The following is a 72089-nucleotide window of genomic DNA, read 5'->3' as shown; positions in this document are numbered from 1 at the left end:
AAAGAGGCCAGCAGCAGCACCCAGTTTCTCCGAGGAGAAAAAGGCCTCAAGCGCCTTTCTCCAGAGCCTTTTATTGGGTTGTAATACACAGGAGTACAGGGCAGCAAGGATCAAACAGTAGATGACATTACAAAGAGGTCTGAGGGCTTACTATGAGTCAGAGTTGCAGAAACTTTGTGAGACAATCTCATTTCCTCTCGGACCCTTATCATATGAATGAAAGCACTTTTAACAGATTTCACCGGTTAATTAGCAAGTCTTTGTGATGCCAGATTTTCCCCCAGGGCACGCTCTGGCCAGGCAAAGAGTTGCACCTCTCCCCATCAGGTATTCAGGCTTAAGGGGATTACAGCCAGGAAGTGCCTCTCTCAGAGAACATGGGGACTCCAGCTTTGTCAAAGCCAGGGGGCAAAAGTCCATTGTTCCCTCTTTGTTGCAGCCCCGAGAGTCCTTCCATGATGGCCTCCCAAGTGATCGAGCCTGGCTTAGGTTGACCCAAGCTGTGAGGGGTCTTACCCGTCATTGACTTCCGACCAAGCTCTGGGGGCAGGGAGAGGAAACTGATGCAGCGTTTGCTACCAGAGACAGGCTTTGTCTCCTGCGGCTGGCATTCCAGAGGTCGTCTCTTGCCCTTAGCCACAAGGGGTAGAGATACAATTCCTAAAATCAGGCAGAGCGGTGTACTACAGGTATTAATTACTTTTCTGTTTTTGCTAAACCAGTCAGGAAAAAAAAAAGACAACCTATCTTATTTTTTAATGACCTGTCAACGAGGAAAACAGCAAACACGTCACATTAGCTGACCTATAGAAAGCGGCTAAGAGAAGAGCTACTTCCATACCAGTATCAGTTCCATGGCCACAGCATCTTCTTATGGAAGCCTGCTGCTTCATAAGTGAGGGTCCTTCCCCTAGCAACTGGCTTTCTTGTGTTTAAAATAACAGATCTGAAATCTGAGAAGCAAGTCATGTAAGTCACACCCCACTGTTTTGAGCCTGAAACCCAAAATACAAAGTCCAACTCAATGTCCACTGAAGAACGTACGCAGAATACAATTCAAAAGTTGAACAATTTGACAAACTGTAATCTCCAAAGAGAAAAAATATGGGAAGATGCTAGCATAGTAAAATTCTATTTAGCTACCGTGTCAGCTGCTCAACAGTTAAAATATAATAAATCAGTTCATCCATCTGAAACCAGCAGTTTTAATCCTGAAGTCTAGAAAGGAGCTTGTCTGCTCTCTCTCATCTTTCTCTTTAATGCCATCCATTCAGCCTGAACAAAAAATTCAGGTGTGACATTTCTTGATTCAAGAGCTGTGTTAAGCAGTTATAAAGCTGCTGTAATTTACAGCAAGGAATAAAGCTAACCTAAAAGACCTCAACCCCAATTTGCTAAAACTTATTACACCTCATTGGCCACTGAATAGCCAAAAGATGAAAAAAGAGAAAAAAAAAAGCATCTGAATAAGAAACTTTACTAGCATCAGCCTAATGAGAAATGATTAGCTTAAAATTGCTCTGGCTACATCGATAGGTTCAGTTTAACACTATTTATGATGTTATGATTTCCTATTTCCTGAGTTATATAAAAGCCAAAGCAGTTACTGAGACAATACTAATGAGTCGATAGATGTTTTCAGATGTCTGTCTGACTCCCGAGTCTAGTTAAATGTCTGCACAATATGTGTAGTCTCCCAAGGGTTCATCATCAGATGAGTGGACAAAACAGCGATGGGACATTTGCACTATGCAATACTACTCGGCCATAAAAAAGAAGAAAGTTTTCCCCTTTGTGGCAGCACGGATGGACCTGGAGAACATTACGCTAAGTGAAATAAGCCAGTCAGAGAAAGACAAATACCATATGATCTCACTCGTATGTGGAATCCAATGAACAAACTGAACTAACAAGCAAAACAGAGACAGATTGGCAGAGAGCAGGATGACAGCTAAGGTGGGGAGAGGGTAAGGAGTGAAGGGATTGAGCAAACAGGAAAAAGGACCCATGGACATGAACAGTGTGGTGATTTTGGCAGGGTTTGGAGGGAAGAAGGGCATAAGACGGCTAAATGGTAATGGGAAAAAATACAATAAAAATCATTTAAAAAATGTGAGTAGTCTCTATTGAGTATCTCAGCTATTGAATTAATAATATGTTCATAAAGCATATATACACAATTGTGTTAAATGATAGTGACTTTGGTACTATAGATGTACCAACTGTGTTGACTTCATTCACATATTACTTTATAAGGTGCTATGAACATGCTGGATAACTGACCAAGGATGTATGATCATTAATACCTAGCCCTCTTGTTAATGCCACCCTGCAGTCTGTGAAGGAGAATATGTATCACCGGGGTTTTGCACACACTATCTTCAATTCATTGAGAACCTCAGCTGGGATATGTAATCCCTTTTGCTAAAATGATTTGGGTAATGCTAAACATTTGGAGATAAACTCATGGTCAAAATGTTACTATGTGGAAAAAAAAGCAGCTAGGGGTTGGTTTATCCTAAACTAGCTCAAAAGAATTCTAACATTCTCAGAGATTAATCCATAATGGTACATTTGGTGAGGTAACTTATTTCCCCACAATTTTCTAAAACCTCTATGTATTACAGGTATGTAATACTTAGCCTTCGTAGTACAGCACCCCAGTGGACATTCATATTTAGACTGTAAAAGAAAGTTCTAAAGAGTAATTTGGGTGAGTCACAACATTTTTACACATACATCAATCAGTTGCAACATCACATAACTTTTGAGATTTTCACATTTGTTAACTTTCTAAAATATGGACCAGAGACTAAAAACCATATCTACTGCTAACGAGGAAGATAACATTCAAAGGTGCTAAACAGACAAATCTATAGCATATGCATACTGCAGAACACCCACCTACACTTTCCCTAAAAAACAAAATAAACAAAGCAAATCCCTCTTTACTTTATCACCAAACCCACCCTTATCGCTCAAGATGTTGGCGTGCATTTGGTTTCTATTTTAGGTTGCTTACCCATTTCACAACTCATCTACTGGCACAATTAATTCAATCATGAAAAAAATCATATATATATGCACATATATTAGTATGATTTTAAATAATTTAAAAAATCTAATCATTTCTTGCCTTTTTTTGGTTTTTAGTGTTAAATTGAGTTGATCTGAGAATTATTAAAGAATATGTTCTTCTTGGAATACAGTACAATTTCAGAGTAAAGTCAAAGACTTAGGTAGAAGAAGGCCAAAGGTTAATGTTGGGAAGCAGAAATCACTTCTCATAAATCTCTGTTTTAGAAAAATAAAAGGCTTACTCTTTTCTTCTGCTGAAGATTTTATGGTCCATTCCAGATACTACCCACAGCAGTTATACACTACACTGCTGGGAGGGGGGAAAAGGATTATTTGAATGCACAAGAATGGATGCAGTATCATCCTACGGATGCTTCTGATACTGAAATGTTTGCATTATTAACATCCTCTAAAATTTACTATAGTGACTAATTTGTTATAGTCAGTGGACAGAAATCATGTAGCATGATTTATGCTACTACAAAATCTTTACTAACATGGGCCCCATAAATTTGATCATTTAATAATTTAGTATTAATCTCTTCCTTTAATAAAACAAGAGTGGTCATGATTATTATTAATGCTATTTTTAGTTAGTTCTAAATTATGCCAGTAAGATAAAACATTCTACTTAATTTAATATTTCAACTCAGAATTAATTTCTGAAGTCTTTAATTCTAGTCAGTCTGCATAATTACAAGGTATTGTAATAATCTTGCAATAGAATATCTAAAGTGCATGTAACAATAGAGAATGTTAAGTGGATATCTTATTTAGATATTGCAGCTTAGAGCTGGCCTTCACTTTTCAGAATCCCAACAGACAGCATTCTAGTTAAAAAAATTAGACCATGGCTCGATAGCTCAGTTGTTTCAAGTATTGTCCTGATAGGACAATGTTGGGGGTTCAACCTCTGATTGGACATATACAAGAAGCAATCAATAAATACATAAATAAGTGGAACAATAAATCAATGTTTCTCTCTCAAAAAAATCCATATAAGAAAAACATTTTAAATATAAATTAAAAATCTTAATTCTTTAAAAAAGATAAACAATGGATAAAGCCATTTATATCATATTCTGATAAAATCATCACAAAATTTTAAAGTGTTATGGATTTTCTTTTATTTTTTAAAAAGAAGTGTGCTTTTGAAAAATAAACAACAGTTAACATGTCATCTCAGAGTGCTCTCTTATACCACTGTCTTCCAACTGAGAGCAACTCATGAATGGAAAAGTGAATTCTGACATTTTGTGGAAATTTCACATGCTGACAGGTGTTACTATAAAAGCAACTTGCAACTTAAGACCACCATCTACTGGCTCTGCCCAATGCTGCAAAAGCTATCTGTGCACTATCCAGATGATTGTAAATGAGCCCTATGAGAAAATAGGCACTCTTTCAAAGAATCTACTAAACTGGTACCCATTCTTCAAGATAATACAATAACCAGAATCTGTTGTTAGATCCTGCAACATATGATGATTAATTGCAGATTTTTTTCACAAAATAAACCCAATATTTTTGAATCAGACTTGATTATAGACAGGGATACATTTCGATGTATGTCTTACCACAGAAGATTTTCTATAATAATCAAGTTTCTATTTAAGGACTAAATAGACACTGTTAATAAAGCCCCTTAGTACCAATTCATATTACCTGCTGTTATTCAAGAGCCATGGATTGGTATTAACTTTGGTGAGGTACCATGACCAGGAAAGGGACACAGAATTCCCTTGTAAGTTAGGGTAACAGCCTTCTCTCAAGACTTTTAAATTACTGAATAGTAATCAGTAATTTCATCCAGAGCTAGATGAAAGATGAGTTACATTTCCTAAATGCATTTACCGTAGTTCTGCTTCCTCTCAATTCTTTTGTTTTCAAATTTAGAGACAAGGCATACATTTATACTATCCTTTAAAAATGTAATCCCTTCTTTTCTAAATTCCTCAAATCACCTCGTTCATTTAACAAATATTAGTTAAGGGCCCTAGGCTCTGTGGTAGTCAGTGGGAATGCATAAGTAAAGTATGAATACAATTCCAATTAACAAAATTGAGGGTTAATCATATATCTATTTATATTCAAGGTCTGTCCAGAAGGTGTCTGTCCAGAAGGTATCCAGCCATGTAATATGAAAAATAGAGACAATTTATTGAAAAAGATGCAAAATACAATAAGCATTGAATGTTAGAAACCACCCTGCCTGGTTTCAGAGGCTGCAACCCCTCCATGGCTAAGGCTGAGTGAGCGACCTTTGGGTCACAACACACTAAGGAGACAAAGCTTATCTCCCTAGCAGGAGAGCCGCTTCTGCTCCTTTTACTTCATCTGTAACTGGCCCCCAATGCTTGACTGGTTAGCCAATGACAGGTAAGATTCCCCAAGGAAGGAAAACCTAAAACAGGCATGATCACAGGGAGGCTCCAGGGAAGGCCTTGGGGGCTATAGCAAAAGGGGGTGATGGACCCTCACCCCTTGGCTTTGACATGGCCTTAGTCCTCATTCTGTCTGTGACAAGTCTCCTAATCTCTTGGTTGCCTTACTGCCCTGCCTGACTTAAGCCTGAAACAATGACAGAGGTTGGTGCAGCCTTGTGCTGGAAAGGGCCAGCTCCCTAGATGATCAGGCCTAAGAAAGAATATATAAACTCCTGTGAAACCTGCTTTACTAAGAATGCTCACAATTAAATGATAAAGGTTGGAGCAGGAAATAAGTTTGTTTCCCAAAGTTTTGTAGCCCTTTAGCTAACAGACCCTGACTCAGAATAGGCCCTCAGAGTTCTTTATATGTTATCTATTGTTTGATCCTTACTGCCTGACAATGATTAATGAGCTTTACCTGTATTTCTGTGCAAAATGAACCCTACTAAAAGCCCATTGAGGAAAAGGCTCTTGGCCCTTCTCCTTTGAGAGACAGGCCACCTTTCCTTCCCAAGCAGATCATGTCTTGGTAGACTTATTCTCATCCATGGTGCCAGGGGGGCCCTGTGGGCAGAGCCCCCCCTCCCAATTGTACATAGGACAGTGATGCCTCAGTCCTCTTCAAAGTAGGCACCTTGGGACCTCACACAGTTCTTCCAATTGCCATCAGCTGCCCCATCGTATTTTCTAAATCTCACTGATGGTATAAAATCTCTTCTTTCAAAGGCAATGTTAATTTTGGAAAAAGCCAGAAGTTTCAGGGTGCCAAATCGAGGCTGTAGGGGCACTGAGTGCCCTGGGTAGTTTAATGTTTTGCCAAAAAACTCTGCACAAGATGTGATGCATGAGCAGGAGCATTATTGTGATAAAGCTGCCAATCACCAGCTTCCCACACATGTGGCCTTCTAAATCATTTGAATAGTTTCCAAGGAGGAATCTTCAAGCTTAAAGCAAAATTCAAAACAGATTCGTTGCTCTACTTCCTCAGTTATTTTGAATGCAAAGGCCACACAGTACACGTGCTCACTCAATGGCATCTAACGCCCCCACTGACTAATATAATGAAGTTGTCATTGTTCACACATGCGTATTCCAGTCCACTCTCCTTGGCTGCCAGGTTACATTGATGTCATGCAAACCATTCTCATTATATTAACAATGGCTGCACTTTTTCTGGGCAGACCTGTGTACCCTGTAAAGTCTCCATACATCCATGGTGATTTTTTGTTTTTTTTTTATTTGTTCCTTTGGTTTTTCATTTACCCAAACTTGAAATCTTGCCTCAGCTTTTATGATTAAAATAGAAACAATGAAATAGAAATGCCCTCACCTTTCCAACACTAAATCCACCAGTTTACTTGAAACTCTTAGTTCTGCCTTCCAGCCTGTTTTAGTGGAAGACAGGCTCCTCCTATCAAAGGTTAAGTTTCCACTGCCCAACGCACATCAGCCCCTGGATCCTCAAAAAATTCCTTCTGCAAACAGTACTTTCTTTATGCAACATATCAATTTCCCCTCTCCCCTGGATCATTCTCAATGGCATACGAAGAACCTTTAGTTTTGTGCATTACAAAAAAAATCTCCTTAACATTCTATTGTTTACCAGCCAATTACACTACCCCCTTCACAGCAAAACTTCTTGAAAAATTTTCTGGAGTCTCTGCCTTGATCGCATCTCCTCCCATTTTTTCCTCATTCCATTCCAGCAGGCTTTCTATCCCATTGAGATCACACGTTACATCACCAGTGTTTGAATGTCTTCACATCCAACCGTAACATTCCTGTTCTCATCTTTACAGACTTCTCAGCAGCACTGGGCCATTCTTTCCTCCTGGAAAGCCTCAAGTTTTGGGCTCTAAGGTACTCCACTCTGCTGGTTTTTCCTCTCTCCTCACTAGTCATACCTTTGCTGGCTCTTTTTTTCTATGAAGACGTCAGTATTGGAAAGCCTTAGAATTTGACACTGGGATTCCTTCTCTTCTCTATCTATGCCTTCTTACCAAGTGATGGTATCCAGTCCCATGGCTTTAAAAATATTCATATTTCCAGTGATTCTGAGATTTGTTTCTCTAGCCTTAAACTTTACCCCAAATTGATTTCTAGATACAATTGAGCTTTTTCAATCAGTTTACATGCAACACTATTTTGTATTAGTTTCAGGTGTACAACATAATGGTTAGACAATCATATACTTTGCACAGTGTTCCCCCTGATATTTCCAGTAACCAACTGGCACCATATTTAGTTATTACAATAGTATGGACCATATTCCCTATGCTGCACCTTACATCCCCATGACTGTTTTGTAACTGCCAATTTGCACTTCTTAATCCCTGCACCCATTTCACCCAGTCTCCCAAACCCCTCCCATCTGGCCACTGTCAGTCTATTCTCTGTAACTGTGAGTCTGTTTCTGTTTTGTTCATTAGTTTATTTTGCTCTTCAGATTCGTCATATAAGTGAAATCACATGGTATTTGTCTTTCTTTGAATGACTTATTTCATTTGTGCCATTATTTACAATAGCCAAAATATAGAATCAACCAAAGTGCCCATCAATACACAAGTAGATAAAAAAGTGGTCGTACATATATACAATGAAATATTACTGGGCAATAACAAAGCACTAAATATTACCATTTGTGACAGCATAGATAGGCCTGAAAAGTATTATCCACTTGGCCTCCTGACATTTCTACTTGAATGCCTAATGTACATCTCATTAACAAGCTCCAAACAAAACTCCCAAGACCTGCATAACCTATCTTCCCCTTGTTTTTTAAACATGTCAATATACAGCACTACAATCTACCTAGTTGCTTAAGCAGATATTTAGAAATCCATTCTTTCGTCTCCTTCCTATACCCCATCCATCTGCAAATCTCATCAATTGTATCTATGAACTATCCCCTGAACCCATGGACTCTATTTCTATAACCACAAATGAACTGCTGCTACTGTCTCCTAACATAGTGCTTGGCTCCTGCTCTTGTTACACTACAATTTCTTTTTCACATGTTAGCCAGAGTGACTTTCTTTAAAACAGAATTTGTGTCACTAAACTTCCAAATGAAAACCCCCTAATACTGGCATCCCACGCCCTGTGTAAAGTGGCACTGTTTACTTTTCTATCTTCATCTCTTCCTGTTCTTTGCCCACTACACCCCACATACACTTGCCTTAATAGGGTTCTTCAAGCATGCCCAGTTCACTCTTTCCTTGGGGCTTCTGTAATTGCTGGTCCCTCTTTGGGACACTTGCCCAGATATTTAGATAGTTGGTTCCTTTGAAGTATTCAGACCTCTGGGTACATGTCAATCACTAAAGGAGACCTTTCTGGATTATTCAATGTATGTAAACCTATTTCATCTCTTTCAATTTATTTATTTATTTTTATTATTGTTTTTTCCATTACCACTTAGTCCCTTTATATGCTCCTCCTCCCACAATCACCACACTGTTGTTCATGTTCATGAGACCTTTTTCCTTTTTGCTCAATCCCCCCACCTAACTTCCCCCACCCTTATTTGTCATCCTGCTCTCCAACTGTGAGTCTCTCTTTTTCCTTGTTAGCTCAGTTTGTTCATTTGACTCCACCTGTGAGTGAAATCATATGGTATTAGTCCTCCTCTGACTAGCTTAGTTCACTTAGCAAAATGTTCTCCAGGTCCATTCATACAATGCTGCAATAAATATAGAAGTGCTCATGCTCTTCCAAATTAGTGTTTTGGATGCTTCAGATATATTCTCAGAAGTGGGATCACTGGGTCAAAAGGAAGACCTACTTTAAATTATTTGAAGTATCTCCGTATTTCCACAGTGACTACCAATCTGCATTCCCCCCAACAGAGCAAAAGTGTCCCCTCTTTCCACATCCTCGCCAGCACTTGTTGTTTGTTGCTTTGTTTAGGATGGCCATTCTGACTGGTGTGAGGTTATATCCCATTGTGGTTTTAATTTGCATTTCTTTGATGCTTAGTAATGTTGAGCATCTTTTCATATGTCTATTGGCCATCTGTATGTCCTCTTTGGAAAAGGGTCTATTCAGGTCTTTCGCTCATTTCTAATTAGGTTATTTGCTTTTCTGACATTGAGTTTTCTAAGTTATTCATCAATTTTGAATATTGACCCCTTATCAGATATATCAGCAAATATATTCTCCCATTCTATGCCTTGTCATTTTATTTTGTTGATGTTTCCTTTGCTGTGCAAAAACTTTTTAGTTTGATATAGTCCTATTTGTTTATTTTTTATTTTTGTTTCCCTTGCCTGGGGAAATATATCCAATAAAATATTGCTACGAGATTTTGCTGCCTATGTTTTCTTCTACCATTTTTATGGATTCGGGTCTAACGTTTAGGTCTTCAGACCCATATATATATATATAGTGCCTTCAACAGACCCATCTCAGATAAAAAGATACACACATACAAAGGCAAAGGGATGGAAAAAGATATTTCATGCAAATGGAAAGAAAACAATCTGGGTAGCGGTACTTACATCTATCAAAAGAGACTTTAAAACCAAGGCTCTAGTAAGAGACAAAGAAGGACACTACATAATGATAAAGGGAACAATCCAACAAGAGGATATAACCTTAGAAAACATTTACACTTAACATAGGAGCACCTGAATATGTGAAGCAAATCTTGGTAGACATAAAGGGAGAAACCTAAAGAAATACAGTCATAGTTGGGGATTTTAACACCCCATTGATGTTCCAGACAGAAAACTGACAAGGAGGCAGAAGCCTTAAATGACACACTAGATCAAATGGATTTAATGGATATCTTCTGAGCATTTCACCCCAAAGCAGCAAAATATACATACTTTTCAAGTGCACATGGGATGTTTTCTAGGATAGACCCCATGTTAGGACTGCAAACAAGTCTCAATATATTTAAGAGGATTGAAATCATATCAAGCATCTTCTCTGACCACAATGCTATGAAACTAGAAACTAACCACAAGAACACTGAAAAACATGCAAAGATATGGGAGCTAAATAACATGTTATTTAACAATGAGTAAGTCAACAATGAGATCAAAGAAGACGTCAACAGCTACTTTGATTATGTTTATTTGGATCCTCTCTCTTTTTTTCTTGATAAGTCTGCTTAAAGGCTTGTCAATTATGCTAAGTGAAATTAGCGAAGAGGAGAAAGACAAACATCATATGATCTCACCTTTAAGTGGAACCTAATGAACAAAACAAGCAAGCAAAATATAACAAGAGACATTGAAATTAAGAACAAATGGACAGTAACCACAGGGAGATGGGAGGGGATAATGGGGGGAAGGGTGAAGGGTTTTCAGGAACAACTATAAAGGACACATGGACAAAACCAAGGCAGGATAGAATCAGGGGAGGGTGGGTGTGGAGAGAACAGGGGGAAAGGCAGACAACAGTATTTTAACAACATAAAATTTCAAAAAATGAGAAAAAAAAGAAAGCTTCAATAAACATTAGTTAAATCTGAAAAAAAGAAAAAGATACCTTGAAACAAATGAAAAGGAGGACACAACAATCCAAAATCTGCAGGACACAGGGAGAGGATTCCTCAGAGGGAAATTCATAGCATTACAGGCCTATCTCAAAAAAACAAGAAAATGCTCAAATAGAACTCTAACTTTACACTAAAACGAACTTGAAAAGGAACAACAAACAAAGCCCAGAGTAGAGGGAAGGAAATAATAAAGATCAGAGCACAAATAAACAAAATAAAATCTAAAAATTATTTTTTAAATATCAATAAATCCAAAAGCTGTTTCTTTGAAAAGATAAACAATATTGACAAACCAGTAACCAGACTCAAGGAAAAAAGAGAATGGACCCAAATAAACAGAATCAGAAATGAAAAAGAAATAACAACTAACACCAAAGAAATACAAAGGATTGTAATAAAATATTATGAACAACAATATGCCAACAAACTGAAAGATTCTCAATTAATGTTAATGAAAACAATTAATAAGTTACTGACTAACTGTTTGGGGCCCTGACTTTTCTCAAATATCAACAATAATCCTGAGACCAAGTCCTGACAACTCTTACTTTATCCTATATATTTACTTATCTATTCTTCTTCATTCCTATAGCTACCACTCTAGCACTGATTCTTATGGCTTGAATTCTTTGCTGTCTCCTTGAGAACCCTTCTCCCCCTGTGCACAGCCATACCGTGGAGGCAGAATAGTGTATTGCTTAAGTCCTGGGCTCTTCTGTCAGACTGCCTAGATTTCGATCCCAGCTCCACCGCTTACCAGTTATTTGCCCTTGGGTAAGTTATTTGTCAAGTCTGTGACTCTGTTTTCTCATCTGTACAATGGGCATAATTATGGTACCCATCTCATGGACTATGATGAGAAATTGGTGAATTTCCCACCATAATCCATGGAAAGTATTTGAACCAGAGCTTGGAAAGCATCAGTGAGTGTTGGTTTCTTCCCTGCCTATTCAATTAATCTTTCTAAAACACTGCTCCTCCTACATCATCACTCCCTTACCCATCACACCCTACAACTTTGGATAAAAAAAACTTCAAGACCTCTGAACTCCCAAATAGTTAAGATTTTTTTCCCTTTAAGGCATTCCTCAATCTAGTCCCTATAACTTTCTTTATATTAACATCCTTCATAGCAGTATATGAACACTTCCTCTCAGTCCTGTCCATGAGCACAGTTGTTATTTCAGCCAACATTCACTAAGTACTGGAGCCAGCAGCACTGCTGGCTACATCCAAACATGAGGTACCACTTCTCCTTCAAACTCTGAATTTTCTGAAGTCACTGTATCAGTCAGTGCTCACCAGTTACAAGATAGAGAAACTGAATCTAGAAGACTTAGTAGAGAAAATAAATTTATCAGAGGAATATGGAACATCTCACAGAATCCAAAGAAAAGTTGAAAAGAAAAAAAAAAAAAAACAGACTCAAAAGGTTAAGAACCAAGGTAGACCCCAAGTTGCAGGAACTAAAGATAGTATCTTCAGGGTCTACTGGGAAGAGTCAGTGTCAACAATATTTCATCCTACGTCACTCTTCTCAAGAGTCAAATCCCAAGGAAATGATATAAAATCGGGAAACCCAGGTTTTGAGCCAACCAGGACAGAATGCCCGTCCTTTAGCTAGGGGAAGTTAGGGTGTCCAGAGGAGGAAGGGCAACTCCACAAAACAGACTTAGAGTGTTCTTAGAAGAAAAACTAAAGTACATGCTGGTAAAAGCAAAAACTATTAATATCCATTACAAAAGTAATAGCTTACATTTACACAATTCTTTATAATTTAATAATTGGGACATCCCATGATCTTATACATTCCTCACAATCGCTCTTTGAGGTAAACAGGATGAATCCAATGCTCAGAAATGGTAAGAGGTTTGCCTAGTGTCAGAGAATTAGTAGTGGGACAATTGGAGCTCAAAATAAATGCAGTCCCAAGTCAGTGATTCTTTCATCCTTGCCTTCATTGCCCATTCTTTTCTCCTACCTTTTCCTTAACCTTCATTTCCCTTGGCAAGTACTAGTCTCTTTTTAGGTACGGTTCAAGGTTAGCTGCCTCCTGAAGCCTTTACCAACTGCCCCAGATTTCAATCGTCACTTCTTTCTAGGAACTTCTACAGAAGTTATTTATTTACACCTGACATTCATACTTAGTATTGCTGTCTTGCATTGTAATATGCATGTTTTTATGTAAATGTTCTAAATTGCCAAGGAAATGACTCAGTTGTAGTCTCTATTGTGCCTTTATAAATGCTGTTCTATCCTACTATGTCCCAGGTTGAAAAAGGTCCAGGGATGTTTAACACTGCTGGCTGTCTGTGACAAAATGGACATATTTGCCAGAACATGTCTTTTCTGTCTGCTATCTTCTTCACCTGGGCTCTCATCTTCCACCCGATAGTTCCAGGAGTATTTCTTATTACCTCAGAAGTCCTGGGTTATTTTCTATAAGACCCTGCCAGCTAACACCTTGGAAGTCAGTGTGGTTCTGAGATAATCAGATATACAGCAGGTTTATAACACATTTCATATTTATTAACTCATTTGATCATGCCACTTATCCAAAATACCTTTAGGTACATGGAGAGGCTCAGAAACTCTGGCCAGCAGTGGCTTCTCAGAGCCAAGATTGGCCACAATAAACAAAGAAGGTGCCCTGGAGTTGAGATATCCACAGCACCACCTTCTAACCTGCCATATGAGTCACTTTAGTTTTTATGTCTGTTTTTTGTGGCTTATCACTCCCACTAGAATGTCCACTCCTAAAAATCAGATATATTTGCCCTTTACTCCCTGATGTACTCCAAGTCTCTATAAGAGCATAGCAAGTGCTCAGCACATGTTGGTTGAGTGAATAGATGAGAAATACGAATGAGCATCCTAAGGTTCAGTAGGTTTAGCAACTCTCAGGACACTCTGTGGCATCAAGTCTAGATAGAGTGAGCAGCAAGAAGACAGAGCCGGGAGACATTTTGTGAGATCTTGAAATTAAGAGGCCAAGTGTAGTTTGTAGGGCCCCTCTGACCTTGTTCATGGTGAGAAAAGATTGGGGACGTTAAGCTACTTGTGAAAAGAGCAACCATTTGCGTACCTAGAAAAGGCATTATTGTTCTCCTTTCTAGATGAGGAAGCAGAATTGGGGAGTCATGCTCTCCAGGTTACATAGCAAGCAAATTGCAGGGCAAAATCAAGAGCCCAGGATTTAGGCAAAATTTATCTCAGTTCTGCAGAACAGTAAATAGAGCCAGTTAGATTTGTGTCATAAACCTGGTTCCATCACTCAAACCATTGTATGCCCTGTGGGGTTCAGAGGGCTTTCTGGCAGAGGTAACCCTGGAAAGACATCCCATAAGATTATCTATGTTTTTAAACAAAGAAATATGAACAGGGCATTGTTATCAAAGAGAACTGTATGAACAAAATTTTGTGTGTGTGGTAATAAAAAGCAGTAGATAAAGTGAGGCACGGGATTGAAGAAATAGAAACTGGGCCTTGAATGACATGTTGCGTACTTGAACCTTCTTCTTTCGCCAATGTGAATAAATAGGATGTGTCTAAAAAATACTAAAGCATGATCAGATGCTCATTGGCTAGATCATTGACAACTGAGTGGAAGACAAATTTGAGGGGGACAAAAATAGGAACAGAGATTTAGGAATACTACAAGGGACAAAAATAAGGCAGTAGAGATAGGAATGAAGAAGAAGACAAAATGTGCATCCCTAGAACTGCAAATTGAATGGGGTTTAAGTCGGGGTTGCCAGGCAAGACAGTCATGAGGAGTCTAAGTAATGGAAACAAAAGAATGGGAAGCTTCTGCTGGCCACATTCTTTTTAGAAGTGTTTACAAATAAATCACTCTAGGATACCTGGTGAGACAGTTATTTTCAGCTGTTCTTACAGTGGCATATGCCTGGCTCTGTTCTCATCATGGTGCAGATATGTCTTTGAGGATGTACCAGTCCCCACTGACTTTATAGTCTTTTCTAGTCAAACCATTGCATTTTAAATTTGTCCTCGTGTAAGTAAAAAAAGATCAAAAGAGCAAGATTTCCAAGTAGGTGCCAGAAGACTGAAACTCATTTTTGCTTTAATTACTACAGTATAAAATAAACTAGATGCTCTTAAGTCTCAGTTCCTATTCTAGAATCCATGCCTTCCTTTTATGCAAGCAATTGAGCAACACATATAAGGACTTTTAGCAACAGAAAAAAAATAATTCAAATATCCTAGTACTTTTAAAATATCAAATGCATTATCAAGGTGATTAAACCGTGGTTTGATTAAGACCATCTACTCCATACTGTAAGCTTCTGAAACATAGTTACAGTAACAAGAATTTGCCATTATCCAACAGAATGCCAAATTCACTGTAAATTTAACATGTTGCTTACAGCATATCCTTTTAGGTCCTAACTCATGTACAGTAATTCTGAGGATCTTGTTTTTATTGAAATTTTTTCATTTCTCCTTATTAGTTTTAAAGATCACAACATTTTCACCCTTGTCCACAGCAATCTAGAACCCTGCTCCATCTTCATAATTCTGGGTTTTGATTGCACACTTGTATTTCAGAATATTCACTAGCTTCACACAAACATAAGATCTACATCAACAGAATATGGGTAATAATCAGTGTAACTCTGCAAGGTCTATGTCCTTTTCCTATTAATTTGCCTAGTATATGGGGTTGGGCAAAAGTAGGTTTACAGTTGTGAGTATGTGGAATAGTTTATTCATAATTATTATATTATTTTCCATATGACCCTCTCTAAACCAACCTTTGCCCAATTTTGTATATATGACAGAAAAGATGAGCTAATTATATAGTCATTGAATGAATGAGTGACAATATTGTTTCACCCGAAGACAAAGTCTCTGTCTGGTAGATTACACTCTTAAAATGGTACTCAACAATTAGGAAAAAAAAGCCTCAACTTTCCTTACCTTATGACAACATTCATTTAAATTATTCACAGCTACTTCCTGTGAAAAGCATGTGTCTTCCTCAGAAACCTCTATTGTGAAAGCAGATGCTATGACAACTCTATTCAGAGGCAGAACTTGGTCGTTACTTTTTTTAAATGCTGAGGCATACAGATAGAAACTATTTCAGCTTGGCAATGTATCTGTACTGTGTAGCTGAATGGCCATCAGAAAGAAGAAATCTATGGAAATCTCTGTGGGGAGAAAGTATTAGAATATAATTACTCAAGAGATCTAGCAACAAAATTCTTCTAAGTAATTTTGAATATCCTAATGGTAGCTATTTTTAGATTCATATTTTTTTCAAGTCATCAACAACTAGACCTGCAGTAGGATCAAGGCCCCATCATAGGTCCTAGGTTTCAATTTTTAGAAAGAAAAGGCAAAGGAAAGGAAAATTAACTACACTGAATTTCTACTATGTACTTGGCTATAAATTATTACTTTCATGAACATTATACTAAGGTGCAGTCCCTACAAGAGTGGCCATCTTGAATGTGTACCTCAAGGCTGTGTCCAGAGCCTAATAGTATCAAACACATAGTAGATGTTCAATAACACCAATAGCTATAACTGGCTGGGTACTGATTATTCATTGCTCACTGTTCAAGCACTTTCCATATACTAATTCGTTTGATTCTCATAGCGATGTTATAGAGTAGGTATTATATCCATATCACAGGAGAGAAACTGAAGGAATGGAGGTGAAGCAGTCTGCCCAGAGTCACACAGGGAGCGGGGCTAGAATGCAAACCTGGGCAGTCCAACTTCCTCCGTATCCCATGCTTAATCACTATGCTAGACTTGGAACAAATTAACATCATTTCTTTTAGGAACTAGTAACTTTTTTTATGGAGAAAGCTCTGAGATGAATGCAAATGCATCTTTTCTATAGCCAGAGATCTTGCCTTCTGTTAAGCAGATAAAGCAGTAAATTTCCCCTCTTGATTTGTAAATCCCAGGTAAAGGCTCTTTCATCTGTACTTCACCTCTTGTTCTTCACAGCTCAGTACTAATCATTAGCCCATAATGCAGTGCAGAATTGCCAACACCATCCCAATGATGTAGTTATTTCCAATTGGCACTTGGGAGCCGTGAGGATAGGAGGCATTACTCATAGCCAAGAGTACAGATGTTTCTAATTGCTTTCCATTACCAAGAATAACAGCTGTTTACATCTATCAGCAAATAATTCACAAGAGCTCCAGACTATTAAGATAACACACCCCACCTGGTCACCATCACAAGTTGTCAAGGCCAAGACAGAGGCTGCCAGAATCCCCATTCTGCATCTCTGTTCATCAACTGACAGCATGTGTCACCTTCAGATATCCTTATGCTACCCCACAAGCTCTGGCTTCTTGGTGGCCTGACACATCAAATGAACATATGGATTCTTCATGGCTTTGCAGTAAATGTTTTATGGTTATCCTGCAGCCAAGGGCAGCTGACATGGAGGAGCGAGGGACTTTAAAATAGCCTGATGAAAGAATTTCTGCACTGTTTTTTCACAGAGGAGGAAGGAGTGTTCTGCTTAGAGGAGTTTTGCAGCTGCAATGTATTTAACTTCTTTTAATGCACCAACAAATTGCACTGGGTGGTAGACTATGCTGTTCAATAGCATCTTGGGGACCTGGTCACATGCTTGGCTGTACCCCAAAATGGACAGTGTTAACATTTCAGTGAACTTTATGAGAGTTTTATCAGCCACAGAAGGATACAAATATTACAACACATAGTAGATATATGGAGTTAAAAAGACCAATAGTAGTACCTCCTTGCCAATGCAGCACTGATCCCTCCTGCATATTTTTTTCTCAGCCTAGTTTAAAGTGACTTGGGCAACTTTTCTCTACAATTTTTTTAAATTATGGAGATGATTCCAGAGTCTGATAGAATTTTCTGTGTTACAGCTGAAATTGACTTTCCATACATTCAAACACATATTATTTAAAACTATGGATTTTTTAATTTATAAAAATAAGAGTATCCTCTATATAAAATTATGCTAGTGTCAGCAAAACTATGTAAATTGAAGAGCTTCCTTACAGTTCCTGACAGCTTGTCTCCAAAATGGCCACTATCAACTGTGCCCTTCCTGTACCTGGGTGTCATTCCCTAATCAATAGGAAGAATGTCATTCCCTCATCAAAAGGAGTCCTTTGAATCTGGGCTGGCCTCTGGCTTCTCTGACCAATAGAATATGCCAGAGTGATACTCTGCCATTTCTGGACCCAATCCTTTTTTTAAAATTAAGTTTATTGGAGTGACATTGATTGATAGGATCATATAGGTTTCAAGTATATATTTCTAGGATACAAGATCTGTATACTGCATTGCCAAAGTGTCCTTCAACAGAGATCAGGCAAAGAAGATGTTATACATATATGCTATGAACACTGCCCAGGCACAAGAAAAGATGAAATAGCGCCATTTGCAACAATACAGCCAGTCTCTGGAAATATTACGTTAAGTGAAATAAATCAGTCAGAAAAACCTAAGAATCACAAAATTTCAGTCATGTGGGATATAAAACTGAAACTCGTGGACACAGACAGCAGTGTGTTGATCACCAGAGCAAAGAGGGTGGGGGGATCAGTGAAAAGGGCCTAATACATGGTGTCAGAACATGGACTGACTTTGGGTGGTGGGCTTGCAGTGGGCCCAATTCTCGAGTACAAAAAGTTCTTGTTTCCCTTACCTTGAAACTCTTGTTCCGAGGGAAGACAAGTACCATGTATGAACCCTTACCAACTTGAGACTTCCATGGTGTAAGGAAGCCGAGGTATGCATCTGGAGGGACTGTACAGAGAAGAAATGGTGATGGCCTTCCCTGAGCTGCCCCAGCCATCCTACCCAGGTGCCCAAGGTTCATGTGAGAAGAGGCACTGTCCCGGACATCCCAGGACCCCAGCCTCCCCAACTGTCCCTAACTGTTCAAGTCATCCTAGCTGAGCCTCTAAATATGAAGTACAGACAGACTATCCTTGAATTGTTGACATACAGAATTGTGAACATAATACATTTTTTAATGTTATGCAGCAATTGGTAACGAACAACAGCCTTCACTCTGCTTTCCGTGAATCTCTTTTTTAGCATCATTCCACAACACTGGTGATGCAACCCCTAAGGGAAAAATCATGACGCGCACAATAAATATCACTGTAGTTTCTCATCAAAAAGAGAGAGAGAAGGAAGACAAATGCTCAAAATGCACCTTACTCCTCTCCTTCTCTGCTGCATGTCTCTCACACCATTGTCAATGAAGAGTTTACCACTTTGCCCATAAAATAAATGATTTTCTAGTTTAGGTTTCTGCTACTGTGCAGGATATCAGTTCAAATCACTGTACATGGCTTTTCTGATCTAAATATAAATCCAACAGTCTGGTCTGAGTTAGAATAAAATTCTCAATTCTTTCCAGGAAATTTGGTTATTTTAATAAAACTCCAACAAATTTGGGAAACTGTACAAATTCTCTTTTTATAACATCAATTATAAATCTGTAGATGCTATTGGGAAAAGCACTAGTTTTGAAACCTTAAAAAGTGCTTGTACTACTTACAAAGATGTTGCTCTACAACATAGCCTTATTTATATTATACATGTGTGTACACCAAATATTTATACATTTTAATGAGGAATAGTTATAATACACATTGACAAATGTATGGTATTCTTCCAGGCACTGTATGTTTGCTTATTGGCCATGAAAAGAGTGCTGCATCAGAACACAGATATTCTGCATTCTAACTCTACAATCCAGTCTCCTTACCCCATCCCCTAACGTAATTAGCAGACTGACATGAAACTATAAGATCCCTTTCATTTCTAAAACTTATTATTCTAATATAGTCATACTGTATTTTCCTACTTTACTTATTGCTTACATATTAATCAAATGGATTTAAGCAGCTCAATTCCTATTGTACAACATTTTGGTAGAAAATTTAACATTTCAACATTACTTAAAATTTTTCTTATTTTAGTCCAATTTTGTAGCAAAATTAGGAAACAGTTGGTTACTTCCCTTGTAATAATAACTTTACCATGCCAACTTACCAATCTCTGAGTTGAAAAGAAATATTTCTCTTATTTGAATTGTATTGTTTAACAGTGGCATGTTTTCTTGAACTATCAAGAAATCGCACCATTTAATGTGCATAAGGGAACACATTTTTTTTTACAAAGAGAATAATGCATAATTGTGGGGGCGACTTTTCTCACAAGTCCACCTGTCTGCCACAGGTGAAAGTAAACACTACCAAGACATCATCTGCTTGGGGAGGAAAGGTAGCTGATCCCTCAAAAGGGAAGGGCCTTGAGCAGTGGCCAGTTTCTCAGAGGAGAAAGGCCTTGAGCCCCTCTCTCCAGGGGCTTTTATTGGGTTGTAATACACAGGAATACAGGGCAGCAATGATCAAACAGTAGATAACATTTCAAAAAAATCTGAGGGCTTAGTCTGAGTCAAAGTCTGTCAGGAAGGGAGTTTTGTAGAACCTTGAGAGTTTCCTGCTCTGACCCTTAACATATGAATGAAAGCACTCTTAGCAGAGCAGATTTCACAGGTTTATCAGCAAGTCTTTGTGATGCCAGATTTTTCCCCAGGACACACTCTAGCAAGGCAAGGAGTTGCACCTCCCCCATCAGGTATTCAGGTTTAAGAGGATTAGAGCCAGGAAGCGCTTCTCCCAGAGGACATATCACATAGCCAGGGGACAAGAGTCCATCACTCGCTCTTTGTTGTAGCCACCACCACCCCCCGCCCCCTCGCCGAGTCCTTCCATGATGGCCTCCCATGTGATCGAGTTTGGCTTAGGTTGCTCCTCTCTCTGTGAGGAGACTTACCCGTCACGAACTTCCAACCATGCTTTGAGGGCAGGGAGGAAACTGAGGCAGCATTTGCTACCAGAGACAAGGTCTGTCTCCTGTGGCTCGAATTCCGGAGGTCACTTGCTTATCATTAGCCACAGGGGGTGGGGGGGTAGAGTTACAATTCCTGAAACCAGGCAGAGCAGTCCACAACACATAATTACTCATGAATATAGCTCAACTTAGAGGAATCAAAGATTCTTTATGCAATTACTTGTACCACATTGAGAGATCTTCAAGTAAAGAGGTCCAAGATGTAGTCATTTCAGTTTTCTTTTGAAATTGCAGAATGTTCCCAGTTACTCATACTCCATCCAGTAAAACAGTCTTCATTCACCATCAGTCCAATCTTCAGAGTAAAATGAAGAATGTGCTCAAAGATAACATTGGTCAGGGATAAAAAGCAGGAAAGGGTCAGCCTCCTTGATCTTCAGCATTCACCTTCTCATAACCTTCTCTTCATCTTCAGTCACACTAAAATGATACGTAAAAGATCTAACAGAATCTGTGTTAATTTCTGACTTTGTAAGTGTAGACCTTGTAAATGCCTGAAATGATAGGATATAAGTTATTGGTTATTCTGTCTATTTATTTATGAGGACAGCCTTGAGCTTGTTTCACTTTTTATTCCGAAATGGTTACAGACTCATTGTAATTCTCAAAAACCATACCAAGAGTCTCTCGAGTCTGTGATCAGATTCACCAGTGCCCCACATTGAAATTTCCCTTTTTCACTGCCTACATCAAAACACAAAAAGCTAAGTATAGTCTTAATAAACATGACGAAGTTGCTCTCACATTTATCTTCAAGGGCTGCAGGAAGACAGCTAATTATTAATTAGGTTGCAAGTAAAATGATGCTAATACAGCGCTGGTGAACACACTTGCTTCCAGGCTGGCATGATATGGCATGCAAGTTGGCATGCAGTGTTGCATGAACATATGGCAGGCAGCAACGGCTGTTTCCTTCTAGGAATCAGCAACAGGAATGTGAGCTCCCATAGTATTGAAGACGCCCACCCCCAAACCCCTCAGCTGCTGAGGTTTGAGTGCACATGCCATTTCCCATTCATCGGGATGGAGAAATGAACTCTTCATGTGGTTTCATGCCAGCAACCACCAGGACCAGGAGTCTGCTTCCCCCAGAGGAGGGTAGAACTGGAAGTTCTCCCTGAAGCTGTGGTGTCAGCGTACACACCCTCAGGCTTTCTATTTGCAGTTGTGAGACTTCATCATAAAAAAAAAAAACTATCTTCTGGACTTCCAGCCAAGATGGAGGCATAGGTGGACACACTATGCCTCCTCTCACAACCAAATTAAGGACAACAAAATTTACAAACAAATAAAAAAAAACAACCAACAGACAGAAAATTGAACTATATGGAAGTCCAACAACCATTCATCCAGATCGGTAAGAGGAGTGGAGTCAGCAGCCAGTGGGGAGGGGTTGCAGCAGGGAAAAGCTGAGGCTGGCAGACTGGGGCACAGAGGTCACACTGGTGTGGGTGCACTGGGCACACTGGGGTGGTGCGGGGCTAGTGGAACCTGGATGCGGGGAAGCAATGAGCAGACCCAGTGAGGCGCACAAGGCAGAACATACACAAGCCTGCCCACCCACCCGGGAACCAGCACCAGAAAGGCCCAGTTTGCTTGTGGGAAGCAGCAGAGAGGACTGAAATCCGAGAGAGAGCAGAGGAAGCAGCATTGTTCTCTCTTGGACCCTGCCCCCACATACAGGGGTGACTGGGTCGCCCCACCCAGGGAACAACTAAGGTTCTGCACCTCACTACGTAACAGGTGTTGACCAGACCAAAAAAATGGCTCAAACACAAGAACAAATCAAAGCCCCAGAGCCAATACTTTTAAGTGACCAAGAGATAGCCAACCTATCAGATACACAGTTCAAAACACTGGTGATCAGGATGCTCACAGAACTGGTTGATTTTGGTCACAAATTAGATGAAAAAATGAAGGCTAAACTAAGTAAAATGAAGAAAATGCACAGGGAACAAATAGTGATGGAAACAAAACTGGGACTCAAATCAATCGAGTGGACCAGAAGGAAGAGAGAAACAACCAAAAAGAAAAGAATGAAGAAACATGAATTCAAAAAAATGAGAGGCTTAGAAACCTCCAGGACATCTTTAAACATTCCAACATTCAAATTATAGGGGGTACCAGAAGGGGAAGTGGAAGAGCAACAAGTAGAAAACTTATCTGAACAAATAATAAAGGAGAACTTCCCCAATCTGGCAAAGGAAATAGACTTTCAGGAAGTCCAGGAAGTCCAGGAAACTCAGAGTCTCAAAGAAGGTGAACCCAAGCAGGAACACACCAAGGCACATCATAATTATATTAGCCAAGATTAAAATGAAGAAGAGAATTCTAGAAGCTGCAAGAGATAAGGGCACAGTCACCTACAAAGGAGTTCCCATCAGATTGTCAGCGGATTTCTCAAAAGAGACCTTACAGGCAAGAAGGGGCTGGCAAGAAGTATTCCAAGTCATGAAAGGCAAGTACCTACATCCAAGATTGTTCTATCCAGCAAAGCTTTCATTTAGAATGGAAGGGCAGATAAAGTGCTTCTCAGATAAGGTCAAGTTAAAAGAGTTCATCATCACCAAGCCCTTATTATATGAAATGTTAAAGGGACCTATCTAAGAAAAAGATAATTAAAAATATGAACAGTTAAAATGACAGCAAACTCACAGTCATTAACAACCACACCTAAAACAAAAGCAAACCACGCAAACAACTAAAACAGGGGCAGAGCCACAGAAATGGAGATCACATGGAGGGTTAGCAACAGGGGAGTGGGAGGAGGAGAAAGGGGGAAAAGGTACAGAGAATAAGTAGCATAGAAGGTAAGGAGAAAATAGACAGGGGGAGGGCAAGAATAGTGTGGGAAATGTAGAAGCTAAAGAACTTATGACACATGGACATGAACTAAAGGGGGGGAATGTGGGGGAGGGATGTGCAGGGTGGAAGGGAATGAAGGGGGAAAATGGGACAACTGTAATAGCATAATTAATAAAATATATTTTAAAAATTAATTAATTAAAAGGAGACTCTGGGGGTGGGTATGCAAAAAAACAAAAACAAAAACAAAACCCCCCAATCTTCTACCAGGGGAAATATCAGTCCTTTAAAGAGTTGAGCCCTTCACCTCCAAGCCCGTATGTGTTCACAGAAGAAGGGTCTGTAAGGACCTACCTCTGCACTCCACAGTTGGAAAAACAGAAATGTTCTATGACTTGTCCAAATGTTGAGTCTGGATGAACATTTAAGGATCTCAGCATCTCTAGAATTCCACTGTGAAAGTAGTTCATCCTTCATTATTAGTCTCTCCCCAAGTATAATAATCTTCACTCTCTGAAAATTCATCCAACTTTGACCTAAATCTCCACCCCTGAAATTCATTTTGTTTCAATCTGTTCTCCATGGCAATACAGGACATTGAATATATAATAAAGTTGCACCTTCTGGGGACTATTATTAAACTTCTCTCAGCCTTCCCTTAGTCCAAATATATAAGTTAAGTTTCTCCAAGAAGAAGGTTGTGATTTTGGTCTATGCTTTTGACCATTTATATCTACTCAGAGCATTCTTAGTTGTTTAAACATATAAGCTTGATAATATGTGACTGAATTACCTCATTCTATAAATTCTACTACATAAAGATAAGTTAACAAACATGCTTTTGTCTGTCAATGTATTTTTAGAGAAACAGTTTTAAATTCGTGATTTGGTAGAACATATTAAGAGACTAATTCTTCACCGAAAGAGTGAAGTCCTAATTAAACTCAATAAATGAAGACTTTCCTTCCTCCTGGTTCCTGTTTCCTGCTCCCAGATGAAGTGGTGACTTAACAAAGTGGGGGCGTCAAACTCATTTTCACCAAGGGCCACATCAGCCTCACGGTTGCCTCCAAAGGGCCAAATGTAATTTCAACTCCTTAACAGTTAAGGAGTAGTTACATTTATACAGTCCTAAAATTTTTTTAGCCTTTTGAAGGCAGCCGCAAGGCTGATACGGCCCCCAGTGAAAATGAGTTTGACACCCCTTGTAATAAAGCTATGAGAGAACAGAAAGGGAAAGATTTTTTTGTGGACTGACTGCGGCCTGAAAATGAATAATGCTTGCACTAGTTATGGGAAGAGTTCCCCGAGTGCCTTCAACTCCTAAGACATTTGTTAAAGTTGTCCTTTTCCTGCACAAAAAGATTCTTGAATGTTGGGAGTGTGAACTATCAGCTATAAGGACCTGGCTTCTGGAGGAACCAGCACACCAGACTGCAAGAGAGCACAGGACCTCAGGTGCCCGACCTACGGGGGCCATCGTGCCGAGGGGCAAAAACCTGAACAATCGCTGCAACAAAGAAGCGTGGTTTCTCTCCCCTCTTCAGGCTATCCTGTGTGCATGTGTTTTTTTATTGCTGTGGCTGTTGTCATTACTGGATGTTTCTATGTGATCTGGTGCTTTTCCAGGGGGGCAGAGTCCCCATCAGGATGTGTGCCAGGCAGAGCAGAATGCCATTAGGCAGAGAACTGCGGCTGCTGTCAGTGAGCTGCCTCCGTCGCAGGGGATTCATCTCCGCAAGTGCCGATCATAATGGACTCCTTCACTAAATGACTTTGGATGAACAAGGCTTTGGCAGAGGCTCTGCAAGTCCCACGCTCTGTTATAAAACTGAATGTCCATGTCATGAATGCTCAGGAGAAGTGGGGGTGTGAGGACAGGTGGGTGGTAAAGGCCTGTCTAAAAGGCATAGGAAACACTGGAGAGAGGAAGAGAAGAATGTGTGTCTGCAGTGAAATCTGCCCAACAAGCAAAAGGACCAAGCAGGGACCCAATTAATTTAAAGGAACGAAGAGCATTTTTATAAAGGTTTCAACCCTAATAATTCTATAGAGCAGAAATAAACAATTAACAAATTCATACAATATTTTAATAGGTGGGTGAAAATGCCTCAAAGGAAAATAAAGCAAGGTTAGGGGGACAAAGAGTGCCACTGAGGGGATTTGTGTTATTTTGTAAAACCTGGTCTGGAAAGGCCTCTTTGATAAGTTAAAATGAGCTGAGATCCAATGAGGCAAGGACACAAGCCCTGAGTATGTAAGTATCTCAGGCAGAAGGAACGGTAATGGAAATGCCCTGAGGTAGGAGTTCAGTGGCTGTGAAGCAGGAAAGGACTCAGCATTTCACAGGACAGGAAGACATCCCAGTGGGGAAAAGAAAGCAAGTTAGAGGGAGAGTTTTATAGGGAGCAGGGGGTCAGACCAGGTGGAGCCAGTGGTCCAGCGTAGTAGTTTAAAGTTTCCTCCTCAGTGAGAGGGGTAGCAATGGAGAACGACTTACTCTGACTGGAGTTTTAAAGAAATCGCTCTGTTGCTGTGCAGAGCACAGATGGTGGCAGAGCAGTATGAAAGTGGGAATAAGGTTTGGAGGTAATTAAGGGGAGTTGCTCTTAAGTAATTCTATTCTACTGATTCTTAGATTATTATGTATATAGTTCACCATATATAACTATATGGCAAATAGAGTATAATACAACTTTCTAAAGATACACACTGTTTCCTAATGAAACAGCAGAACCACAGAAGGTACTGCAGAGGTCATTTGGTCTCACACCGGCCAAAAGAACACCTGAAGCATCCAAGGCAGATGGCTGCCTGGCCTAAGGGTGTCCAGCCAGCCCCAATATAGGAGCCAAAATTTACCAGTGTCATCAACAAAGAGCTTCACTTTTTCAAAAAAAAGTAATAACTAGGCAGAATAATGCAGAATAAACTTTGTTAAAAATGTTCAAATGTTTCAATGGTATAATTTTTTTTAGCCCTCTCAAAAGATACTTGAATTGTATATCAGTGTGATTACTACTGCAATTCCTCATCTCTCCTTTCCATCTTCATTCCAAGGCCCACTGATAGTTCTAAAAAGTAGCACATAGCCAAGGCTGAAGATTCACCACTAGTTTTTATAACACCACAGAAGTAGTATTTAGAAAAGACTTAACAAAAATAATTTAAGTGGATGATTGGTTAGTCTCCAAGGATCTCTCTAAAACATTACATCGTTTGTTTTTTCTCCCAATATTCCAAGTAAAGAAAGAGTTTTAGGAATGAAAAACAAAGTGAAACAAAGTTTCAGTGAGTATAAATGGCTTCCCTAAAGACAAAAAGAGTAGATGCCTCATCAGGATATCAACTCAAGTTTCCCGGATGGAGTGCTCCTTTCCATCTTATTAGAGTTTATTCCCAGGCCCTCAGTGTTTGGATGGCTTCTCTTCTTTAGTCTGAATCCTTGTTCTGCAGTAGTGGAAATCAGGTGGCTATAATCCTGCATGTGCCTTCCTAGCAGAGGATGTGCAGTATGTACTCACATAGCCAAACAGAAATTCTATGTGTACTATATCTATGTCCAAAGTCATCCTATCCTGCCCTACGGAGGGGACCATAATGGCCTAGTCAGGTATCGACCAAGTGTTGATTGTTGGAATTTGGATATTTAGGAAGCTGCTTTAAAACATCATTGTATTCTGGAAAGATAGCAACAGCAGGTGGTAGCATTGTTTTTGCATCTTCCAATATGCCCATCAAAACATATGGTAAAACAAAAACAAAGAACATTTACAATAAGTCTAAATAACAAAGTATTCCAATTAACCTCAAAATAAAATGGACAAAGACAAATCACCAGCAGCCACAAGAGTGTTACTAGCATCTATGCAGAAGATGCCAGAAGGAAATAATAGGATTATTATTATTGGACTTCAGATAAAAATGACCCTAAAATATCAAACTGTTATTCACTGGAGTGTGCAATGGGCCCAACTGACACAGCATCTAAAATTGTGAAGGTTTTGCCCAACTCTATACATGGTTACTCTACCAACCCTGAAAAAGGCATAAAGAATCTGCTGTACTCTGGGCCCTATGAACTCTCAGAAGTGACCGACTAGGGCTTCCCTCTAAGATTGGTCCCCACACTGAGAAGAAGCTCTGAGAGTATAGTAAAAATGAGCAGCACAGGGACCCAGGAAATGAAGAAATACAAAGATTTGGATAAAAGTCAAGGACAGACAAAACCAGGAAATCTCCTATTCTCTTTCTATGGTTTCAGGAAAACTAAATTCACATAAACATGAGCAACAGGAAAGTATTAAGGTATTATGGTCTCAACTTATGGAAATTCACTATAAGGAATGTGCAGCAGAATAACACTCCTTTAGACAATGCAAGGGGCCACAAAACATGTTCAAATATAAATCAAAATAGCAGCATACCTTTCAAAATGAGCCAAAATGCAAAAATAAAATGATAAAAAAATAACAACACAAATCAGAATTAGAAAATCTTAGAAATGAAATGACATCCCTCAGAGAATTAAATAAAAATATCTTCAGAAATGATGATTAAACTAGAGATAACACAAAAGTGAATAATACAACAAAAATGCTTAAGAGAGATATAAAATAAAAAAAATTTTAGAAGTAAAAAAATGAAGGAGATAAAAGTTTCTTGAAAAGAATACATATTAAAAATAAGCAAAGAAGGTCCTACTTACAAATATTAGGTGACCTAAAGAAGAAAACCATATAAAGAGAACTAAATATTAAACTAAACACTAAACTGTAAGCAAATTTCAAAAAAACTTTTCTAAAATGCCTTTAAAAAAACATGGGAAAATCAGACTATAACCCAAAAATATTGATGCAGAATTATGTATCTTATATGTATATGTATTGTATATTTTATGTTATAATATTATTATATATAATGCATATTTATTTGTAATATTTACTTATTATATATTATAATATATGTATATTTTATCTTATACAGAATTAGGTACCTTTAAATATATAAATATGTATCATATATAACTTTATTTAATTTTTTCATGTATCAAAAAACCTTGGAAAAAATTAAATTATTGTTACATAGTCTTACAGAAGCAACACAATAAAAAGTCTCAAGGAAAGAACATGTCAGCTGAGAATTTCATTGCAGATAAACTTACTTTCAAGAACAAACAGCATAAAAAACTTGTTGGAAACATGCAAGTATTCAGAAAATATTGTTCCCAGGAGTGCTTCATGAGGTACTTTTCAGAAAACAAGCTTCAGGCAACCAAAATGACCAGAGAACCATCAACATGAGGAGTATTAAATATGCAGTTACTAGTGTAAGATTAAATGATAATTAAAAGGGAGGATATATAATGTAATGGCTATGTGTTCTATCAATGTAGTAATAATACAACTCTAAAACATGGGGTAAGGGAAGAGAGAGCATATGCAAAATAAATTTTAACTCTTTCAAATAACATTGTGACAACAGTAATAGTATTATTTCCTATGACTGCTATGTATATATTTTTTAATAAAATAAGTGAGTAATTTGTGGATATTCTAGCTCTATCTTCCTCTGTGACCTTGAGAAATAGGATGGGGAAGAAACATGTCCCTCCAAAATTATTCCAGATAATTTATAAACATAAGATAGAGTTAAAACTGCTATCTAATGTAGTAGTCAATAGTGAACAAAGCCCATGCAATATTCCTCGTCTAAGTAAAGATGTGATGTAAAATATACAACAGAGATCAAAGATTTAATACAAAAAATAAAATGTCACATTAATAACTTTAGTATTAATTGCACATTGAAATAATATTTATAAACTAGGCTAAACATATACATTTGTATATAACATTAATTTTACAAGTTATTTTTGACAAGACTACAAGAATTTTTCATTACACATGTGGCCTACATTATTTCTATTAAACAGCACTGAACTATGAAAATTACTATTTTGGAATCCGAAAGACTTAATGGATCTATCAGGAACATCAATAGCTGTGAATATAAAGATAGAGTGAAGTTCAGACATGATGTGTCTATTTATGAAAGACTACAACAGCATTCATTGTTTTGCCAAAGGGATGCAACCAGAGCCTGATTAAATCCCCAGGTCCAGATATCCATTCCCAGAAAATTCAGAGGACAGAGGAGCATCTTAAACTGAACTATGGGCAAAATGGTGCTCAAAGCTATAAATGTAACACTGAGAGACACAAAAAACATTCCTTACTCTTCAACCCATTTTTCAGACAGCAAAAAATCACTGTACATCTCAAAATATACAAAATAGTACAAGAAAGTATAGCAAGTAACTTAATGGACTGTTTAGTTTATTTACACTTAATGTATTTATTGACAGAGTGTAAATGAGGTCTGTCCAGAAAGTATCCAGCCATGTACTATGAAAAAAAAATAGAGACATTTATTGAAGAAGATTCAAGATACAAGAAACTTCATACATAAGACAATGATACTTCAGTCCCTTTCAAAGTAAGCACCTTGGAATCTCATACAGTTCTCCCAGCATCTCTTCCACTGTTTGAAACACTGTGCAAAATCCTTTGTTGAAACTGTCATCAGCTGCCCCATCATATTTTCCTAAATCTCAATGATGGTCTGAAATCTCTTCCCTTTCAAAGGTGATTTTGCCTTTGGAAAAAGCCACAAGTCACGGTGTGCTAAATCTGGGCTGTAGGGGAACTGAGCACCTGGGCGATCTGTTGTTTTTCCAAAAATCTCTGCATGAGACATGATGCATGAGTGGACACGTTGTTGTGATGAAGCTGCCAATCACTAGCTGCCCATAGCTGTGGCTTCTGAGTCATTTGAATAATTTCCACGGAGGTATGTTCAAGCTTAATGCAAAATTTGATGCAGATTTATTGTTCTACTCAGTCATTTTGAATGTGACAGCCACACAGTGCACATGCTCACTCAATGGCATTTACTGCCCCCACTGACTAGTACAGTGAAGTCATCATTGTTCACACATGCTCCCGTCCACTCTCCTTAGCTGCCAGGCTACAACAATTTAATGTATTAAGAAATTTGGTAATTTTCTAAACCAAGAAAAATAGAAATGATTATGTGATATTTTTCTGATGTAAATAAATATCAGGAATTTCAATGAGATATGTTTAAGATAGGAAATATAATTTATCTATTTTGAAAACAAAAACTATTCTAAGAAAGAATGCATATCCCCTATTAAATCTAGTAGTAGCCTAACATACAACCACAGAAAGTTTTTGCCACCTTTTCAACTTCTACTTCTGTTAAATTTTGGATTTTTAGTTCTTCACAGCCCACTCCTACCACTTGTCAGTGAACAGATTCCAGCCCCTTTGCCTGCTCATCACCCCTTGCAGATACTATTACAACCCCTTTTAAGAATATGCCGAACTCAAGCACCACCAATAAATGATTTTTTAACTTTAAAAAAGCATGCTATTGAGTATACTTATAACGGTGGTCTTGCTGGGTCATGGGTTATGTACGCACCTACTGAGCTTAGTAAACAATGGCCAAAGAGCCTTCCAAAACATCTGAAATTTATCTACCCACTAACAGTGCCTGAGGGTTCTAATCAGTCCATATCCTCACCAATCCCTTTTTGTTTTAACCAAAATTGAATGCCATTGTGAATTTAATTTGCATTCTTCAAGAAAATCAAGTTGAGCCTTTTTCTTACGTGTATTGGCCTGTGGACACCCTCATTAGTAATGTGACTATAAAAGCCTTTCTTTTCCTATTAGTTTTGAAGAGTATTTTCCTTTGTTGGGTATAGGCTTTGAGATTATTTTATTCCATTCTGAGGCTTACCTTTTCACTATCTTAAAGGTATATTTTGATTAATAGTAGTACTTAACCTTTAATATAGATTTTTTGGGGGATTTTCTTTAAAAGTGTTTAGCATTTTGGTCTTCAGCTGATTTGACTACCCCATAGACTTATTAAAATAAAATGCAATAAGGGACAGAGAAGTGCTTCCTAAACAGTTAAGCAGTGAGTGGATTCAGCAAAGTGATTACTTCTCTAGTCCTCAGTTTCCCAATCAATGAAATAATAATAGTATCTAACCACTAAGGTTATTATAAAGGTTAAATTAGGCAATGAATGTAAAGTACTTGAAGTGTCAGTTGGTTAATGTAGGTTAAAGATCAGTTATTATTTTCTTACTCATTTGATAGAAGCGTAGGTGAACAAGAGAAAATGAAACCAAAAATTCTTGATTCCCAGTAATAGTAAATTTCTTTTAAAAAGCAATAAATTATTTTTCTGTTCAGAATATTTTATTTTACTATTGATACTGATCAAATATTTTCTTTGTATTCTCCATGGTTTTCCACTTGAATCAACTAAAGCATAAAACTAAAAATTCTGGAAATTTTTATTTTCAGATATTATTAACTGAATGGTGTTTTTACACAGAATGATCTTAAATTCAATCTCAACTTCAAAAAATAAATGTTCAACCTAGTTGGCTCTATCTTCTCTATGAAGTTGGATTATTCAAGGAGGTTCTTTTATTTTCCATGCTGAGTCACTAGAACCCTGGTTGTGAAATAAAATATATCTGGGCTTGATTTCTAGTTTCTCCACTTACATCCTAGTGTCCTTACCTGTAAAATGGGATAATAATTCTATTGCTCATATTTATCACTTAAGAATTCGAGTATATATCCCTGGCTGCTGTGGCTCAGTAGATTGAGTGTTTATGTGGCCTGTGGACTGAAAGGTCACTAGTTAGATTCACAGCCAGGGCACATGCCTGGGTTGTGGGCCAGGTCCTCAGTTGGGGGTGGTGTGAAAGGCAGCCAATCAATATTTATCTTGCACACTGATATTTATCTCCCTCTCTTTCTCCCTCCCTTCTGTGTCTCTAAAGATAAACAATTTTTTTCTAAAAAAATTTTGAGGATATGTATGTATGTGTGTGTGTGGCTACTATATATTTATTGAAGATACTCAGTTCACAGAGTAGGAGACAGGACATTATCTATACTTCAGCACTAGCTAAGATACTCTTGACAATGACAGAGTAAAGGATCCACTCTGCACACTTCCATTTATTCCTTCCTCTATCTTCACAGCAGTCTGTTATTTACAAGTTTGGGAGTGTCATTGTATAATCATCAAACCCATTTTATAGGGACCATCTCTGAATATCTTACTTGTCCATTTATTATTGATCAGTTATGTCAGAAGAACAAACTTATTTGCACAAATGTTGAACTCTGAGGGATTACTTTAAAAGTAAATACTTTGTATTAATCATTGGGGAATGTGGATTACAGAACGTGGCAGACTTCAGGAATTGGTACCACTGTAGCAACCAAAAAACACTTTCCCACACTGTAGCTTGTACACAAGGTCTGTCTAGGAGGTACCCAGGCATGTCATATGAAAAACAGAGACATTTATTGAAGAAGATACAATAAACACTGTACACAGGACAATGATGCCTCAGTCCCCTTCAAAGTAGGCACCTTGGAACCTCACACAGCTCTTCCCATAGCCACTAGCTGCCCTGTCATGTTTTCCTGAATCTCATCAACAGCCTGAAATCTCTGCCCTTTCAAAGGTAATTTTAGTTTTGAGAAAAGCCAGAAGTCACAGGGCACCAAATCTGAGTTGTAGGGGGACTGAGTCACTTGGGTGATTTGATGTTTCACTAAAAAACTCTGCACAAGACATGATGCATGAGCAGGTGCATTGTTGTGATGAAGATGCCAATCACCAAATGCCCAGAGCTGTGGCCTTCTGAATTATCTGAATAGTTTCCATGGAGGAATGTTCAAGCGTAATGCAAAATTTAATGGAGATTTCATTACTCTACACACTCAGTCATTTTGAACGCAACAGCCACACAGTACACGTGCTCACTTGATGACATCTACTGCTCCCACTGACTAGTACAGTGAAGATGTCACTGTTCACACATGCACATTCCTGTCCACTCTCCTTGGCTGCCAGGTTACATCAAAGTCGCAGAAACTGTTCTCATTATATTAACAATGGCGGGACTTTTCCTGTACAGACACCACATGATTCCTACTACATACTAAGTGTACAATAGGCAATGACTATTTGTCTTATTGGTTCCAAACCACGAATCTCAAATTTTGAAGCAGTTCTAAGTGCAGCATTCTGACTAGACTTTACTCGTGGTCAAAGTAATCTAATTTGAAAAATATATTTACATTTAATTTATTGCTAAACATTATGGTTTGACAAAACCATATGGTTAAAGTTAGAGCTCTGAAGTCAGTCTGTCTGGTTTTGAAGTCAGCTCTGTCCTGTGTGAGCTGTGTGACCTTCTTTAACTTCTTCATGTCACAGTTTCCTCATGTGGGAAATGGTGATAACAATAGCAACTTAAGAAATTAAGTGAATATTTGTAAAATAATTAATACAGTGCCTGTCATATAGTAAGCTCTATTTATATGTTTGACTAAAAAATAGAGTGCATCATTTGGAAACATATTTCATCAATTTGTTCCTTCTAAGAAAAAGGTCAAAGCATTTTTAATATTTCTTTAAAGTGCCATTAATTCTAAGAGAGTGTTATATATTTTATTCATAAATTAATAAATTCAACATTCATTGAATATTTCACATGTCTCAGGCCCTACAGTATCTCTCAAGGGACCTAAGACATGTAGACAGGTGTTTAAAACATGAAAATTGCTCTGCTATACAAACTGCACTGATCCACATCACATCTTGCCCTTTAGACCTTTTAATTTAATTTTCACTCTTAGTGCCAAAGATAACTTACAATGAGAGTTTAACGACTACAAAAGTAAAACAATATATTTTTGTTGGCTCTGAGGATGCAAATGGGACTGAGAAAATAGTTGAAAGCATCCTTGATAGGTATGAAAATGTTTTGTTTATGATCATGACAAGCTGAAAGGGACCCCGTTGTGAAGGACAGAAGATAGATAAACAGAAATACTTCTCTTTTGAAACATGTCTGTACAATCTGCAACAATTAATCTTGCTGGAGTCAGTTGGCCCTAATGGGGCTGCCTGTGTGGGCCATTCATCAACGCCTCCCAATCCATCACGCAGGACCAGATACACTGCTACATGCCTTGATGCCTGAGAGTCTTTGCGAGGCAGAGCAAGCCCTGGGACATTACTTGTTTGTCTTAAAAGAGAGAATCTGAAGCTATTCATATTCAGTGTTATTGATTTTAATAAAGATGTCAACAAAAAACTACCTCCTCTACTGACTCGCAGCTCATCTATTTTGGCAAAAGTCTGACAGGTGCCCTCCTCTCAAACTCCAAAGTCTAGGCATGACAGATCATTCTTGTCAGCATATGCACATTTTTTAATATCTCTCATTAAAAAATAAAACCCTCATTAGAGCTGACATCCCCTAGAACTACTATCCCATTTCTCTGATCGCTGTTTTAAAAAATACTTCTTTGCTTCCCTCTTCTTCTTAAATACTCTCTGGCTGGACTTTCATTACTTCATTGAAATTACTTATGCCAAGGTCACCAACAACATACTTCATGCTCTGCCCAATCAACAAAAACTTTAGTTCTTTTCTTCCCTCTCTCAAACATTTTTTCTCCTTCCTTTTAGAAAAGTTCTCCTACTTCATTGACCACTCCCAAATCTCCTGCACTAGTTTCTCTTTCTAACAGAAGTTGTTGGTATGCCCTAGAACTCAGTTTTCAGCCTCTCTCTTCTCTATACTTACTCCCTAGGTGATCTTAGCCCTTCCAACGGTTATAAATACCATTAATATACAACAGATACCAGGATTTGGTATCTCCACCCCAGATCTCTCCTAACTCTATGTTTTCATATTCATGGCCTATTTGATGGCTTTATTTGCATGTCCAAGAGGTATCCAAGCTTAATACACCCAAACCAGAACTACTGCATTTTCAAACAAAACCTGATTATCTCCTAGTCTTTCCCATCTCAGTAAATGCTATTTGTCCTGCCACTCATGTCCAAAACCTTTCAGTATGTTTTGGCCCTCTCTTAGTCTCATCCATGCCCTATACAATCAACAAAATCTCAAGGCTGCTTCTCACCACTTCTTCAACTACTGCCTATATCTCAGGTATCATCATTACTCATGTCGACAAATTCAAGAGCCTTCTAACTGGTCTTGCATTCTCTTGTCCTTCTTCAGTATATTATTTATTCATATGAACTTGTAAAAAAACAAATATATATATATATATATACTGATATATCATGATATATACATATACTGATATATCATTGTGTATATATGTATGTGTGTGTGTGTGTGTGTATATATATATATATAAATAAAATGTTTTTCCCTTGCTTTAAACATTTTAATGATTCTCTAGAATCAATTCCAAATTCTACACCATGGCCTTTGCGGCTTTGTGCAGTCTGGCCCCTGTGCATCCATGAACAGCACCTCTTTCCACTCCTCTCACACCTTTTCAGCCACGCTCACCTCCTTTCTGATCCTTAAATGTTCTTCTGCCCTAGAACATTGTATTTGCTGCCTTTTCCATAGACATACTCCCCTCAGGGCTGCAATATAAATCTCTTCACTTTATTTAATTATCTGATCAAATTTCACTCTTTACAGAAGCCTTCCCCAATCACTTTCCCTGATAGCATTTTTCATGACCGCATTTACCAAAAATTTACAATACATTTCCATATTTATCTAATTCCTCATGATCTATCTCAAGAAAATTTGTTTTATGAAGACAATACTCAAATCTCTTTTGTCTGCTTTTATTTTCCCAGTTCTAGAAGAGTGCCTGTTGCAATTCAAGGGCTCAAAAAATACTACTGAATGAGTGGACTTTTTAAATTAAATTATTTAGATAAATAATCTAATAAGGTCCCTTCTTCTTCTCATATTCTCTGGTTCCAAGTCATTAAGTGTTGTCTCCTATAAGAACTACTATTGGGTCTCAATTTCCTATGAAGTGTATACTGAGAGGATATGGGTGAAGGAGGAAGGGATTGGGATATATGGCGAGGAAGCCACTCCAGGGAAGATGCAAGTGCAGGTGAAGGGAGGATAACAATCTGGGAGAGTCAGTGTTGACAAAAAATGTCTGGAAAAAATAATAGCCTTTCATATGTGTATGATTTCCTTGTGTATGGTTTTCTAAGCCAGACAAATACACCACTCTACCCTGGATCTATAAAGATAGCTATCAAAGTACCTATGAACAGCTGCGACAATCATGCAAAATTCCTTCAGCCCTTACCTTTTCCACAATCTGTTTTTCACTGCTTTCTAAACCATACCTACCTGTGAATTCCTGGCTTTAAAACTGCACCCTCAATTCTTACTTCTGCAGCACTGCAACTGGTGTTTGAATCCTTCTACCCCTGACTTGATTTATGACTCCAGATCTCTGGAGTCCATGACCTTGTGTAGGAACCTTCTTACCTTACCCTCAAGAAACCAAAACTGGACCATGGTTACTCAGGCAGCACTCACTGCACAGGCCCTGTGTGCCCAGAGAGGGTGATTCTGACAGATTTTAAAAAGTCTAGATCAAAGAAATTAGAATTCTAAGTGAAACTCTGCAATGAATTTATAAACCAACAATTAGTGGATTTAGTCATATTCAAGACCTTTTTGCATTCTTTATACAAGCACACTAATTAATTAAATAATACATTTTAAGTGCTTAGATTATGATTGAGCATGTGCTGTATTTATTAGTACATTATCATAATGCCTTAGGAACAAAAGCAAGCAGGGTCAAATGGATGAAATTTAACACATTTTGAAAAATGTGATTTAAAAGTCTGTTTTAAAGATTTAATTGCTACTTTCTTTTCAAAAATAGACTACATTTCTTTTCCTCCTAAAGATATCACTAACTTTTTATTTTCACATGTCTATTTAGCTAAAATACTTAACCATATTTTAAAAGATTCTTTTAAATTACTATTTGGAACATTCCTATTAAAAACTGCTTAATTTCTCTTTTTAAAGAGCTGTAATAGAATGTTTAAATGGAGTAATAAAATTATTAATTTTTTAATTTTGACTTGGAAACATGTAATATGGGAACATTAACAGTGATTCCATTTAAGTGTATTAAATACTATTTTACTGAGATGTAGATAAATACTAAGCGAAAAAGATAATAGACAAAAAGATAAATGAAAAGTTAGGCAATATATCTGACATTTTTCAACGAGTATATACTGATGCTTTATGATTTAGTACTATTAGAAGTAACCTAATAAAGCAGAATTGACATGATATCAGTGAAATTGTCTCATAAAAAAAGACAATAAGCATGCAAAAAATGCAATGGTGAATAAGACATAAAGATATTTGTTTCCCTGGAGCTTACAGTTTAGTGGTGGAAGAGCGACGAGAAACACGCAATCAAAAAACAAATTAAAAACTGTGCTACATTTACACAGTGGAACACTACACAGCAGAAAGAAAGAAGGAGCTCCCTCTCTGCAACAGCATGGATGGAACTGAAAAGCATTATTCTAAGTGAAATAAGCTAGGCAGTAAAAGAAAAATACCACATGATCTCACCTGTAAGTGGAACCTAATCGACAAAACAAACAAATGAGCAAAATAAAACCAGATACTTGCAAATAAAGAACAAACTGACAGAGGGGGAGGGGAGAGGGATAGTGGGGGAAAGAAAGGAAAGGGACAAGCAAAGGAACATGAACAGAGGGACTCATGAGCATGGACAATGGGGAGGGACTGACTGTGGGAGTGGGGGACACAGGGTAGGGGTGAGCAAGGGGGAAAAGTGAGACAGCTATAACTGAACAACAATAAAAATAAAAATAAAATATGAAGTCTATCTCCCATTATAAAAAATAAAAACGAGCAAAAGAATTTGAAAGATTAAATTTCTTCCCAGTTACCTCTTTCTAACATTATTGGTGTTAATTGTGTGTACAAGGTGGGGGAGATATGAATCCCGTGCTTTCTGTCTTAGCTTTCCCTCTGTAAAACTGACAATTTTGCAAAGATCTTTTTAAGATAAATACAGTAAAGGAATACATTGCTGTGATTTCTTCATTTTCTTTGTTTTCTTCTAGTTTCCAACTAAGACCATGGTATGGAAATCCTTTGAGAGATGACTGAATAGGTGCATGCATCTGATACCACCTTTCAATGAAGCCAGCCTCTCTGGAGAGACAGGGGATGTGGTAAGGGCAGTGAATTCCACCAGCATGAGACTACTGCTGTTTTTTTTTTTTTGCTTTCTAATGAGTCCCTTGATCAGGCAGTCCTGTATATAATACCATAAAGGAAACAAGTCATTCTCTTAGGCCAATACCGACAGAAGCATTACAGGCAGGAAAAGCAAATCTATATTCAAAATATGTTTATTCAAAGAGACAACTATCTTCCCCTTATGATGAAAATATTCAATGTAATTAACATGCCACCAAAATCTGGCTGATGCCCATGAGAAATGGTACCACATCAAGGGCTCAACATTGGTCTCTGCTGTCAGCAGATTACGAATTCAACAGCAGTGTTAACCATGTTGGCCTTGGTAAGAGGACACCATGATGTTGGGCTCTGTATAACCTCCACCTCTGGTATCACAGATTCTTTGTTCATAAGCCCATGAAGGAAGCAGTAGGGTAGCTAAGGAAAGAAGCTGACTGACCACCAAAGAACATGTCAACTTGCACACCTGACTATCAAGATGAATGCTTTTTGGTGAATATTGACAATGGAAATGAGTTCTTGACAGTGTCGGCCCATTCTTCTTTGTTGCCAGTCTTCCTTTCCTGTTCCTACAAGGCCCTTATCATCTAGCCAAACCATTAACGAGTGCCCATGAGTTAATGTATCTGTACTTCTGGCTATCACTTACTCAATACATAGACAACCAAAATAGTTGGGTGCATGAAATGTTAATTATACATGCAAATGAAATTTCTCTAAAGTCAATAACGTCCCACACTAAATCCTGCCAGGAGACTCCCTAGGTTCATTAAGTACTACTTGACTCCCAGGTTCTATATACTTGATCAATAGGATCCTGGCAGCTGACTGTCACTTTTCACTTAGTACAAGTCTCTCAGTCTTCTCTAGAGTGCAGTCTGGACTTTGGAACACCTCTATGGCTCCTGTCATGGAAAATACAGCCAGTGTGCCTGCTCTTGTCCAACTCAAAAAGGTAACACCTAGATCTCCCTAATAGATATGCAAATGGCTAGGTAACACAATCCAGAAATACAATGACATTAGTATCCATGTCATGAACTTTGACCAGGAGATGCCAAGTAGAAGCTGGCAAATAAACCTACTTCTTTCCTCCTGCTAATTATTCTAAGATCTAGACATTCCAAATATCATCTCAGGAAACATGCCTCAGGATTGAGCAGCTGGCTGTGTTTTCTGTGAATCTACAGTTAACTAGTTAACAAGTGATTTTATTTGCTTTCCTTCTTCCCAATCTCATTTCCCTCTCTCCTTCACTCTTAGTACCTAGGGTTGTACTCCCCAATAAAACATTAGCACATCAGCTTTGTCTCAAGCTGTTTTCTAGGTTTACCTGGGCAATACATAAAAAAAGACTCTAGGGGATCTTCAGAAAGCACATTGTAATGAGTCTTTTAAATGGTTTTTAATACATCTCCCCCATGTTCTATGTTAGTTATTGAATTTCCCTAAATTAGTTTTATGTAATGTATGCCCATCCAAGTTGTACTTTGGAATCCCATTTCACAATTTATTTCAAGTTTTAAGTTATAATAATTTTTAAATTATAGCATGCTTTCCTGTAAGACATTTAGTGGGCTATAAGTAAAAGGAATTCACAGAAAATCTCAGTTAAATCACACGGATTAGCATAGCTTTTTTTTCCCCAGAAAACTGACTTTAACAGTCAAAACAATGGGCCCTTATGGCATTTAACAAACAACTGCTCTTCATCAGCATTCCCAGTGGCCTGCCCCACTGGTGTTTATTGGATCGTTAAAGACAGTGCTGAAATTTGCTTCTTTTGGCCAACAAATGGAAAACCCAGATGCCAAGGTGAAAAAGATTTGTTCTTTGGTAGTAGCTACAGCAGCTGTCTATTTGGCATATTCCTTAGAAAAACTCTGAAGTTGCCTAGGATACAGACTTCATAAACTGGGATCCTGCAGAGCCTTTACAAAGATTTTTTTAAGTGCAAAACCCACATATACATGAAATCAACAATAAAACTTCTATTCTACTTACATATGAGGAATTGATTTGCTGATCTATGGAAACAGGGCATATAATGAATAATTCAAATTGTGGCACCAAATAAACTGTACATATTTTGTCATGAGAAGAAAAGTGAGACCTACATAAGAGGTTTAGAAGATTTGAGAATCATATCCTTTAACCAGCTTTTCTGCAATGGTTAGACCTAAATTTCTCTTTTCACTAATCTTCGATGATTACAAAATGACCCTTAATATTTGTAGTAGTCTAACAAGCAAATAGAAATCAGAGTAACACAATCCTAACTGAAATATATTATCAAATACTGTCAACATGAAGAGGCAATAGTTGACAATGTTTTAATGGTTGAATTCTGTACTTAAAATGGGTGAATTTTATAGTATATAAATTATACCTCAATAAAGCTGTTTTTAAGTATATTTTATTGATTATGCTATTAGAAAAATATGTTCCATTTTTGCTCCCCTTTATCCCTCTCTACCCAGTACCCCCATTCACTCCAGCATTCCATCCTCTTAGTTCATGTCCATGGGTCATACATATAAGTTCTTCAGCTTCTCCATTTCCTATACTATTCTCAACCTGTCCCCCTGTCTATTTTGTACCTACTATTTGTGCTTCTTATTCCCTGTGCCTTTTCCTCCATTCTTCCTACACCTGCTTCCTGCTGCTAACCATTTGTGTGATTCTGTTCCTGTTCTAGTATGAAGCTGTTTTTAAAGAAAGAAGAAGAAAATTACGAGTTATTGTCAAGAAAAGAACACCCTCCTCTGAAGGCCTGACATTTCACAGCTGTTCCCCAATCACTTCAAAGTAGCTGTCTCTAGAAATATAATTACACTTGCATATTACTGTGTGGGTGAGCAGCTGGATGTCACTGCATTCAGCCTACTGCTTAGCTCACATCTCTAACTTGGCAGTGGTCACTACAACCATCGTGCTGTTCACCTCTACTGATGATCAGATGTCCCTCTGGTATCTGGTAAATTTTAAGTACAAGTAAAAGTCTCTTTTACATTACTTAATTTAGTCACCTAAGTCTTATCATTTCGGGTCAGTCAGTGGAGTGTGCACATAGCTGTTCCTTTCATAAAAAAATGTTGCATGTGCCCCCCAAAAAGAATATACTGAGGTGAGTAGATTGATGGTATTTTACCCTGAAGAAATACAACTTTGAAAGTTTGCCAGGCTTTGAAGACAGGTCAGCCAGAGCCCCCCAAAGGTGGCAGTTTGCCCATCTTCCTGTCAATAACACCTCACACGCTGAGCTGTCTCATCAGACAGATGGTGGACCATGCACCATTATGACCAGTCCAGTGTTGCCACTTGAGCAGAAGGGTCCCGTGATGGCTGAGCTACCCCGTTACCCCAGACACGGCGTTTTGTATGGTCCTTTACAACTCTGCTCATGGATTCTATGTTCCCAGTGGCAGGGAGGAAATATCATAGGGGAAAGTCAATAGGAAAACCAACTTTGAATCCTTTCATTGTTTTAATGAAAAAATTCTGACTTTTCAAAGGCCTACTAGTGTTATTGCCAGCAATGACACAACAAGCGTTTAATTACATCATAGTATGTTCTTCAAATTTAAATTTCTTAGACATGTATTACCCTTCAGAATTTCTTCAGAATTTAAAAATTAGGTTTAAAATGGAATTTAAATTGTGTGAACCTGAGAGGGAAAACACTAATTATTTGCCATAAAACACATTTTGTAAATTATTTCAATTAATATTAGAGACTTTTAAATTTAGGTGGAGATTCATGATTTTTATCTGGAGCATATTTACATTTATAGATTAGAGTCCCTCAAAAAATACTTTTCAATTTTTATGACACTTAAAAACTAAAAAACATGTGAATTGACAGTCAGTGGAATTCACTGTGTGTATCCGGACTTCCTTCTTAGCTGAGAAACAAAAAACAACTTCGCAAGAAAAGGATAAAATACCTATAAAAATTTCGTCACTTTCTCAATGGAATGGATAGAACAAATAAACATACTCATCCAAGTAAAATGCATTTTATAAGACTTGTATAATTATGATAAAATAGGTTGTGGAATTAATCTATAAAATCACTTAACAAGAACTAAACTAAGTACTAGAGGTATCCTCTTTATACAAACATTACTATTTCTGGAAATAGAAGAAAATTTAATGGTTAGAATTGTTGTGTAGGGACCAACCTAGAGACTTCTGGAGACAACATGTTACAACTCATTCTTCCCCTAAATAATGGAACTATGATCTATTTATCTGATTCATTAACCCCACACTTATGTCTTTATAGCCAAATAAAACAAGAGTGTAGGAATACACCTACAGTTTTTCAAACAATGTGTAGTGAAATTTTTAGCTTAGAGTTCTCTCTGCCCCAAACGTCAGTAACTATCCTGTTAACAATCACAACAAAAGAGAACCCCTCTCCCTATACTAGGTTCACATTTAAGAGGAAAGCATCATTCTTTCTCAACCTAGTGTTATGTAATCTACTCAAAAGCATTTTAAAAAATCTCTCTTTCTTGGAGTCACTAAGGTAGCCATTAGACCAATTCCTTTAGATAACTGGTTTGATACAGGTATTTGCTTATATAGATTGGTTTCAGAAATTTTTTCTTTTCAAGATGAAACTGTTTTCATTCACACTTGGGGTTCTCCATCTGTTGATAAAGCCTGTTCACTCACCACCTCACTGGCTCTGAGGTGCTAGTTTTCCATCTGGTAAAACCCTAAAGAGAACCTCGGCATCAGAGAAGCGTGAATCCTGTGGGTGCTCTCAACTCTAGAGCTTGTGTCCCCAAGAGATGGGGTCTCTTAGAGGACTGGCAAATGTTTACAACACGTACATGGCTTCTTCTGAAGCAGAAAAGATGCCTAGTGGCAGTCCAGGCAAAACACTGAGTTCAAGTGTTTTAAAAACTGAGCCTCTGCAGCCCTCCTATGTCTCTTTCATTGTTCCCGCCTCCTGTTGGGGCTTACATTTACTTCCCTCTTCAATAATCAACAACAAAGCATGATGCAGAAAATCACACACTGCTTCACAGTGCTATGTGGTAAGTTAAAATTAATTAGGAAATTGGGATAAAATGAAAAAAAATGGCTGGGAAAAATGATTGAAGGGTATTTCTCAAAACCACGTGCCATAAGGTCCTGTAATTTTACTATATGTGAGTCATAAACTAAACACTGAGTAACTTAGTAGTCTGTTCAAAGAGAACTTCATGATTAATGGTATTCATTAGATTAAAAAAAACCTACTGAACTGATTTGGAAAAAAAAATCAGACTTATTCCTGGCACTGAGATTTGGTAGAATTTTCCTCATGGTTCTCATTTAAAAGAACAGCTTTAAGTATGTGGAGAATAAATATTAAATTATACTCTCCCAGTAACTGCAACATGTTCCAGGCAGCTATTTCCAAATAATGACCTTCAGCAAACTAATAGCAAAGCTGTGAGATATAGTTCAACAGGAGCAAAACTTCTACATTTACAGCTTTCTAATGTCTGCATTAGCCCCAAACTAGAAGTATCAGTCTGTTTGAACTTATACAGCCTGGAAAGTATCTAGACTATAGTTCTTCTGCTTGGCCAATTACATGAAGACCCATATGCCTTCATAACTGTCCATCCTGGGAGTAATTCGGGTTGACATTATTTTAGGAACTGTGATGTCTAACAGGACAATGTGCTTAAATAGAAAGCCACTAAATTTCCAGGAAATGGGTCATGGAGCAAGCAAATGACCACTCACATAACCAAAACTTTTCTAAAAGAATGAACTATTCTGAGTCTAATCCAGGTAGATATAGTTATATAGACCTATTTGTGATCAAAGCCTCAACTTTCTATAACAAAAGATAAACCCAAAATCATTTCATGCTACGAAGATTTTAAAGAAACCCTCATCTAACATAAACAATTTATTGGCTTTGCAGTGTTATCTTTTTTGAAAATGTTTTCCTGAAACAAACAACTAACTCTTGTTGACACAACAGATCTTAGTTCTCATCTGTTTTGAGCTCTGTGTTCTTCTGTAGTGGCTTTACCTGCAGGTGGATTTACCCATTCGGGTGACAAGACGTCTATCAGGAATAAATTCCACCAATAAGCAACCCCAATTAAAAGAGAGTGCATCTTCCTTAATTATAATTGCAAAAGTCCTTGGCTTAATTCTAGTCCACCTAGCTTAAACTGAATGCCCATGATGAGGCTATTACAGTGGCCAGATGGATAAAATATAGAGGTCTTTCCAGAAAAAAAGTCCAACCATTGTTAGTATGATAAGAATGATTTATGTGACATCAATGTAACCTGTCAGCCAAGAAGAGTGGACTGGAATGCACATGCATGAACAATGATGACTTCACTGTACTAGTCAGTGAGGGCAGTAGGCACCATTGAGTGAGCATGTGTACTGTGTGGCCACATTCAAAGTGAGTGAGCGAGTAGAGCAATGAATCTGCATCAAATTTTGCTTCAAGCTTGAATATTCCTCCATGAAAACTATTCAGATGATTCAGAAGGCAACTGCTATGAACAACGGGTGATTGGCATCTTCATCATGACATTGCACCTGCTCATGCATCATGTCTCATGCAGAGTTTTTTGGAAAAACATCAAATCACCCAGGTGACTCACCCCTCTCCAGCCCAGATTTGGTGCCCTGTGACTTCTGGCTTTTCCCAAAACTAAAATCACCTTTGAAAGGGAAGAGATTTCAGACCGTCAGTAAGATTCAGGAAAATACAACTGGGCAGCTGATGGCGACTAGGAAAACTGTATGACATCCCAAGGTATCTGCATTGAAGGGGACTGAGGCATCATTGTCTTATGTACAGCATTTCTTGTATCTTGTATCCTCTTCAATAAACGTCTCTATTTTTCATATTACATGGCTTGATACTTTATGGACAGACCCCATGCTTATTAGCCAGTTCTGGCTCAAGGCCCATACTTAAAACAGAAAGTGAGGGAGAGGGTGGTTTCATCTGAATGCTATACACTAGGGGTAAACAAATGACAGCCCACAAGTAGCTACCTGCTTTGGTGAATAAAGGTTTATTGGAACATAGACATGTTTGTTCATGTATTGTCTGTGTCTGCTTTCATGCTATAAAAGCACAGCTGAGTCATTGCAAGAGACTACACAGCCTGCAAAGCCCAAACTACTTAGTATCTGACCATTTAAGAAACAGTTTACTTACTCACTCCTCACATAGAATAAAAAATGGGAAGGAGTGCTTCTCAAAATACACACACATACACACACACACACACACATGATTCATTTTTTTAAAAAGATGGAATAAATGCTGGACAGGCAAAATCAATATTATACCACCAAGATAACCTGGTTACAAAAGATGTTCTCACATTCTAAATTAGGTGAATTGATCAGGTAGATTTTGAAAGACATCTTAAAAATAGTGTTTGCTAAGCCCTTGCTGGTGTAGCTCAGTGGATTGAGTGCGGGCCTGAGAACCAGACGATCGTGGTTCGATTCCCAGTCAGGGCACATTCGTGGGTTGCAGGCCAGTTCCCATCGGGATGCGCCAGAAGCAACCATACATTGATATTTCTCTCCCTCTCTCCTTCCCCTCTAAAGATAAATAATAAATTAAATTTAAAAAAATAGTGTTTGCTTTTCAAAAGTTATCTTCTACAATCACCTTAATTGGTGACAGTGTAATCATATTCCACATATATACATGGAAGGTGCTTAACTTGCTATTTTCAAGGAAGGCTGTAGAGATAAACCATTGAACCCAGCTCATCCAGAGTGGCAGTAAGGCATATAAGTTAAAAAACAAGGAAAGAATTCTACTTGGCCATAAAAAAGATTTTACCCTTTGCAATAGTATAGTTGGACCTAGAGAACATTGTGCTAAGTGAAATAAGCCAGTCAGAGAAAGATAAATACCATATGCTTTCACTTATATGTGGGATCTAATGAGCAAACTGAACAAGAAAAACAGAGACCTACTCATAGATACAGAGCAGATGACAGCTAGAGGTAGGGGAAATTGGTGGGAGGGACTGAGCAGAAGGGAAGAGGACTCATGGACATGACAACAGGGTGGTGACTGCTCTGGGGAGGGGGGTATAAAGGTACTAAATGGTAATGAGAAAAAATAAAGATTAGATTGAGAAAAAACAAGATGTTTCTTAGCTAATAATGGCTGAGACCGGGTTATGAGGGCTTAGACACTTGGCAGAGACTGTCCTAGGTACTCTATATATTTTTATGTCATGTGATCTTCACCACCAGCTCCATCAGGTAGGTGTTATTATCACCATTTCACAGGTAAAGCTCAAAGAAAGCAAGCATTTAGCCTTCGTCATAAAAGTTACAGTGACGAACTAGCTCCTAAATCTATGCTCCCTCCTCAGTGACACAGGTGACACTGTCTTCTTGGTGAAAAACAGAAAATAATTCATGGTGAGGCTAACAGACCATTGTTAGTGTTGATTAGTCAACTGCTGTCCTCAGTTACATCCCCAGGGCCATGTCAAGCACTCCAAGAATCTTGGGGCTGTCAGATATTATACAAAAGTCTCCCAAACAGATATTATCCTAAAGAAGTTCTCACTTCATATCATATGCTGGAAAGATCTGGGTATTCATCTGAGTCAAATGGCTGATAATTTAGTAGGAGTCTAAACCAGTGGACAGAGACCTAGGCCAAAGAACTGGAGAATTGGATTCTTTCCCTGACTTTTCCAGGTACATGCTACACAAATGTGAAAGCCAACTATTATTTTGACAAGTGAACAGAACTTCATAAGCTTTCTGAGGAATACTGTAAACATTAACACAGAAAAGAGCCTGGGTACTTATGAAAAGCATTATGTTTCAATGAATCACAGCTCAATTTTAGAAATGGAAAACAGAGCTAAGGAGAATAGTGGAAAATTGAACAGCTGCTCTGGGGCAAAAGAAAAATTTTCAAATGTATGATTACTATTTTAGTGATTAAAATAAAATTTTTGTGAGATGTTTGTATTTCTTATTTTCCACACACATTTCATGAGGAAAGGAGATGATGCTTTACACACCCATCCTTATCGAATTCTATACCTGGTAAACATGCTGCCAGTTCACATTTTCTTTGTTTCATTTGTACCACAGACAGAAGCGTGGCATCAAAATATTTGTGTAAGAATTTTAAGAGAAATAAATGCCTAAAAATACATGATGCTTAATGAAGAGGAATATCAACATGATAAAAGTACACATTTAATTTGCTTAGTTTCTTTTACTTTAGGAAATTATTTTATATATTTATTTTATTTTAATTATTTTCCCTATATTTTTTCTATTTTTTTCACATTTTTGACTTTTGTTCAAGTACAGTTCTCTCCACTTCCCCCCCATCACTCCCCCCAACTCCAGCCATCCCCACTTCCCATCCTCAATGCTATTGCCGCTTGGTTTTGTCCATGTGTCTTTTGTACATGTTCCTGGCAGCCCTTTCCCTCTTTTTCCCCCATTATCCCCTCCCACCTCCCCTCTGGTTACTGATAGTTTGTTCTTTATTTCGCTGTCTCTGGTTCTATTTTGCTTGCTTGTTTGTTTTGCTGACTAGGTTCCACTTATAGGTGAGATCATATGGTATTCATCTTTTACCACCTGGCTTATTTCACTCAGCATAATGCTCTCCAGTTCCATCCATGCTGCCATGAAGCTGTAGGAGCTCCTTTCTTTCTGATGCATAATATTTCATTGTGTAAATATATCATAGTTTTTTTATCCATTCATTTACTGGTGGGCACTTAGGTTGCTTTCAGCACTTGGCTATTGTGAATTGTGCTGCTATGAACATTGGGGTACATATGTGCTTTTGTAAAGATATTTCAGGGTTCGTAGGGTATCACTCCAGGAGTAGAATTGCTGGGTCAAAAGGCAGTTCTATTTTTAGTTTTTTGAGGAAATGCCATACTGTTTTCCACAGTGGCTGCACCAGTCTGCCTTCCCACCAACAGTGCACTAGGGTTCCCTTTTCTCCACAACCTCGCCAGCACATGTTATTTGTTGATTTGGTTATTTTAGTGATTTTTTAAAAATTATTATGAAAAATTTCAAACATATACAAAAGTAGAGAATCATTGTTTACGTCAGGTCCTCTGTACTAGCTTAAATAATTATCAACATACGTCCGATCTTGTTTTATCTAAAACTTCAACAATACCTCAATCTACAGGATCATAACAAACTTCAAACATATCATTTCATCTATATGTTCTTCAAATTATCTCTAAAAGACATTAACTCTACTAAACAAAAACAATCACAAAAGCATTTCCATACCTTAAAAATTAAAATAAATTATTAATGTCACTAAATAGCTATTTCTTGTTCAAATATCCCTGATTATGTCATATACATATATTTCATACACACAAGTATGTGATTTGTCCTAGAAAATATTATATAATCCTGATATTGCTGACTGCATCCCCATGGTGTTATTTAACATGTTTCCTCTTACCTTGTACTTCCTGTCAACTGGTATTAAATCAAAAATCTTGGTAAGATTTAGGTTTAATTATTTTTGGCAATAATCCTAAAATCATATCTTTTGTCTCATTACTGCATATCGCCAGAAGACATATTACCTGATTATCTCTCTTTTTGTAATGTTAAAAGATTGATTCATTAGTTCAGATTTTATCAGCACAACTCATCCACTAGCAAGTGTGGGATAACTTTCATGGGTGTATGTAAACTTCCAAGAAACAAGCTCACACAGTTTCAAAAAGGCACAAAGCATTTGGTAAAAGACCAGCTCCATTCCACCAGTTGTGCTGGCTGAAATTCTTCTCATGTGGGGTTTGGTTGCAACTATCAATACTATGAGAAGAGGGATAAGAAAAATAAAACAAAAGCTTGAAGTCCCCTACTCTGTGTAAGGATGGTTACTTCATAGAATACCGTTTTAAGAATTGTGAATATAATGAAGTTCAATTCTAGTACCTTCTCCATTAGCCATTCCCTCTGTGTTCCCGATCTTCTCCCCAATTACTTCGCCAAAGGGAAGTTTCTAAGTTTGCCCATTCAAAAGGCTAGTACTATGCCAGACCAATAGGCTTCCTTTTCTAGAATGACAGGCCATATCCAATAGCCAGTCTCTCTTGTAAAAGTATCCAAGGAGCTGATTACACTACTGGCCCCAGTTGTTCTCTACATCAGCTGCCCTATGGGAGAGCATCTCTGAAACATTCATTGTAACATGTACAGGCACTGTACTAGGCTCCAACTAAACATGCACAATCACTTTCTCACGAAGTGTTTCAGAGAAGATGTTACAAGTGCCATGTAATATTTGTATAATAAAGATTTTAAAGAAATTGTTTAAAAACAGGGTGAAATTAGACAACAAAGAAAATTAAGAACCATGAAGGTAGTAATTTACAGAATAAAACTGAACAAATATCTGACTTATAAAGATATAATTTTAAAAGATCTAGAAGACATTCAACTTATTGAACATGAATCAGGAATAAGCATCCTTTCCTCAAAAGTTAGAGAAATACACAAAGTTAGTATTTAGCTTAGGTACTTATGAAAGTATATCAATTTAGTTCCTCAAGAGTGAGTGGTAGGGAAAAGATTCAAATGATAACCATAATTAGATTTGAAAAATTGTGCTTATTGGGAAATGTAAGAGATCTTCAAACCTAAAAAAGACTGATGTGCATGAGACCCAATGTTCATATTATCTACCATAAAAATAAAAATAAATAGATCTGATTGAAGAAACAAAGAAATAAACAGAAAAAAGAACTTATGTGGTCTACACTGAAGATTTTGAAATTGGTAATGGCTTGATGGTTATGACCTGCCTTTGACCAAAGCAGCCCCAGGCCATCTATGGCTGAGACCACATTCTTCCAGTCTCACCTCCCGGACAGGCTTTGCCTCCCGTTTTGCACTTGCACCTGGCACTCTTGACGACTGCCCTGAGTTTTCTAGCCTTCCAGACATGGAGCCCTGACTCTCAAGAACACATGTACAACCTCCAAGTGCAGAAGAACTGAAATCCCATGATCACTTGTTTGCCTAATTTTACAAAAGAAAATTCAAGGAGTTCATCATCACCAAGCCCTTATTATATGAAATGTTAAAGGGACTTATCTAAGAAAAAGAAGTTAAAGAAACATGAACAGTGAAAGGACAACACTCACAGTTATTAACAACCACACCTAAAACAAAAGCAAACTAAAAGGACAGCTAGATCAGGAGTGGAAACATAGAAATGAAGATCTCAAGGAGGGTTAGCAACAGGGGAGTGGGAGGAGGAGAAAGGGGGTGAAGGTACAGAAAATAAGTAGCATAGATGGTGGGGAGAAAATAGATAGGGGGAGGGCAAGGATAGTAGGGGAAATATAGAATCTAAAGGACTTGAGACACTTGGTCATAAACTAAAGGGGGGGGTAATGGTGGGGCTGGGGGGTGTGCAGGGTGGAGGGGAATGAAAGGGCGAATAGAACAACTGTAACAGCATAATCAATAAAATTAAATTTAAAAAAAAAGAAAATACTGGAAGAATAAAGCATAAACTAAAATTATCTAAGTGGGGTGGGGTTAGAAGAAATATAGCAAGGCAAATAAGGATACAAATGAGAATGTTATGAATATGATTTTGTATAAATTCTTCTGAACCATGTAATCCTTTTTACATAATCAAAACAAATTTAAATTAAAAAGAACCCCCAACTGCAAGCAAATTGAACTGCTCATGTATTCAAATACGTAGCCTAAACATGCAGATAAATATTATTCCAAGTGACTTTTGAGCATAATACTTTGGCTATACCTGCCTTATTAATACAGTTTAAAAAGAAAAATAGCAACTGGCAGAGAAACCTTTAACATGATTTAGATGCCATCTGGTTTTATAGTTTAGAAAACACTTTATGTATATTATAGAAAAAGGCATTTAAATAAATATGCTAATGCTATTAGGTTCCAAGACATTTAACATAGTGTGTGTGTGTATATATCTATATATCTACATATATAGATACACACACACATAAATAGTATGTATAGATACATATAGATATATGCATGCATGTATATATCTCTTTAAAGATATATACACATATATATGTGCATACATACATACACAAATACATATCTACCACATATGTAACAATCCAGAAAGTTAACACTAATGGGGTGTCCAATGTTTTAGCATCTCTGGGCCACAGTGGAAGAAAAGTTGTCTTGGGCCACACATTAAATATACAAATACTAACGAAAACTGATGAGCCAAAAAAAGGTTTTAAGTAAATTTATGATTTTGTGTCAGGACACTCTTAACCATCCTGGGTCGCATGCGGGCTGTGGGTTGGACAGTCCCGCTAAATTGAAATAAAAATATTAATTGGAACTCAAAGCACACATACATATATCCTAGCTATTCCACTGAAAAGTAACAGAAGCAACACCGTTCCTGTAGCTACTAGCAGATGAGCCCAGACCTCGGTCACGGGCTCCTTGGGACGACCGTTGGTTTCAGACCTAGGAAAAGGCAACTACAGGGTAAACCTAAAATATTCAACAATGCCAGAAAGCAGGAAAATGTTCAAAGAATAATGTAGTTTTGATTGAATATTGTTTGAAAAAAAGGGGGTATTTTGGAACAACTGAAGAAGTTTAAATATGAACTGGATATTACTGCTGATTTGTGAATGATATTATATATATATTTAGGAGAATCTCTTTTTTTTAATTTACAATGAAAGACTTTTTTGTTTTTGTTTTTATTTTATTTATTTATCTTTAGAGGGAAAGAGAAGGAGAGAGGGAGAGAAATATCAATGTATGGTTGCCTCTCATGCGTCCCCTGCCAGGAACTGGCCTGCAACCCAGGCATGTGCCCTGACTGGGAATCAAACTGATCCTTTGGTTCACAGGCTACACCAGCCAGGGTGAGAATCTCTTATTTTTAGGAAATATCTACTGAATATTCAGGGATGGAGTATTATAATGCATGTGACTTATTTTCCAATGATTCAGAAAATATACTATTACATGTACATGTAAATATAAAAAGAAAATGTGCCAAAAATAATAGTTACAATTACTGAAGGAAAATGGTGGGTATACATGTGATCATTGCATGCCTCTTCCAACTTTTCAATGTCTGACATTTCTATAATTAAAAGATGGAAAAATTCTACCAGTGTATATATCTAATAGAGCAAAGAACAGGAAATAGGGCTGATATTCTTCCCAAGGTCCATGTTAGTCCCCTGATTTTAGAAAACAAGAAAGGAGATTGGGAGTAGTAGTTATAGAAAATAAAAGAAAAAATGGAAGGAATTAAAAGGCAATTTCCTAGAAGCCAATATCGTAACAGCTTGCTCATTACATTAGTGTGATTACTTCCTTATTAGGCCTTATTTGAACTGTCATCTGGTATCAGTTAGGTCAGTTATAGTCTGTCAGGTCTACTGGAGGGACATGGAGCAAGGTCCATCATGGCGTGAGGGTGGCATAATTAAAGCAATGGGAATAATGGCCACTCTACTCTTCATTTAAATCTGCATCCAGTCAGCCAAGCCCATACTGGCCTTCCACTCACGTTGAACATTAAGGATGTGAAAGGAGGGCAAGTATGCTAACAAAACGGAATTTTTAAAAATCTTATTTCAATCATCAAATTGGATTATTAATGGAGTAATAAGTTACAAATAAAACATACTGAAACATCATTGGAGACACTAAAAAGAAGATATAATTCATTTATAAATATGTTCCTTAATAATTTAATTCTACATGTGTATATGTTATACATCATGTATATATACACGTGTATGTATGTATGTGTGTGTGTGAGTGCATAGCAAACAGCTCACAACCAAGGAAAAAGAGGAGGAAATAAATATTTTATTAGAGTAAAAAAAATTTGCACGGGTAGTCCAGAATTAAAGAAAGAGCATTTACAGCAGATGCCAACTGAACTGAGCATAGGGCTTGCTTGAGCCTTAAAGAACCTAAACATAAATGCTGAGACCAAAACTGTTGGCTGTGTTAAAAATCTTCCCACAGTAATTTTAAATCGGGTTGATTTTATTCAATTTCAGCTCAACTATATAAGTAACAGAGGAAGCAAGGAAGATTCAGAAATCCACTAAATATTAAAATATTGTAAAATAGCCAGAACAAGGTCAGGATAATTATTCCAAGAAACTGAACTATGGTGAGTTTCCATTCATATATAAATGGATAGGTATAGTGTGTTCAGGCCAATAGTTATCATGCATGACATACACAAACTGCCAAATTTTAATCTTAGTTTTATTAATATTTAAATTAGACTTAATTATTATTCTATACAATCCTTTTTTTCTGATAATTCAGAAAGCTTTTTAGGATTGTGTAGAGTTTTACATACAGAGATTGAACTGAATGCAGTTATCATACACCATACTGTCTAAGTTGTTTTCTAGTAAAAAAACTAATAAGATCTTGTTTGTCATTTTTTTTCACTAAAAAATAAAGTACAAAAATGAGGAATGTGGAGGTAGGGAGCACACTGTATATAATTCAATTTTATTGGCAATCTGCATTACAAATAGGTATCCTAGTAAAAATGCATGATTGATCTCTTCTCTGGTGCTACCAGGAAAGCAACTCTTTAACCTGTGCTGGACAAGTCACTTAATTTTTGTGGACACCAGTTTTGTCATGTCTGAATGAAGACAGTATTTTTACCAGATAAAAATCTAACCTATTACTCAACTTTAAACTTTTTACCTTTTATGACTTAGTTACTTCTCTCTAAAGTTATTCGAACTCTACATGAATGAATTAGATAGGCAGCAACTAAAGACAGCAAAAGTGATTGCCAGATTCTTTCCCTTCCCTTCCCTCTCTCCTGCCTCTCTCCATTCCTTCCTTCCTATCTTTTTTATCTTTTTAAAGATTTGGGAACTATTTCTTGCTAACTGATAAAATCACCTATAATATAAGATATTAAGGCAGTTATAACAGCCTATCAAATATTCTGAATTGTCACAAAATATGCAGGCCGCATTTCCCACATTAATTTCCTAAATCTCTTATTATCAATAGATACCAACCACTGATATCACTGCACTAATAATATCCTAAATTAGTTCTAGCTCAAGTGTAATTATGCTATAAAAAATATTTCTTATCATAATTCATGGGCTTATGGATTTCCTTTGATCAGCCTAAAGTTCTGACAAAATAGGACTTAAATCTTTGAACCTTAAGAATATATTAGTGTTAGATACAAGATTAAAGATTATATCTATCTTAGTTTTAAATTTCGATTCTTTGTCCATACAATACTTTCCCTGTTTACTCTGCTAAATGATAACAGCAGGAGAAAACTTTAATCCCAAGGTTTGGGGAAGAAATATTAGACAATTGCCAATATTATCACTTCCATGCCAATTTCATGGTAAAAATGCCATGCTATCTCAATGTCTGGCGCTCTTCCACAGCTTTTCATCCAGAGTCTGATAGGCAGTAGCTTTCCGTCACCTTCCAAGTGAGCCTGGGAAGCCAGCTCACCAGGGCTCCCTGCAGTTCTAAGGGAACATGGACAAGCTGATCTGCACCCCAGTGCCTGCCACTGGGGCTATGTAAAAATGCAGCCTTGCTAATAGAAGCACAATATGCAAGGTGCCAGTGCATCTCTGTGATTTACAATATGTCTAATGTGCAAGCCCAATGAAGAGGTTTGTTGTCTACCATAAAACCAGATGGATGTAAGCAGTGATTAGAAGCAATTAACTCTATTCAGCACTAAATAACTTTCCATCATTAATGTACATTTTTCCACCTCATTAGAGGTACAGAGGAGAGCATGAGGTAAGAAGCACTCAATTTGAATTTCAGATATGCATATGTTTGAAGAAAAAAAATTGCAAGGAAAACAGAATACTGTTAATAGAAGGCTTGTTTTGAAGCCATTTTGTTTCATCAATTCCGGCTGGGGCATATTATTTAATTTACCAACCACCCACCAGGCCTCAGGTAAATAAGAAACACATGAAGTTAAGGTCAGTTAAAAAAAAAAAAAAACAAGGACAATGGACATAGAGTTTCTTCTGTTTAGCTCCCAACATAATAATAATGTTTTCAATGATTGATAATATAATTTTAAAAGATAAATCTATGAAATATCATATTGATTATCTCGGATACATCTGAAGAATTCCAGCTTGAGTTATAAATGTACCTGGATCTTTCTTCACATCCTACAATAGCATTTCAGTCATTTGATGAACTTACTAAATAGAAGAGTGTTGCTAACTGATAACAATTCAAAAATAAGCTAGAAGTCTCCCTTCTCAAAACAGAATGTTTCAAAACTTACTAAGTTCTTAAAATAATGTAGAAAATGTCTCAGAACAAATGCTTACCATGCAGTAGTAAGTGAATGAAGGAGATATACGATGATTCCAAATATATAAAAAATAAAAACTCAAGAAAAATATTGGAAATGGGTAAACTAAAATAGTCTTAATGACATTCTAGATAATGGAATTTGTGGGGCATAATTCCCGTATTAATTTCCTAAATCTCTTATTGTCAACAGACATCAACCAATGGCATCACTGCACTAATAATATGCTAATTAGTTCCAGCTCAAGTATAATTGCACTGTAATAAAGCTATTCCTTTTTTCTTCACTACTCCTGATTATATTTTGCATCTTTTCTGTAATGTACAATTATTTGTTCATTTATCTCTCATCTTGCTCTCCCAAGGATTGAGGGTAAATTTAAAAAATAGAAATAATTGAGTTAGAAGGTGTTTTATATGCAAAAATAAAGAAGTAGTAGAGCAAAGTGGCTAAGAACATGTAATACATGTATATTATTTCCCTTTGATTAACTATGAATAGATAATACTTATTGTTTATCAAAGTTAATGATACCTGCTTCTTAAAATGCCTTTTTAATTAATATTAATATCTCATGTGTATATGACTCACTCTTCCCCAGGTATTGTTCTTACTAATTTGTACATATTCACTCATCCAATCCTCACTAAATAATCCTATGGGGAAAAAAAGGCCTTGGCTGTTGTAGCTCAGTGGATTTACCACAGGCCTCTGAAACAAAGGGTCACCAGTTCAATTCCCAGTCAGGGCACATGCCTGGGTTTGCAGGCCAGGTCACCAGTAGGGGACACATGAGAGGCAACCACACATTGATGTTTCTCTCCCACTCTTTCTCCTTCCCCTCCCCTCTCTCTAAAAATAAATAAATAAAGTATTAAAAAAATAATAATCCTATGAAGTAGGGACTATTATTATAAATAGTCCTGCCATGGTTAATTTAAAACTACCAAGAGTTTGCCACCAGACTGTGAAATTCCTGAAAATGTAACAATCAACTCATAAAAACCAGTACAAGCCAGGTCCCGCCCATCACTGTTTTTAAAGGCACATGCTGCAGAACTGGGCAGTCCAGAAATAAGCAGAAGCACCAACGGCTTTGTCTACAATGATTTCATCAATATGTGTACCTTGTAGTGAACACCACTGATTCTCTCCCAAGGTCCACCCCTGATCTTTTCTCATTTCTTCCTAAAAGAACATAATTCTGCACATTGTTCATCCTTTGTCCCACCTCAGAGGAGGCAACTTGACGTATCTAAGATATAAGCCAAGGAGAACACAGCCTTCACCTGATGCTGTTAGGAGTCAAAAAAATGGACATGTGACTTAAGTGTGCATAAACAGACTGAGGGGAAGAATGTATATTCTATACTTTGATAAGCATATTTTTAATGCTCTTACTCTTTGTGAACAGAGACCCATGTAATGATTTGTCAGATGGCTAAAGGCAAGTCATCTTAAAACCAGCTTAAGCATAAAGTTGAGGCTGAGAGAAGCAAAGAGAAATGAAACAATATGAGTCCTTGATAACACCTTTGAGCCACTCATCCTTACTCCCCTATGAGGTTACCAATGCCATTGTTAACCTGAAAAATAAAGAGCCAAAGTGAGGGGCAACAAGCATTTATTTGAGATCAATGGATTGCAATCCTGAGAAGCACTATTCAGGCTCAAAACCTAAAGAATGTTCCAATTATAGGGTTAATGAAAGGGTTTTTTTAATGAAAAAAGGAAGGGAAATAATTACATGAAGACAGGAATTTCTGTTGGTGCTAATAAACTATTTTCTAGCTACATTTGGCTGCTTACTGATTCTAAAAAATATCCATAGTTATCAGTCCTTGTGGTCGGAATGTTTGCTCTCTTGTTAACTTTACCAACAGTTGTTTGGTAAGACAATGTTGGTTTGGTTTGGTCCAGTCCAGAGGTTATGTGGCCCAGTTCAAACATTCTAAAGTTTCCAAAGATAACATGTAAAAGTCAGGTCCTTTGGGCTAGCAGCTCCAACTCCATTTTGAAATGGCTCCATTTCTATATTTTTCATACTGTCATTATCTAAGCAGTTGGAATTTTCTTGTAATTGGATCCAAAAGGCATCTCATTTAATACGGACTTACATTTAGAGAACTACACAATAACTGCATGATGCACCAGGTGCATGAGTTCAAGCAAAGCCTAAGTATCTCTATATAGATCTCTAAAGCTTGCTACAAAGTTTACATTTTGTGGTTTTGTTGCCAATGGACCTTGTGAGGAGAGCATTAGGTGAGACAGAGGTGGATGAAAAACAGCACTGTCTTCCTTGAACTTAATCAAGGAGAGTCACATAGAGGAGAATGAATAGGAAATTACCTTGAAAGGAAGAAACAGTGGTAAGGGATATTGAGGAGTTAATTCCTGCTTGACAAACGTTGCCTGTGAGCAACTGAAATTAGGTGAAGTTAGCCTGATGACCCGGCAATTCCACTTCTGGGAATGTATTTGAAGAAAGCTAAAACACTAGTTCGAAAGAATACACCCACATATGCACTCCTATATTCACTACAGCACTATTTACAATAGCCAAGACTTGGAAGCAGCCCAAGTGTCCATCGGTAGATGAGTGGATAAAAAAGCTGTCATACATTTACACAATGAAACACTATGCAGCCATAAAAATGATGAAAAGTTTACCTTTGGCGACAGCATGGGTGCACCTGGACAGTATTATGCTAAGTGAAATAAACCAGTTAGAGAAAGCCAAACACCACATGATTTCACTTTTATGTGAAATCTAATGAACAAAATTAACAAATCAACAATAGAAACAGACTCATAAATACAGGGAACAGACTGACAGCTGTCAGAGGGGAGGCAAGTTGGGGGACAGGGTAAAATAGGTGAAGGGATTAAGCAAAGAAAACTCATAGGGATCAACAGTGATGGAAGGAGACTTGACTCTGGGTGGTGAACACATAACACAATATACAAATGGATTATAGAATTGTGCACTTGAAATCCATATGATTTTTATCAACCAACATAACCCCAATGAATTCAGTTTTATATATAAATGAGCTTATATATAATTATGTATAAGTATATATATCTATATATAAAGTTTTATATACATATACATATATATATGTCCAGAAGGTATCCAGCCATATAATATAAAAAGTAGAGACATTTATTGAAGAAGGCACAAGATAAAATAAACACTGTACATAGGATAATGACACCTCAGTCCCCTTCAAAGCAGGCACCTTGGGACTTTGTACACAGTTCTCCCAGTCACCATCAGAGCCTCTGCCATGGTTTTCTGAATCTCATCAATGGTATAAAATCTCTTCCCCTCCAAAGGTGATTTTAGTTTGGGGAAAAGCCATAAGTCACAAGGTGCCAAATTTGGGTTATAGGAAGACTGAGTCACTTGGGTGATTTAATGTTTTGCCAAAAAATCCTACAAAGGCATAATGCATGAGCGGGCACATTTTTGTGATGAAGCTGTCAGTCACCAGTTACCCATAGCTGTGGCCTTCTGAATCATCTGAATAGTTTCCATGAAACGATGTTGCAGCTTAATGCAAAATTTGATGCAGATTCATTGCCCTACTTGCTCAATCACTTTGAATGCAATGGCCACACAGTGCACATGCTCACTCAATGGCATCTACCACCTTCACCGACTAGTACGGTGAAGTCATCATTGTTCACACACGCACATTCCAGTCCACACTCCTTGGCTGCCAGGTTACATCCATGTCGTGCAAACCGTTCTTGTTATATTAACAATGACTTGACTTTTTCTGGACAGACTATATACATAGTCTGTTAATTGCAAGCATATCAAAAGCAAGTGGCGCAGTGGCGATAAAAGAAGTTCTATGCACTGGCTCTCAACTAATTTGAAAGCAACGTGATATAGAAAATAAATAGCCAGAGCCTGTCTGGGAAGTTTGGCATGTAAATGATCCCCCTTTCCACATGGTATCTTAACAATAAGCTATAAAACATTCAACTATATCAAAATATACAAATATATCGGTTTTATATGCCTCAATCTTATGAAGTTCTGATATATAAAATAAAGCCATATAAAATCTAAAAGTAAAGCTTGTTTTTCCTACCATCATGTGCATAGAATGGAAATACTTATACTGATGAAACTTCAAAAATTAATTTTAGGAGAAAGGGCTTTCACAAATCTGAACTTGCAAACAATTTTAAAATGGTAATTTTCAAGTACCATTTTGTACTCCCAAATCATGGCACTGATCATCAGTATCCTAAAGAAAGCTAAATCTGCCACAAATCCCACTAATCACTTCTACCATCTACATTTCTGGCCCATATACACTTGCCTGCCTGTGAGTATTTGTAGCACATAGCTGAATAATTGAACCCCAAAGCCTTTACTTCATTACTACTTCTGCCTGTCCATGAATGCAGTTATCTTCCTGTGCTTTTGGGAGTTGCTGAAGTTAATTTGCTAGCTTGACAGCCCCATCCAATATCTCTGTAACTATAATTAAAAATAATTAACAAGTATACTGTTTTATATCCTGGAATCGATGTAGAAGTAAGTAATTGTCTAGTTTATGTGTAGAGTACTGAATATGGAATTATAAAGGATGAAGAAAATGGTATACAAGGTGGTCTCTGACCCAAGGATTTCACAATTTAACTATATAAAGTTATGAATAAAATCAAATATAAGACTTTGTACAATTCATAATACTCAAAAAAAACCAGAAATTCCCAGTCTACCCAAAATTCAGTTTTTAATCAACATCATCCCTGGCAACCCAGGAAGGAAGGAAAAACAAAACAACAATGAAAAACACACCTTTTATTACATCGTACATCATAAGTCCTTTATAGAAAGGAAAGTCACTTGGATATTATTTCCTACTTTCATAATATCCTAACAAAGCAGGCTACATAGTTCAAGCAGATAATTGATTTAAAAGTAACAAAACAGACCTTGGGAGAAATAATAGCTCAGAGCTTGAAATGAAAGAAACCTTTAATAATAAGGTAAAAATCGTACACATTTCAATGGTTCCTGAGAGTACTATGTTTTACTAATAAGAATTATTGTTCATAAGGATGAGCCTGAGTCATCAAGAAAGTATGAAATTAGGATAATCTGTTTAAGATGGCAAGAAAGCATGTAAAATTACCTTTGAAAATGTCTCATTGAAAATAGTGAAGTTGTGCTTACAACAGTGAACTGCAATTCAGAAATTCTCATGCGCCAACATTTAAGTTAGGAGAGGTGTCACTGTACATTTTTTGCTCTAGAAAATTCCAGGGAGACACCTGGCATTGGCAGTCCTTTTATGCTTACAAAACAGCTCTCATAAGTTATAAAAGTTGCCATTTCTAGAATATTTTCCAGGGTGAAGTGCTGATGAACTCGCTCCTTTGGGGAAGTTTACCAAGCTTTACCAAGTTTACCAAGAAGATGGTCTGTTCTAGAGCTATGGAAATACGCAGCATTCTAAGGAATTTTACCTTGTTTCTCCTTTTTTTTCTACAAAGTGAGCCATTCAGGCATTGCATCTTCTGAAATTTCCTCGCCTCTTTCAGGGAAGCATATTGGGGCAGAGCTTGCCAGCTGTCTGCTCCCTTTGCCTTCTGCTGCCATTATCCTGAGGCCCCGCCCCACCTTCTGGCCCTCCAGCTTGTGGGGGGTGGGGCATGGGGAGGAGAACAGAACTCTTCCTGCCTCTGACATGCATAACACAATGAAAAGAGCAGAAGGCATATATATCTATACATACATTTGTCTCTCCCTACATATAGACATCCATAGACTGATAGTGTGAGCGTGCACATGGATATGCATGGGAATCCACATGCCCGGTGCCAGCATATCTCTATATGTATACACACACAGTATATATTCCATATGCTCTTTCTTTCTGCAGCACACATATGCAGCTGAGAGTAACTACTGTGAAAAAAATTACATACTTACCAAAGACAAGTTATCAAGTGGAAACAAGAATACATGGAATTTAACAATTACAAATTCTCATCTGCTGCCTACCTTTATTAAAACTTGCTCATAAAGCTTAAGGAAATATCTAGTCCTTCACATTACACAATATAAACAGACCTCCTTTTCCTACATCTCCTGTTTTATATTGTTCAGCCAGTGTCACGGAGCTGGCTCTGGGCTGACAACTAAGGCCGTCAAAGGTTGAAAGAAGTTTTGTACAATGCTTTTCCTGATGAATGTACAGATGTTGGAAGGAGCAAACAGCACAGTACAGTGTGAGCCAGTGAACAGATGAAAGGATGCAATAACAGACAAATGTATATAATGATTAACACGCACGATCACTGCACAAAAGCACCTAGTGCCCACTGTGTCATTTAATCCATGGCAAACCCCTGTGTGCTTGGTACCATCGCTCTTGTCATTTTAAAAATAAGAAAAGTGGGGCTTAGAGAGATTAAATAACTGACCTAAGGGGGTCAGTTAACTACATGGCACCGGGCACCTGCCTTCGGAGATGGTCTTCTTCATTTCCCCCTTAGGCTGCCTTCTTGGCCCAGAGAAAATTAAAACATCTCACTTATATAAAAGCATATGTTACGCACAAAGGAATAGAAAAGTTTATGATATTAGTCTGGGTGGTGCACATTAAACTCTCTTTTTAAATTCTTTCACATCATTTCTTTACTCTAAGTAGTTGATATGTTTCATAACACACAGTTTGACCCATCAGCATAAGCTAAATTGGGTTATCGTGGGTTTAGTTACAATAAATTTGATGTAAAATTTTAATGTAATTAAAAAAATAACTCCAAGGAAACAATAACTCCAATTGTGTAAACTTAAATGGTTATGAAAATAGTAAAAGTCCCTATTTTCTCTCCAGTGACATATTAACCTTGTTGAAATCAATCAGGACAATAGGGGTTCACTGACTTGGAAGGACAACAATAAGACAAATTCCTTCCCAGTGCGTGTGACACTCCCTGGGGGAGTTGCCTTGAGTACTCAGTAGATGTATTGACTATTTTAGGCCCCCACAATACACTGAATGCGCCTTCAGTGGCCTGAAAATGCAGGTGATTAGGCATGCACAGGCCAAGTGACAAATGGCAGCTTTCCCAGCTATTTCTCAATGAAGACTTCTTGTTTAGAAATTTATAAGGAAGTAATCACTTAGTAAGATCTATTACCTACTTCAAAAGCTTCAATTATTCATCTTACCAACATACTGAGCTTAATTCTTCTTGGTATCTAAATTGCTCGCTGATATTAATTTAAGGGTTTGGGGAGGAATCCTAATTTGTTTAGGCCATTAGGCGCTCTTACGTCTTTAAAATCTATTTCACAGAAAGGTGCTACCCAGGAAACATTTTTTAAAAATTGTTTGGCCCACAACTTTCTCACCAGCCTGCCCATTTACAAATTTTAGGCAGTAAGGTGTACAGCCATTAGCACATAGTCCCCGAAATTATATAAAGTACCAAGAAAAAAATTATGCATGCCTGAAAATTATGTTCCAGAAGTAGAGGACAGTTTTGCAACAGTTACATGAATAATTTGTTAAGGTCACTGACAATTTACTGATTTGTGGGTTTGGGGGACTTTTTATTGTTGTTGTTAAACAAACCCCAAATGATTAGAAATATTTCACTGTACTTTCAGTGCTATTCTGGTAGCTGAGATGCTCCAAAATTCACTAAAATAAAAACTTCATTGTTGAGCTTTAAGAAATTTGAATTTTCCTTATTATAAACAATATTACTATGAGGGGTTTTTTTTTGCAGCTACCAAATTTCTGTCTATATCTTTATTTCCTGACGATACACTGCTAATAGAACTGCTAAGTCCAATGGTAAGTGGACTAAGACTTTTATATGTATTGCACAAGTGCCTTTCAGAAAAGTTGTATCAATTTATACAATCAACTGTGGTGCTTGAGATTGACAGTTTCCTAAATCTTCACAGAAATTATTATTTTGATCAATTTGATATGTACAAAAATGACTAATATTTTATGTTTTGATTTGCATTTCTGTTATTTGTAATGAGAACAGGGTTTTAAAACATGGTTTTAGTTATTTATATTTTTTCTTTGGAAGACTGCCTGCTCATGTCCCTTATAGCTTTTCCTATTGGAGGACTTCATTTTTGCATCATTAAAATGCATGAGACCTAATAAACTTTGCAGTATCACATCTATTCCAATTTTTTTCCCAGTTTGCTTTTTGTAATATTTTCTGATATTTTATTTATTTATTTTTTCTTTTAATCTTTACTGTATTTTTTTACATTATCTTTTAGTCTCCTTAGGGTTCAGTATCAGAAAAAGTGTGCATCTCTCGCACAATGGTATATTTTTGTCTTACAGACGCTGTGCATTGTCATTGATTTTCCTTCTTTCCTTAGAAAACAAGTATAGAAACAAATTTATAACCTACCTCTGACAACTACAGAACACTGTGCACTTCTACAGTCCTTTACTATTTTCTCATTTATTTCCATTCATCAAAGTTTCCTCATCTATTTATGATATTTTATAGTGTGTTGCAAGATGCTTTAAATGACTTCAAGTTTACAATACATTCATTTACTCTGCATGAGTTAAAGTTTCATCATTTGATTAAATTTAATAAGGGAGGAAATCAACTTCAGTTGTGAACCTTTTTTATTTTTTTAATTTTCTTCTTTTTTAATATATTTTATTGATTATGCTATTACAGTTGTCCCATTTCCCCCCTTTCACTCCCCTCCGCCCTGCACACCCTCTCCCACCCACATTCCCCCTCTTTAGTTCATATCCATGTATCATACTTATAAGTTCTTTAGCTTCTACACTTCCATACTATTCTTGCCCTCCCCCTGTCTATTTTCTACCTACCATCTATGCTACTTATTCTCTGTATCCTTCTCCCCACTTCTCCTCCTCCCACTTCCCTGTTGCTAACCCTCCATATGATCTTCATTTCTGTGGTTCTGCTCTAGTTCTATTGTTTGTTTTTGTTTTTGTTTTAGGTGTGGTTGTTAATAACTGTGAGTTTGCTGTCCTTTCATTGTTCCTATTTTTATCTTCTTTTTCTTGGGTAAGTGCCTTTAACATTTCATATAATAAGGGCTTGGTGATGATGAACTCTTTTAACTTGACCTTATCTGAGAAGCACTTTACCTGCCCTTCCATTCTAAATGAAAGCTTTGCTGGATAGAACAATCTTGGATGTAGGTCCTTGCCTTTCATGACTTGGAATACTTCTTCCCAGCCCCTTCTTGCCTGTAAGGTCTCTTTTGAGAAATCAGCTGACAGTCTGATAGGAACTCCTTTGTAGGTGACTGTCCCCTTAGCTCTTGCTGCTTCTAGGATTCCCTCCATTTTAATCTTGGCTAATGTAATGATGATGCGCCTTAGTGTGTTCCTTCTTGGGTCCAACTTCTTTGGGACTCTCTGAGCTTCCTAGATTCCCTGGAAGTCTATTGCCTTTGCCAGATTGGGGAAATTCTCCTTTATTATTTGTTCAAATAACTTTTCCACTTGTTGCTCTTCCTCTTCCCCTTCTGGTACCCCTATAATTTGGATGTTGGAGTGTTTAAAGATGTCCTGGAGGTTCCTAAGCTTCTCCTCATTTTTTTGAATTCTTGCTTCTTCTTTTCTGTTTGGTTGTTTTATTTTTTTAATTTTCATTCAAGGATATTTTATTATTGATTTTTAAAGAGAAGACATGAGGGTGGGGAGATAGAGATAGAAGCATTGATGTGAGAAACATCGACTGGTTGCCCCTCAAACACACTCTGACCAGGGATCAAACTCAGAATCTAGGTATCTTCTCAGACCGAGAATGAAACCATGACTTTTCATTTGATGCTTCAAACAACCAAGCTACCCGGCCAGGGCAGTTGTGAACCTTTTTCTTTTTTGAGATTTGGATATTTTTATAAACTTGTTTGAAGGTAATTGAGAAAGCAAATGATGTCTCTGCCAACATTAGTGGAATAGTTAGAAATGCCAGAGAAAGTTCAGCACAAACATTATAAATACAACTTCTAATAATATATTTGTTTAAAATTATTGTAGATTAACCCATACATTTGTCTTGCACTACATACATACATGCAATATTTTTAACATACCTACATTCTATATGCATAACAGTCCACTGAAGTTAAATAAAGACATTCTTACTTGATTTAACTAATATAAAGGTGATATTAAAGAGCACATTAGGTGTTTGTGTGCTTTAAGAAAAGCAGCCATACGAATCAGTTTCAGCATTCAGCTGCTATGCCACACTGGAATAAAGATAGATGACAACTAATACACACGCAATTCTACATCTACTGGAAACATTCCTACCTATTAATAAACAGGTCCAATTATTTACCAGCTCACATCTTTATCCTGGATGATTTTTGTTCCATGTATGTTAACATAACGACCAATAAAAAGATTTTCAGAAGATGAACTCCATTTTATGATCACATAAAACCAGAAACCTGAAGTTCAGTTGAAGAAAACATTATAGAACTCAGGATGATTAAACATTACCCACACATCACAGGACTCACCCGTTTGAAAATTGTGAAGGAGCAAAAGATAACTTTGCTCCCACACTTCTAAGTTCTTCTGGCTGGGCTAATACTCAAATTAACATGAGATTAGCAAGAGAAAAGGTCTAACTTTTATTATGGATGTACATGCAGGTACCATAAGAATATGAGACCCTGGGAGACAATGAGCAGTTGAGACATACATGCTTTCTGGAGCTAAGGAGAAGCTTGGGTAAGGGGGAGGGTGATTTGGGACTTCAAAGGGCAGGAAGGCAGTTCACATCTTAGTGGAAAAGCAAACATTTGGTAAATAAATGTTTACTGGGCCATCTTTACCTGGGACACAGAGAGCACATTGAGCCAATTGGGCCTTGCTAGGTTCCTCTCTGTCTACCACACAGTTCATATTAAACTGTAGTTATCTGTGATAAAACCACCCTTCCTAGAGCATGTCTTCTACCTAAATTCCTGGAAGGCAGTTAGAAGGAAAATCAAAGGTCTTACCTGAGGTCTTTTTTTTTTCTTAAAAATAACCAACTTAAAATAATTAATATACCAAAAGGCATGTTTGGGGGTAACAAACTCTGCTTCCCCTTAAAATGTGATGAGAACAATGGTAGTGGAGAGGACATCACAATTGAAGCCTCATAATATTGCTCATTGGGAAACACCTCCAACTCAACAACCACTTGAAGCTGGTTTAAATATTCCTTATTTATTCTTTGTCTATAAATTTGAGCTTAAATGTAGGAGTAACATTTTAAAAAACTAAAAGGCTTGTGTGGAAATTTTACATGGAATATTTGAAGGGGGTAGGTGAGGAGGCTTTTAACCACAAAAGCAAATGAAAGAAAAAAGTAGCTCAACAGAATCATCTACAGATCCAAGCACATATTAAAGAGTCAAACACTACAAATAAAAACACCAAAATAAAAGTGAGGAACTGAAAACAATCTTCCATATATATACCAGGCAAAGAATTATCACCTTTAATATACAAAGAGCTCTAATGAATTAGGGTAAAAATATTAGTATCCAAGTCAAAAAACTGGCAAAAAACAAAGTGGAATGATTCATGGAGAAAGTAAATACGAACAGAACGAATGATGGTGAGGAAAGTAGTTGTACATTAAAACGAGATTCCGTGTTTTAGTTATCAATACTCAATATTGTTGGAAAGCACTGAAATCAGTGATTTCATCAACTGCTGGTGAATTTGATGTTATTTTTGTAAAGGAATCTGCTACATAACAAAGAAACTTAAAAAGAAGTCTACAGTTCTTGATATTGTAACACTATTCCTCAGAATCTACTCTAAGATTTGCCCAAAGGCTCCTAGAAAAATGTTTTGACATCATTACCCATCATGGTGAAAGTTTTGTCTACTGGGTAAATAAATTAAAGAACAGCCATGCATTATATTTTTAAATTCTTAAAAACCTTATTTTCAAGGAATATCATGAGACTTACAAAAAGCTCATGCAAATTTTAAGAAAAGTCAGAATATAAAATTTTACATACAATCTGAAACTAATTTGTAAAAAATACATTATAAATTTAATATAATTGTATATACATGCATACAAATATATATATTTGTTATAATGTGGTACATTACACATCTATTTCATGTATTTTTGAATTGGGACTTTGAAACCAACAAGGTACAATGGAAAACCACTTTGGCATAAGCAAGTAAGAATATGAAAGCATCAGCACCAACACAATTCAGGAGTTCCACTATGAGTTGCATAATAAAAAATGTTTATAGGGAACTGAAAAGTCAAATGGGAAGAACAAGAAGAATCAATGGTAAGAAAACTCAGTTCCATATGATCTCACCTTTAACAGGAATCTAGTCAACAAAACAAATAAACAAGCAAAATATAACCAAAGATACTGAAATTGAGAACAGACTGACAGTATCCAGAGGGGAGAGGGAAGAGGGGAGGGAATTTCAGGGGAAGGGGGAAAAGGTTTGAAGGAACTAGTATAAAGGACATATGGACAATAACAAAGTGGGGTAGAGACGGGAGGGAGGTGAGGAGGGTTGGGGGGTGGGCTGGGGTGGGGATAAAGGGCAGAAAACTGTACTTGAACAATTAAAATTAAAAAAAAAACTAATCAAGTAAAAAAGGAAAAAGAAAACTCAGTTCGTGGCCAATCCATTTTTGTAAAACTTTGAGTTGCCTCTAGCCATAGAGTTTCTAATTACAAGGTCTATGGCCCTTTACACATGAATCCTTTCATTTTTCCCACAGGTCCTATATGGAGAGCAACTTCCCTAAATGTTCTCCTAACATCTATTCTCCTATGTAACGCCTACTCATCCTTCAGGTCTATAATGTCACTTCCTTCTGGAAGCTAAAACATTGCCCAGGACAGGTCAAGTCCCAGATTTCTACAATATTTTCACACTTTTGTACTTCCTTATTACAGTTATCACAAATATAATAATTAAGTGAATGCCTACTTGCTTACTTCCTTTTCCTCTTCCCCAGAACATAGGTTCAATGAGAGTAAGAACCACCACCATCTTGTTTACCACTCTGCCCCCAAGACCCAGCAAGAAACCCAGTATATATAGAAATATACTGCCGGCTTTCAAGATGGCGATGGAGTAGGATGGAGCAGATACCAGTTCCTAGTACAAAAGGGAGAGAAACCTGTCTGATCAGAGGAGGAGAAGCCAACAAGCCAGCAGTTGCCTAGCATATATGAAAATAAGGGACCAGAACCCTCGACAGTCATGGAGGAACCACATGAGTCACAATCAACTTGAAAATACGAAAAGACCAGAGCTGGACCCATAGAAGAGGCCTCCCAATAGTAGAGTCAGAGGGACAAATTGCACTTTGCTGTAGGAGAGAAGCCAAAAGTTGCTACATATTTGAGTAGGTAGAAGCAGAGAATGACAGGATAACTGAAAGAGACTGCACCACTGAAATTCACAGGCATTCCACCACAGAAGTTCACACCATAAACCCAGGGAGTCAAAACAGATTAATCTGGCCCTGGCTGGCATAGCTCAGTGGATTGAGCGTGGGCCTGTGAACCAGAGTATCACGGTTCGATTCCCAGTCAGGGTACATGTCTGGGTTGCAGGCCAGTTCCCAGCAAGGGACGCATAAGAGGCAACCATACATTGATATTTCTCTCCCACTCTTTCTCCTTTCCTGCCCCTCTCGAAAAATAAATAAAATATTTTTTAAAAACTTAAAAAAACAGATTAATCTATAAAGCTGAGGCTAACAAGAAGAGTCCCACAAACAATGGGAAGACAAAGAAACAATCCCCAAATGAAAGGAAAGGAGGAACCCTCAGAAAGATAGATAGATGAAATAGAGGCAAGTCCACTATCAGATACTGAATTCAAAGCACTGGTTATCAGGAAGTTCAAAGAGCTCACAATGAGCTACCAGAAACTACAGGGGAGCTATAATGATCTCACTGCGAACTATATCAACATGAAAAAAAAAAAAAGGAAATTATTAGCAAGGGCCAAGAGGAAATGAAGAATACAATTTCTGAATTGAAAAACACAGTAGAAAGCATTAAAAATAGGGTAGATGAGACAGAAGATCAGATTAGTGAGTTGGAGGACAAAATAGAAAGCATTTCACAGAAAGAACAGGAAAGGGAAAAGAGGCTCAGAAAGAATGAAGAGGGATTAAGAGAAATGCAAGACAATATGAAATGTAATAATATCCGAATAATAGGAATACCAGAAGGAGAAGAAGAAGAACAAGGGATAGAAAATGTATTCGAAAGAGTAATGAGAGAAAATTTCCCAATTTATTGAGATAAAAAGTCACACAAATCCAGGAATCTCACAGAGTCCCAATCAAGAGGAACCCAAGGAGGCCCACTTCGAGACACATTGTCATTAAAATGGCAAAATTCCAACACAAAGGAGAATCTTAAAGGCAGCAAGGGAGAAAAAAGAAGTAACATACAAGGGAGCCCCAATAAGGTTAGCTACTGACTTCTCAATGGAAACACTCCAAGCAAGAAGAGAATGGCAAGAAATATTCCAAGTAATGAGAAACAGAGGCCTACAACCAAGGCTACTTTACCCAGCAAGGCTCTCAATCAAGATAGAAGGCCAAATAAAGAGCTTCCAAGACAAAAGAAGTCTAAAAGAATATGCTGCCACCAAGCCAGCCCTACAAGAGATACTAAAAGGACTGCTTTAAGGAAAGGAAGGAAAAGAGACAGACAGAGAGGAACACAGGTACAAAAATGGCAATGAATAAGTACCTATCAATAATAACCTTAAATGTAAATGGATTAAATGCTCCAATCAAAAGACACAGAATAGCTGCATGGATAAGAAAGCATGACCCACACATATGCTGCCTACAAGAGACCCACCTCAGGACAAAAGACCATCACAAACTAAAAGTGAAAAGCTGAAAACAAATTTTCCAAGCAAATGGACAAGAAAAAAAAGCTGGGGTAGCAATTCTCATATCAGACAAAATAGACTTCAAAAAAAGGGCCATAAAGAAAGACCCAGAAGGTCACTTCATAATACTCAAGGGAAGAATCCACCAAGAAGACATTAACATCGTAAATATATATGCACCCAACATAGGAGCACCCAAATATATAAAGAAAATCTTAGAGGAATTCAAGAAAGATATAGACAGCAACACAATTATAGTAGGGAATTTTAATACCCCACTATCAAAAATGGACTGATCTTCCAAACAAAATATCAAGAAAGACATTGCGGCATTAAACAACACCCTTGATGAAATGGACCTAACTGATATATACAGAGCCCTTCATCCGAAAGAAGCTAAATACACATTCTTTTCAAATGCACATGGAACATTCTCAAAGATAGACCACATGATAGGACACAAAACGAGCCTCAACAAATTCAAGAATATTGAAATCATACCAAGCATTTTCTCTGACCACAAGGGACTGAAACTGGAAACCAACCCCAAAGGAAAAAACCCAAAGCACCCAAAATCATGGAGACTGAATGGTATGCTATTAAACAATGAATGGGTCAAGAATGAAATTAGGGAAGAAATCAAAAATTTTCTGGAAACAAATGAAAATGATCTCACAACAACCTAGAACTCATGGGACATAGTGAAGGCAGTCCTGAGAGGGAAGTTCATAGCAATACAGGCCTACCTAAAGAAGATAGAAGCATTTCAAATAAATGACCTTACTCTAAGCCTGCAAGAACTCCAGGAACAACAACAAAAACA

The sequence above is a fragment of the Artibeus jamaicensis genome, unplaced genomic scaffold, assembly GCF_021234435.1.
Source record: "Artibeus jamaicensis isolate MK-2021 breed Jamaican fruit bat unplaced genomic scaffold, CSHL_Jam_final scaffold_1031, whole genome shotgun sequence".
Classification (NCBI taxonomy): Eukaryota; Metazoa; Chordata; class Mammalia; order Chiroptera; family Phyllostomidae; genus Artibeus; species Artibeus jamaicensis.
The sequence above is the reverse complement of the archived record's forward strand: the minus strand, read 5'-3'. Positions refer to the sequence as shown.